This window comes from Rosa chinensis, chromosome 1 (genome assembly GCF_002994745.2).
Source record: "Rosa chinensis cultivar Old Blush chromosome 1, RchiOBHm-V2, whole genome shotgun sequence".
Lineage (NCBI taxonomy): Eukaryota > Viridiplantae > Streptophyta > Magnoliopsida > Rosales > Rosaceae > Rosa > Rosa chinensis.
In genome coordinates, this window is record NC_037088.1 from 65,318,886 (window position 1) to 65,390,053 (window position 71,168).

A 71,168-nucleotide genomic window follows, 5' to 3' on the forward strand; every position below is an offset into this window, starting at 1 on the left:
CCAAAACACACGCTCTGTGTGTGAGTTTAGTTTTCTAAAGAAAAAAAATAAAATAAAATAATCATTGGGTAAAATGTGGGTAGTTATGGAAGTTTTTTTTTTTGTCTTTTTAAATGTACCCGGCAAATATCTAAATACACCCGACAAAGTTTTTACACCTAGCAAAATGAGAAAATCTCTAAATACACCTAACAACTTGTCCAATAATACCCTTATTAAACCCAGCAAAACCTTATGAGAATACATAATAACACACCCAGCAAATCCCATGTAATTTCTTCATCTTACGTTTGTTTTCTTCCAATTTATGTATTTATGTTCAATTTCCACATCAATTTTTCCTTTTAGGAATTCATCCTTCTTATCTGTGTCGATTTTTTTTTGGAAATGTGATCTGCGTCAATTTGACCGTTTCGTTGACTTGATACATACATATAAATAATGCATTCATGATTGTAGTGATTGTATTGTTTTTCTGATTCCTCTCTCTTTCTCTCTCTCTCTCTCCTTTGTGTATATGTTTGTGTGTATATGTTTGTGTGGTAGAACCAAATTGTTGTATTGGATCATATCATTATGTGATTTTAAGATGCTTTGGTGGTTCGAAGCTTTCATGCTATAGAAAGGAAAGGTTTGTGCATGTACTATGCTGTTGTGAATTTGATTTCGATCAGGGGAAATGCGAGAGAAAGAATTGAAGAATTCAAATGTACTTTGGCCATTATAGTATTAGACATATGGATCATTGAAAAGTTTAGCTATTTGGTGGTTTCTGTTGATTGGGTTTTAGTTTCTCACTTCCCCTTATTTCTTCAGCAATTAAGAAGGACGACCATTGGTCTGCTAATAATTTGTTGATCTTATAGAATCAGGGGCAAGGTTATTTGGAATCTACATCGGCATTGCATTAATAGAATATGAAACATGCTCTTATGTATAGACGAAGCTTTCAAAGTAACAAAGTAATCATGTGAAATGTTGGGTACAAATAGAAAAAAGAGTTTCAAATTTTATGATTTCTTTTGTTATTATCTTAATTTATCGTGACTTTTAATGTCATTTTATATGAGGATACAACTGTCTTTTCATGCAAGATTGATTTGCTGAGTGTAAATAGATTTTTGCTGAGTACATTTAGAAATACCTTTTTTTTTTTTCCTCTTTTGCTGTTAGAGCACCCCCTACCTAATGACGAAGTCATGGGTTCGAGTCACCATAGGGGTAGGAGTGAAATCATTTTATCCTCTTTAAAAAAAAAAAAATGTGGAAGTGGGAAGTTATAGAGAGAGAGATTTTAGGGGGAAATAAATTAAAATTTTATTATGTTATTTTGTTTATTATGATTATGACCTTCATCTATTAAAAGATACTTTTAGATAAGGATCTATGTTCTAAGGATTTAGTCGTCTTTTCACTTCTATTTTTGCTAACAGAATCTGTTCTCTTAATAATAGTAAGTATAGATAATAATAAAATTATTGGTAATGATTTTATTTCTTTCTTGATAAAGATTTAAAAAAAAAGCTAAAAAAAAAAAGTAATTTTTTTTTTTTAGTTAATTAGATCTAAGTCCAAAATTCACACCCCTTATTAGATATAGTCCGGTTGATTTTTTTTGTTAATCGCGGTCCTACGACTCAACTGCCACATTGGATTTATTGCCATTTATATTTTGCTGACTCAACACTACCAATTTTCATTTTCATGCATTCCGAATATACCCTTATTAAATATCTTAAAAGCTGAAAATACTAATTTTAAAGGCATTTATTGTATTCTTGATTAATTGCAATGTAATCATTATTTTGAAATTTATGGAAAAACGTAACATTAGCAATATTTTATTGTCCAATTGATTTCTTGTTTGAAATTGATAACTAAAGTATATTACCTTCAGTCCAAAATCGTAAACTTTATAATTGTTCCATAATTAGTGATCTGCAATTATGATATTATCTAATCATAACTATTGACAAAAACACATTCATGATTCATGATGACTATATCCACTATTCAGATGTTAGAAGATTGCTGGATTGCATAATGGATTACTGTGAAGAAGAAAGGGAAGACATGGAGTTGCCGCTATTTGACTTCACCACTATTGCTGATGCCACTGATAACTTTTCAAGCAACAACAAACTGGGACAAGGTGGCTTTGGACCTGTGTACAAGGTAATGCAATTGTATGCAAATTGAAATGAGCTACCCTTATGATATATAAATTTCATGACTTTTATGAACAACGATCAATAGGGTACATTGATAGGAGGGAAAGAAATAGCTGTAAAGAGACGATCCAAGGAACCTGGTCAAGAATGAGGGAGTTCAAAAATGAAGTTATACTGATAGCGAAACTTTAGCACCGTAATTTTGTGAAGCTTCTAGGCTGTTGCATTCAAAATGATGAAAAAATGTTAATATATGAATACACGTCCAACATGAGCTTGGACTTCTTTATATTTGGTATGATCCTTTCCAAGCTCAACTACATGGATTTACAGTCATATCATCCTCCATTGGTTTTACTTAATTAAATTTATATGCCTTATTTATAGGTAAGATTTCACAAGTTTAAAAAAAAATCAAGTTTCTCTATATCTCTATATCTAAGGTTCTCTCATTATCTCACATTTTCTCTTTCATACATTTTATCTTGTAATTAGGTATAAGTTATATATATACATATTTGTACCTTTTGATTAGATTGAGAATATATTCTATGTTTTGTTTTCCTGCTTCGTATGTCTAGGTAGATTAAATCTCTACGATACAACTTCAAATACCTACTATATAGATACAAATGAGGCAATAATGTTTGAATTTTTGTTCTAATGTTTTTCATCCTATAATGTAGGTATATAAGTATTAGACCTACATCTTAGGTATATTAAGTTATGAATGCATTCAGTCTTCTTTGTCTGAAAATTATTATTGATGAATTGTAAATTTTGGAATTTGAATTTAAAATTTAAAACTGAGCTAAAATTGTGATCTAATTAGTGAATTTGAAATTATTTACCTTATTTGGTTCCAAGGGCAAAATGGGCTATTAAAAAAAGCAAATGAACCGCAATTAACAGGAAAATATGCGTGGACTAGATCTAATTTTTATATAACAAAAAGGACTTGAATCAAATTAACTCTATTTTTTTTTTTGAGTGGAAGACGTCAATAGAACCAACACACACACCCATGCAGTGTATCCGAGCATAGCCAGACTAATCACTGCACCACAGACGCACGAACCATTAGGTGTTTTAACTAACCCATGTCCCTCAAATTTGCTGGCCACGGGATGGAGCTGAGATTCAAACTCTAGACCTGGGGGTTCCAGACTAGGTAGCTCGACCAACACACCACACCACGTGGTTAAAAAGAAGTAAAAAATTAGAAAAAGAATAACGAGAGCATGCCCGCGTCCATCTAAAGAAGCCGCTAGAATTTAAAAAATTCCTGAAATTTTTTTAATATTTGGATGTGGCTGGCGGCAAAATATATCTAGCTATATATAGTAGCTACTTTCTCATTGCCTCCATTTTAGTTTGATTGAATTAAAGAAAAAAAGAAAAAGGAAAAAGAGATCAAAATACGCGATCCCTAGCTTACCTCTTTTGCCCAATTATCTTTCTTCACACCCAGCTTGCTAGAATCTCGAAGCAAATCCGAGGCACCAATATTCCCATTGTTAGGCGAAGGAAGCTCGCTGGCCTCCTCTTCCTTCCTCTATATGCTTCTTTTGTGTGTCTGGGTACGTAGGCTTATGGGTTTTGAGAAATCTAGATTTTGGAAATAGAAATACATAGAGGTTTCTGAGATATCTACATTTTGAATATAGCAGAGATACATGGAATTGGGGGTTTGATTATGGAAAATTCTACAATATGTTAACGTATGACATGCATACAATTGTCTTAAAAGTGGTAAAATGAGTCCTCAAAATAGTAATATTAGTCCTCAAAGTAGTAACATGAGTCCTTAAAGTGGTAAATTTTCTTAGTTATCACATGAGTCCTCAAAATAGTAATATTAGTCCTCAAAGTGGTAACATGAGTCCTTAAAGTGGTAAATTTTCTTAGTTTACCATATGAGTCCTGAAAATAGTAATATCAGTCCTCAAAGTGATAACATGAGTTCTTAGAGGAGTAAAAATAGTTGATATATGAGAAATGTTAACATACCATAGTTTTACCCGTTTGGTTATATTAATTTTTCTTTATATATCTTTATCATGTGATTTCATACTCCTGCGAATTTCGGTGCAGGTATAAAGACATGTGATAAGCCTTTGGAAAGAAACACAACCTTGCTAGTCCCTAGCTTGAAGTGGAAAGACCACTTGTATGAGATTATGCAGGAGACAATTATGTTCACTGCCTAATTCGATCTTAAACTGATAGAACATTAGTTGAACTGATAGAACATTAGTTCAACATTAATGAGACCCCCTTCGAATTACTTGCTCATAGTTTTCTCTCAGCTTATTTATTTTATAGTGCATCATTGCTACTTTTAATCCATGATAATTAGTTGGAGGTTGGTCATTTCTTTCTTCTTGTGAATTTGTGTATGGTTCAAATCTAGATTTTGTCTGTAGAATAATGCAGGGGAGAGCATACACAAAGAATATATTTGGTCTTCAGACAGTGTAAGCCTTAGAAGGATCAGTTTCGTAACTGAGAACTTTGAGAGGATGAGTCCTTGAGTCTGAGCATGATCTATGTTGTTCTATTTGTTGGTCATTTGAAATTCTTATACATTAATATTAGGTATACATATGTGCCTGCGTGCAGTTGACTATGTTTCCATAATTCTGCCATGACCTAAGCTCTCCAGTCTGGTTTATTTCCGACCTCTTCTTGCCATTTTTACTCTAGCTTAAATGTCAACCCTGCAAAGCTTTATGTGTGTATGCATGTATTTTTTTTTTTTTTTCCTGTTGTTTTTCCATGTGCTTGAGTGTTATCTATTGTGATTGTAGATGAACATGTGCCAAGTGAGCTGAAGAAAGTTTATGTGCAACCTTTAATGGTTGAGAAGCTTACCCAAGCTGAGTTTGCTCAAGAAACATTCTGCATAGATAGACAAAGCAGAAAGAGAAACCGAGTTGTCAGTTCGCTCGGACAAGGTGAGGAAGTTTTTGGCCTTTCACTCGTATTCTAATTAATCAATTGATTTAAGTTGTGAGCTGATTCAGATGCACCTTGTGAGTAGTTAAAAATAATGGAAAGAGATGAAAAAGAAAGCTCTGGAATGGAAGAGGTTGGCAATGGAATCAGGTGCTTCTTTCTCCCACAAATAACTAGTGAGAATTTGAAATAACAAAATTCTTTGTTTTGTTAATTGCTTTAGCTGCATTTGGATATGAATTGCTTTAGCTAGTTCCATCTTTGTAATAATCTATCAATTTCAATGTATTATTTGAAAGTTTGATTTGAAGTGGTGTATGACTTGGTGAGAATTGTTGCTCTTTACCAGATTGTACTCTGACTTGTTCCATCCACATTGCACAGACGGGTCCCCTCTTGTGTTTATCAACAACTAGCTTGTTGTGTTAATTTAATGATTACATCTTAAGAGCCAAGTGCTAAAGCATACATATTATGATTGACTATTTCAATTATTATAACTTTTAAGTGCGTAAGAAGGTACCCTTTTTAGCATTAGAAGTCTGATTCATGAAAATTGAGCTTCATATTATCTACTGTCAGAGTGAACAGACATTTCTAACTTTAAAGGAATCTAAGGATGTCCTGGTAGTGTGTGGCATGGTTTACTCTTTTTCTTTAGTTTGAATTTTATTTCTATCATAAACGTCTGATTTGCTGAAAATGAAGCCCAAATGGCATGTGTATTTGTTCATGGTTCATCAAATGTGTGTATTTTCTATTATTTTTCCTGTTGCCGTGCATTTTTTTCCGACTGCTTATTTTACTCTAATGAGACTAGGAAGTCAGCCCATGATTATGATGCATCATCTGGAAGAGGCCCAATATTTGAGTTTTTCTCTGGGAATGATAACGGTGATCGACATGCCGTTTTGGATGCAAATAGTTCTGGATTTCCAGATTTCTTTCAACATTTCAGGCCTTTCCCCGATGCGTGACCCCCTGTGTCACACCGCGGTGACAACTTGGCGAACCTTCTTATATATCTGGCTGCCCCTTCTGTTTCTTTACATTCAGATGTACCGATTTCAGTCTTTGCAGGTAACAACAATTGTTTGGCATATAAGTAAGATATCTAATAAATTGTGATTCCATTTTGGCGATCCTACAAAAACAACCTTGATTAAAGTCGACACCTCTGTTTCACTGGAATTTGATTATCAATTGAAGCAGCAACCTGAACTGCCAATGTGAAATTTCATTTTAAAACAAGTCAAGTTCTTGCATTGTCTGCAGGTAATCATGTAAAAAATCATGATTGAATTCATTGTTAGTAATGGGCCCGAATCATGATTTGTTCCAACTGTTTGCCGATAAAATCTGGAATGTCATCTGTGGGCGTTTCTATGTCAACTAAAACAGGAGAACTTGGACTGCATAACAATTTATAATGCCATTCCGTGCCTTTACCTGTTGTGGAAATAGAGGTGAACAATGCTTAGATTTAGGGCGTTGAAACCTTAACGTTACATTGTTTCATATCTTGAATCTTGGATTAATTTACTGTCTTTATATATTGCAAATCAAATTTAACGTCTATATATTTCCAGGTCAATTAGCATAGCTCAGCAAATGAGGGAACTGGATTGAGAAGTAGTTGGGGAATCCTCTGAAGATTCTGTACCTTGTGGACACACTACTGTTCAAGTAACAATACAATATGGATGTGTAGTTCTGGGATAATTTATGTTTAAGAAACTGGTTTTCCTGGATGTGTTAATAGCCATTCTACTTCAGATATTTTGTTTCAGCCAAAGAACTTGCCGAAACTTGTGAAGGAGAAATAATCTGAGCGGCATTTTGGAGTTGTTTGTGTTCATTTTGGCTTTTCTACTTCGTGAAAGACTTCCCGATGTTAATCTTACCTTGGCATTTTCATACATCTCCCAGAGTCACAATTGGTTTGCTTTTACTCAAACAAAATGGTTGATTAACAAACTTCTTGTCTGTAAATTGCTTCCAACTGTAGCTCTATCAGAGCAGTAAACCAAGATATACAGATCTCAGTCCAATATTTATTCACTTGATGCTGTCGAGTAAAGAAGATATGAGATAACTGGACTGTATTCAAACAGCCAAACATTGCAGCAAAAATAGTTTCAGAGTCAGGCGCTTTACCTCCAATTACCAAACATGCAACCCCACTAATTGAAAGAAAATTTCTGAAATCAATGAGCCCATGTTTTGGACAAATTCTACACCTGCTCTACCGGCCTTGCATAAACTCAACATAAAATCACTGACTAAGTTATCACTATGACATGAGTGTTACACGTTACAACATCATAATGTTTGACAGTTAAGTGTGGCAAAAATAGAATTCATCAATTCCCAAAATACTTGTCTTTGACGGGCATAGCAAAGCTAGCAGGTCATTTTCCCCCGGCCAGCAGAATGACAATTTCTCTTGGACTGACTTCCTAACACCGGGTTTGGAATCTTCTGAGACCTCTATGAACATATCTAGGTATCTGTGTTTTTCTTTCACACTGCCTCTCCAAAGAGTCATTGCTTGGTCCACAGCTACACGCAAATCTGGGACCTCGTTTCAACACTAACACCCAACTTGCATGCTCACCATCAGAATCATACTGCACAATACCATATGGTTATTTGGCAGAACACATATATTGTGGTTTATATAAACTAGCAGATCCCATCGAGAACAAAAGAACAAAGACAAGGATAGTACCCCAAACGACCCTCAAAAGTTGCAATGGTACCCCGGCGGAACATCAAAACCAGACCCTTTATATCTTTTTCTTCTTTTTTGAACCTTTGGAAAGGAGAGGAGTCTCAGGTGAAGTAGTGGAGATGAACACTTTTTTTTCGTCTTCTTTCTTGGCTCTAAATGCCTCTAATCCCAGTTTAGGACCAGTTGGGAAGGAAAAGAAGTCTTCTTTGACATCCGAAGTCCACGCACTTTCCCTTTCAACCAATGCACTAGACACACAGTACTGTTCTTCCACTGGTTCAATGTCATTGCAATCTCTGAAATTGTAAAATAAAATAATAATAATAATAATGAGTATTCTATTGGTCAATGCAAATAATTAATCAGCAAGAGAATCCCAATGTATTAAGATCACACAGAAATGTAATAAAAACAAGTGTTGAGAAACTTACGGTGTGAAGCTGAACTGAACTTCAAATTCATCATTCCCTTCGATCGCGACTCGAAAAACGGATGAGCGAACAGTCTTGATATGCATTTCTTGCCCATCACCGGCAATTCTGAAGGTCGTCGCACACATATACTGATACTCAGAAGAATCAATGTTCTGACCAGTTTGCACAACACAAAAGTATCGCCCCCCTAAATGAACCAAATTCTGAGTTCTATCCCCTAGTAACCTGCGCGGCGGATGACACTTGGCTGTTATTAACAGAGACAATGGGGTGCCCAGAAAATGTCGCCGCTTAACAATGTCACCATCCTTGTCTGAATCCCACCAGAAAGAGAAGACCAGAACCAAATCAAGATTATGCGCCAAGGCATAGATAGTACTACCTAAAACCACTGCCCTCCCATAGAAGGGATAATAATAAGGATTCTCTGGGCTAGTCTTCACCTTGTGCCATGTTCTGCTATGAATATGAAAAGCCACCGCTTCATATTTCTTCTCAGTTTGCATGGACAATAGTATATATCCATAACAAACGGCATAACCGGTTATCTCGGTCTGTGCCTGATCTAGAGAATAATCTGGGAAAGGAGGCAATGACTCCCATGAATCACTGGCCGGATCATACCGCTCAAATGACGGTTCTTGGATCTGAGGAAAGCACAATGGCTGTGCAAGATAATACAACATCCCATATGCCGATATAACAAGACAATACTGCTTGGTTGTCTTTGGTGGAGAAATCAGTTCTGAAACTAAGCTTTTGTCGAAGGCAAATGCATACTCGGGAGTGACAGGCTTCAGATAAGGGCATGGGATTTGATTTACCAAAACATATAACTTGGAGAGGCTGCCAATTCTAGCACAATCAAATAAAAAGAGCTCCTCCGTCTTCCAGCCCTTACCAAATAACTCTGCTACAGGTTTGAGCATTGGTAGAGTTGAAGGGTCAGTGTTAAATCCGCCCACAGATTTACCATGCTCAAGTGGCTGAAGTTGGTCAAGTTTGATTTCGTATATTGCGCCAGAAAATGAATCATCCATGTCAAACTTCACCATAATAAGTATAGATTCTGCCTGGTCCACCTTCTCCATGGGAAAGCTGCACAATGGGATCAATACAAGCCAAATAAGCTTTTTTCTTTCTTTAATAAATACCTATATAGAATGAAGACAGGTCAAGCAGGACATCTCTATTGTCAAACAATTAAATTTGAGAGTTGAAACTTTAATACAGGTACAATCAAATTACTGGCAGCACAAATTGATAGCGAACATTTTGCCTTGCTGGTTTGTCTTGATAATTTGACTAGCTAATGAGCAAGTGATTTTTGATTGCTGACCATTCTAGGCATAATGGCTAGAAATAATAGGAATCAAAATATAGAATAAAGCCAAAGATCATCAAGTATATCTACAACTAATTTGTATTTTTTTTACCAAACATATCTTGATGAAGAACGTACAAGTTGTAAGGCGGACAATTTTACCAAAAGACAACTTGATGTTTCAGTATCTTAATATCTAAAACTTTGATCCAAATTAAGGGTACTTTGAATTTGTGCAGTATGTATTCTTACAAAGTTACCCTTACTCAAGGCGTTGATATAGAGAAAGAAGGATCAAAATACTCAAGTGAAATTACTGTTCCCCCAAACCCAACCCCACCCCCCCTCCTCCTCCTTTTTAATAGACATCTATAGATAATGATGCTTAATCAACCAACACAGTCTACTTTACCATCATCTCCATGTTAAAAATAGACACCTATAGAGAATGAAGATATATCAAGCCACACAATTTACTTTACTATCATTTGCAATGTTAAATATAATAAATTAGACAGCCTAAACTTCAATTCAGGCTTTCAAGGATGTTACACTTTACAGTGATATTACTAGCATATAAAATGAATAGCTAGCATTTTGCCTTGCTAATCTATGTTCGTACTTGTCTTAATTAATTTAATAGACAGCTAATGAGTAAACAGCTTTTTGTTTGCAGATCATTGCAGGCAAAATGTGTAATTACTAAAAATAAGAGTTCATAAATATATAAAAGAAATCAGAGATCATCAGATAGAACTTGAACTACAATTGATTTTATTTTTATTTTGTTCTAGCAAAAGACATCTTGATGAAAGAACATAAAAAGTTGGAAGGTGGACAATTTAACCAAAAGAAATCTTAATGTTTCAGTATCCTGTTATCTAAAAGGGTACTTTGAAATTGTGCAAATTCTTGAAATATGTATTCCAAAAAGTGAAACTTGGCAAAGTTACACTGATGAATATAGAAAAAAGGTAAAGGATCAACAACAAATTCAAATATAAGAGAGAAAAAGTGGTACCTCTCGCCAGAAATCGAGGGTGAGGGTGCCTTGTTCATCATCTTCTCAATGGGGAAGCTGGATAATGGGATCAGTACAAGTCAAATCACTGTTTTCCTTTCTTTTAATAGACATGTATGGATGATGAAGCCAGATTAAGCAACAGAACTTTACTATCATCTCCAATGTTAAAAATAATGAATTGGAGAACTTCAGAATCATATTACCGGCAGATCAAATAATACCTAGCACTTTTTCCTTGCCGATTTATGGTCCTATTTGTCTCAATAATCTAATAGAGAGCTAATGAGTAAGCAGCCCTTTTGTTTACTGATCATTGCAGGCCAAATGTGTAATTACTAAAAATAAGAGTTGATAAATATATAATAGAATCAGAGATCACCAAATAGAACTAGAACTAGAAGTGATTTGTTTTTGTTTTACCAGAAGACATCTTGATGAAAGAACATAAAAAGTTGGAAGGTGGACAATTTAACCAGAAGAAATCTTAATGTTTCAGTATCCTGTTATCTAAAATCATCAAAAAGGGTACTTTGAAATTGTGCAAATTCTTGAAATATGTATTAAAAAAAGTGAAACTGAGCAAAGTTACACTGATGAATATAGAAAAAAAAGGAAAAGGATCAACAACAAAATTTCAATTGCAATAAGAGACAAAAAGTGGTACCTCTCGCCAGAAATTGAGGATGAGGGTGAGGGCGCCTTGTTCATCGTCTTCTCTATGGGGAAGCTGGAGAATGGGATCAGTACAAGTCAGATCACTGTTTTCTTTTCTTTTAATAGACATGTATAGATGATGAAGCCAGAAAAAGCAACAGAACTTTACTATCATCTCCAATGTTAAAAATAATGAATTTGAGAATCAAGACTTCAATTTAGGTTATTAAAAAGCTTCACAATCATATTACTGGCAGATCAAATAATACCCAGCATTTTTTCCCTTGCTGATTCATGTTTCTATTTATCTCAATATTTTGATAAATAGCTAATGAGTAAGCATCTTTTTGTTTGCTGATCATTCCAAGCATAATGTGTGATTATTAACAATGGAGTTGATAAAAATCAGAGATCATCTAATAGCACTACAAGTGATTTGTCTTTGTTCATTATTCTGCTATATATCTAAAGACTTTTCCAAAGGTTTAAAAGGTACTTTGAACTTGTGCAAGTTCTACAATATTTTTTCAAAAAAAAAAAAAAGAAGAAGAAGAAATTTCACAGCAAATATGCCCATAAACAAATACATTAAATCTGCTTATTTTTTTTGCCAGAGTTGTGAAGCTGAGTGTTCCCAAGGCATTAGCTGTTGGTCATTAATTGTAGACTAGGGTTCCTAGAAGTCATTAATGGGATATTTAATGCTTGGCATAAACAGTAACGAAAGGAAAGAATCATCAATTTCTTAGTCTTTTTAGAAGAATAAAACAATCAACGAGATCAATTGCAGTAAGAAAGGCAACCAGTCCGGGTACCTGCTGGCATGCTCCCCCTCCGCCTTCGCCTTCTCCTCCTCCTCCTCCTCCTCATTCTTCTTCTTCTTCTTCTGCCTCTTCTTCTTCTTCTTCTTCTTCATCATCTTTTTCTTCTTTAAATCCGGATGTTTGGATTTCCTATGACTCTGGAGTTGAGCATCAGAGCGAAACGATACTCCACATATCTCACACGTATGAAGCGTATGCACACACTGCTTATGTGTTTGGAGGAGAGTATCAGAGTAAAACGATAATCCACATATCTCACAAATATGAAGCACATGGACATTCTCCCTATGTATTTGGAGGGTGATGTTGTCGGGAAATCGCCGGTGACAGACTTCACAAGGCGGTGACATATCATGACAATCGGGACGGGGACGGCTCATGTCGCCCGTTGTTCCCTTCTTCTTCTTCTGCTTCTTCTTCTTCTTCTTCTTCTCCCCTCCCTTCATGTGGATTTGAGGCGGCAAAACGTCATCTCCGGCCATGTCGCCTCTTGTACCAGGAATTGGCAGGTCTAAAAGAACGAGGAGAGAGAATTCAGAGCGAGAGAGTCGGCTCTGAGCTAGGTTTCCGACACCTCAATACAAACTAGATCCCTCCCCGAAACTTTTCTCTGACCCGCTTGCATAAGCGAAGCCCGTAATGCTAAGCGGCCCTGATATATCTTTTTGGGCCTCTTTGAGATTTACTTCCGAAATATCAAAATATGTTTTTCAAATTTAGCAAAAGATTTATAAGATTTTTTTGTACGTAATTAATTTACTTCTGAAATAACTTAAAAGGCTAGGTTTTTCAAAAATATTTTTGTACCTATCTGTCCAAACCACTTTTAAATGCCTGCTTTATAACAAACCTAAAACTGGCTCAAATTTTTTTTTTTTTTTAATCTTTGAAAATGGACCCCCAAAGCAGACATAAATTATAAATAGTTAAAACATATTCATATTCTCATCCCCAAAAAAAAAAAAAATTTAAGATCATAATTGTCTGTTCTCAATCTTATCTCCGATTGACTCTCCTCAAATGTGTCCCATTTGGAGTGGTCTCACTGAGAGGCTGACTACAATTTCATAATGACTGATACATAGTATAAGCATTTTGGGATTAAAATTCTGCATCCTCTGTTCTCATCTTCGATTGACTATCCTTAAATGTGTCTCATTTGGAGTGGTTTCACCGGAAAGACCAACTACAATGACATGGTCATAGTAGAAAGCTCAAAGAGTAAGCATTAATGGCGAAAAATAGAAACCCTAACCTGAAGAAGAAGATGAAACCTAGAGAGAACGAAGAAGAGCAACTGTTATTGAAGCTTGGTAATTTTTACAGAAAATGGACGTAACGAATACAAGCAGAGAGAAATAGCTATTTATACTAGAACATAACAGAAAATCATTACAGCTAAGCAAACATATGCAGATCTCGCCACGTGTCCTTCATGATGCGGTCAGGATTAATTGTCCATGCAACTGAGTCAAACTGAACAGCTTGAGTTGTCCTGATTAGACCACACGTTGGTGTTCCTAGCTTACCGAGTACACTAGGCATGTTAGGCACCTTACTGCCATTAGCACTAGGCACATCACAAGCACTAGGCACATCACCATTACTAGCAGTAGGCATACTCATTGTGCTAACAAGACCAACGTACTACAATGACATGATGACTAATACATAGTACGAGACACGACATTTGAAGTATTTGTAGATTTTGTCAAGAATTCATGAAGAATACTATATAATCTTGAACTTCAATGATACAAAGTGTACCATAAAAAAATAGTCCTAAATCGATCACCACCTGTATTATATTCAGGACTAATTATTACTCGTGTAACATAATAGAAATCAGTTTGTGCCAGTATACCCGAAGCATGGTGACGTAGAACGTACCTGTCATGCACGTTTCAATTCAACCAAAACGGTGTTTCCTTGCTTACCAAAAAAAAAAAAAAAAAATCGGTGTTTCCTTGCCTTAATCTAATCTCCCCAAGATAAAGTGACCCACACACACAACTTTCCATTTTTGTTTATGCTCTTTATTTGAGCGAGGATGCTCGGATATTTGGACCAGTGTCAATTCAACCGAAAAAGAAAATCGCGATCGAAGCAATAATTATGACCCAACAAAAGCTTTTCATCTAAGATCCATTCATTTTTTGTTCAAAAACATTGAAAATAAGTACCAAAAAATCAGTAACAAACACGTTTAAACTCTCTTGTAAAAATTAATCAAACATGCATATACACATCCTGTATCTCAAGAAACAAAGAGCAGATCTCAGTCATTTCTCTTCTCCTTCTGAAGACGAGAACGAGGAAGACATTTTTTAATCTAGTCGTTAGTATGTGGTCGTCGTAAATTTCATGAGCCACCCCAAGTCCTCCTAAGAATCCTATTAGGATGGGAAGAAAATTCAATGCAAATTCAAGAATCTTTATCATTGCTTGGATATGTGGAGATTACGGAATGAAGCTTGTCTTTCCCTCAAACTTGCGAATATTTCAAACTTGTGCTTCTCAATGTCATTCTACTATTTTGTTTGCCCCACTATACATCATGCCTTCTACGTGAAACATTACATGTGACATCAAATTTTGAACACATGATTCATGAATACAATTTCTGTAGATTCCCCCATTCAAGCCACAACTAGTTCATCACTTATATAATAAATTAATGATACATTAACACACTTTGGCATTTGACTTAGTTAGCATTTAGGGAAATTAATAGGAATAAGGTTAGGTAGATACTATGTTTTCATGATATTAATTAAGTAATAATTAACTCCCTCACAACTCTCTAACTTCTAAGTATTTATTTAGAGACGGAGTCAGAAATTATATCATATGAGAGTAAAACATCTTTAAACTGTACAAAACAATTTCAAAATAAATCATCAAACTTGATATGAACCAAATTACTTAACAACCTTGGAAGGAAAGAAATTGCTATTTTGGACCCTAATCTGTCTCCCCCAAATCAGCTCATTTCTTGAGTCAACTCATCCGATTCTTCACAGCTCTACTTATTCAGTGCTCAGTTTCAAAACAAAGAAGCTTCCATTTAAGTAATACAGAGTCTAAAGCTTATTCCCAATCCTAACGGCTAAAACATCTTAAAAACACGTTAAGGCAACTCAGCTGGAAATGTATAAACAACTACCTAGCTAGCACAATAATACTTAGGGCCACCACCCCAAAATTATATCAAAACCAAAAACCATATTTGGCTACATATATAAATTATACTTCCGTTTCCTGTAGTATCGCAACATCCCACATTCTCAAACTAAAGCACTAGATTAAAGCCTCACATCTCCCTCAAATCCTCCACTTTCCCAAGAACCAAAACCACGAGGGACGAAGTATCCACATACTAATTACCACGAGCCGATGACACCGCCCCATGCATATATTGCCTCCGTCTCTGCCACTACTCCCTCCATCATTCCCAACTATCTCTCTCCCTCTCTCCTAGTGATGATGTGCCTGAGTGTTTGACATGGCTGGACTCGCAGCCAAGTGGAAGTGTGGTGTTCCTCTGTTTTGGAAGCTTAGGATTGTTTACAAAGGAGCAGTTGGGAGAAATAGCTGTGGGGTTAGAGAGGAGCGGCCAAAGGTTCCTGTGGGTGTTCCGTAACCCACCTTCTCACAATCAAAGTGTGGCTATTGCGGTCCATCCCGACCAGGATCTGGATTTTTGCTTCCGAATGGTTTCTTGGGTAGGACCAAGGATACGGATCTTCAGTCGAGTATATCCAACCAGGTCTTTGAGGTTAAACTGTAATTGACATGGGTGATATAAAATTTATGAAAACTGAGATGGTGTTTTTTGGAAGAGAAAAATTCAGTTACCGTCACCAAACTATTCTGTCAAAGCCAATTTGATACTCGAACTCTCAAAAGTATCAATGTGATACCCAAAGACCTAAATTGGCATCAATGTGATACTTCCGTCCAAAATTTCTGACGGCGCCATTTGTTTGGTGACGTGGCAAGCACGTGGGTCCCAAAAAAAAGTGAAATGACCCATTTACCCTTTTTTTTTATAGAAAAATTCAGTTACCGTCCGCAAACTATTCTGTTAAGGCCAATTTGATACCCGGACTCTCAAAAGTATCAATGTGATACCCAAAGACCTAAATTGGCATCAACGTGATACTTCCGTTCAAAATTTCTGACGGCGCCGTTTGTTTGCTGATGTGGCAAGCACGTGGGTCCAAAAAAAATGTGAAATGACCCATTTACCTAAATCGAGCAATTGACAGTGTGTGGGAGAAGCCAAAGGTACCAAGTACCAGCTGGCAAGTCTTTTTCTTGATCTAATTGTGCTCAATTGCTATCTGGGTTGGTTTTGCTTTTTTGGTTTATGCTGGGTTTGTTTTTAGTTCTTATATACATGAATTCATGTTATATGTTGCTTTGGCCTTATGATTGTGATTTTGATCGAAGTATTTGGTATATGTTGTTACTGACATGACGGCGGCAGTGGAGGAGGAGGATGCTGAGGTTGTGGCGGTGGAGGAGGGGGTTTGATGAATGGAGGTTCTATTAGCGAATGGGTGACGGTCTCTGCGAAGAAAGAAGATGGTTGGTGGAGCTAAGGTTCACCAAAATTTGGTGTGCAGCGAACCAGTTTTCCAGTTGGTTGTCCCGGAAGAGGAAAGCTACTGAGCGGAGAAAAAGGAAATCGGTTTTGGCGGATAAGAAGATATGGGTGTCTCTGGGTGCCCAGAGCAGTTTTCTGGGTGCAGAAAGACTTGATTTTTTTTTTTTTGTTAATCGTGTCACCCAACTTTCGTTTTGGGTCTGTCTGCTGGGAGTTGAATGCGAAGAACATGGATTTGTAGCAGGAATTGGAGAGGATGATGGCAGCGTTGGTGATGGTTTGGGCGGAGGGGAAGGAGATGAGAGAGAGGAGGAGGAGGACTGAGTTTGAAGAAGAAGCATAAGCCATTTTTCTTTGATTCTTGGGTGGAAGAGAAGGAGCGGAGCTTGCGGTGGCTTGGCTAGAACAAAATCCCAGAAGAAGAAGAAAAAGAAGAAAAATGAAAAGAAAAAAAATGAATTAACAAAAAAAAGGGTAAATTGGTCATTTCACTTTTTTTTTCCCCACTTGTTTGCCATGTCAGCAAATGATATGAGCATTTTAATGCGATATATTAGTAGTTAATTCCTTAACCGAATCGATTTTTAACTGAATTTATATTTTTAGGTACATTGGAGTAGATGAAGAAGAAGTGAGTGTTACGTCCATAATTACCTAGAAATAATGGAGAAAAATGGAAATGTACTAAAAAAGTCAATTTTACACATTTTCCTACTCCGGCTAGGAGAAACCAAGCCAAGCAAGGAAGAAGGAGCGGCCGCCTGACTACATGAACTCGAAATGAGCTGAAACTCTGTGGATCCATTCTAGACATCCTAAGAAACATTTCTTATGAAGAGTGTAAGATCCAGATAGAAGTGGAAGGCCTTCAAAAGATCAGTCCAATTTTCTGCAGAAGCAAAACTGGAAAATGATACACTCAAAGCAAGCATATAATTTAACCCTATAAATATCATTAGTAGTATAAGCAAGTATGGATCGTTCTATTCCGGAGATTGAGGGTACACCTGTCAATGTAAGACAAATTAAACAATTAAAATAAAAACAAAGTATAATATTTACACATATGAACACTATTCACGAAATTAGGAGGGTTTTTGGTTTTGGTTTTCGAAAAATAAAAGAAAGAATAAAAACTAAGTATAAACAAAAACACAACTACAAGAATGAAATGTAAGAAACAAAGATCAAAACCAAGTTTATAATTGAATTCGAATTAACCTTATAGTTGTTCTTCCAAGTCATGTGAAAGGAGTTGATCATGTGAAACGTTAGAAAGCAAACGATTTCCCATATTTTACTTTCAATGCTAATTAACCTAAGTGAAAGCACAAAGATTAATCCTATCAAACATGCATTCAAGCTCTAGAAAGCTAGACAATCATAACATGTTCAATGCATGAAACACATAGAAAGGCTATCAACTCAAGTGTGCAACTTAGTATGAAGAAGTCCACCTAATTGCAATCTTTTTTCAATTGAATTCGATTTTAGTCCAAAACTTTTACTACTTTCGATTCAAGTTCACAAAACAATAAGTTGAATCATGTTCTTAAATCTAACACCACTCATACATAAACCCTAAAAGTTTCGAACCAATTAGAATAAACATACAAAAGATAAATGAGAAATAGAAACTACAAAAATATAAACTTTCTACAATAAGGAACTTTCCCAATCAAAGAATGGAAACTTTCCCAAACAGGGATTTTTCAAGGAAATAACACAAGAAATGTAGGGAAATGGCAGTTAAAACGTCGCATTAAAATGCTCCTATCAGAAAACTGGACCTGTAAGGAGTCCAACAGCATTTTCGGCCCAACCACTATACTAAAAGCTCTGAAATTTGACCAGGATGATCTACACTCATAGTGGAATATTTGTTATGAAGAAGTCACGGTCAAAATATGAAGTCTTGGTGGAGAATTAATTGAATGAAAAATGAGTAGAAAGTGGCTTAAACCTAACAAAATCCATTAGTGTTTAAGTGCTTAAACCTAACAATTCCATTAGTGTTTAAGTGCTCAAACCTAACCCATCATGATTTGTTTAAGGCCAAACATTATGGCTTGATAGCCTATAAATAGAGGCTACAAAGAAGTAACAACACATTCCTTCATCCATCTCATCTTCTTTGTCTCTCCATCTCCTCTCCATTTTCCTTAGTTCTTAGTTTCATTTCTTTTCCATTCTCTTAATTCTTAGTTCTGCATCTTCAAGCAAAGAGAAGAAGAAGAAAAAGCTGTGAGCAATCCTAGCTGCCATCGTTCCACCTTGTGCCGTGATAGTGAAGCATTGCTTTCAAGATTCAAGATCAACGTCTCAAGCTCTTCATCATCCACTCCATTCACGGTGTAATTCAATCTTTTTCCTTGTAACCTCTTTTGGTTTTCTTTGTTTGGATTTGTAGAACTATGAATTATAGTTAACAAATAAAGTTTTTGAATTCCATAATTGTGATTCTAAGTTGCTTATGTGAGTTTGTTCGATTGAATTTGCTTGATAGAAAACTTTTATATGTTTATCTTATTTGGGTTGACACTTATAGGATTTGCATGTAATCGGTGCTAGATTTAGGTAAACGATTCACCTAATAGTTTTGTGAACCTAAATCACAAGTAGTAAAGGCTTTGGACAAAGGTCGAATTCAATTTAAGAGGATTGCAAATAGGTGAACTTATTCATACTAGGTTGTGCACTTAAGTTGATAACCTTTCTCTATGCTTCTTGTGTTGAACATGTTTTGATTAGCTAGCTTTCTAGACTTTGATTGCATGTTTAATGACACGCTCAAAATGAGCGCGTAATTTAACCATGTAAAATGTCATCGTTAGTATTTGGTAAATAGGGATCGTTCTATCCGGGGATTGAGGATACACTTGTAATTGTGAAACAAATAAAGAAAAGTATTATTTACAAAAATAAACTAAAGAATAAAAATATATACAATTGTATAAACAAATAAAGAATTAAAATAATAAAGTATTATTTACAAAAATAAAATAAAGAATAAAAATATATACAAGTTAACATAAATAAGGGGGTTTTATAATTATAGAATCGGAATTAAAATTAAATGAAATAAAGAAAATTAAAAACATATATACAAGGATGAAATGTAAGAAACAAAGATCAAAACCAATATGATTCAACTCAATTCAAATCCTATAATTGATCATCTAAGTCATGAGAAAGAAGTCGATCATGTGAAACATTTGAAGCAAATGATTTCCCATATTTTACTTTCCTTTACTAATTAACCTAAGTGAAAGCACCTAGATCAATCCTATTAAACATGCAATCAAAGTCTAAAAAGCTAGCTAATCAAAACATGTTCAATGCAAGAAGCATAGAGAAATGTTATCAACTTAAGTGCACAACCTAGTATGAATAAGTTCACCTATTTGCAATCCTCTTCAATTGAATTCGACCTTTGTCCAAAGTCTTTACTACTTGTGATTTAGGTTCACAAAACTATTAGGTGAATCGTTTACCTAAATCTAGCATCAATTACATGCAAATCATATAAGTGTCGACCCAAATAAGATAAACATATAAAAGTTTTCTATCAAGCAAATTCAATCGAATAAACTCACATAAGCAACTTAGAATCACAATTATGGAATTCGAAAACTTTGTTTATTAACTATAATTCATAGTCTTACAAAATCAAACAAAGAAAACAAAAGAAATGATATAATACACCTTGAAAGATGAATGATAAAACCTTAAGATGAAGAACTTGAAGATCCTTGAAAGCAAGCAATCTTCTACTAAGAACTAGAAAATGGAGAGGAAATGGAGAGACAAAGAAGATGAGATGGATGAAGGAATGTATCTAAGAACTAAGGAAAATGGAGAGGAAATGGAGAGACAAAAAAGATGAGATGGATGAAGGAATGTAACTAAGAACTAAAGAAAATGAAGAGGAAAATGGAGAGACAAAGAAGATGAGATGGATGAAGGAATGTGTTGTTACTTCTTTGTAGCCTCTATTTATAGGCTATCAAGCCATAATGTTTGGCCTTAAACAAATCATGATGGTTATGTTTGAGCACTTAAACACTAATGGAATTGTTAGGTTTAAGCACTTAAACACTAATGGAATTGTTAGGTTTAAGCACTTAAACACTAATGGAATTTGTTAGATTTAAGCCATTTTCTGCTCATTTTTCATTCAATTAATTCTCTACCAAGATTTCATATTTTGACCATGATTTCTTCATAACAAATGTTCCACTATGAGTGTAGATCATCCTGGTCAAATTTCAGAGCTTTTGGTATAGTGGTTGGGCCGGAAATTCTGTTGGACTCCTTACAGGTCCAGTTTTCCAGTTTTGCTTATGCAGAAAATTGGACTGATCTTTTGAAGGTCTTCCACTTCTATATGAACCTTGCACTCTTCATAAGAAATGTTTCTTAATTAGGATGTCTAGAATGGATCTGCAGAGTTTCAGCTCAATTCGAGTTCATTTGGTCTGGCGGCCGCTCTTTCTTCCTTGCTTGGCTCGGATTCTCCTAGCCGGAGTAGGAAAATGTGTAAAATTGACTTTTTAGTACATTTTCATTTTTCTCCATCATTTCTAGGTAATTATGGACATAACACTCATTTCTTCTTCATCTACTCCAATGTACCTAAAAATAGAAATTCAGTTAAAAATCGATTCGGTTAAGGAATTAACTAAGCAAAATATGAGGAATTAACTACTAAAATATAACACTAAAATGCTCCTATCATTTAATAGGATTGATGTAGGTGCTTTCACTTAGGTTAATTAGTAAAGGAAAGTAAAATATGAGAAATCATTTGCTTCAAATGTTTCACATGATCGACTTCTTTCTCATGACTTAGATGATCAATTATAGGATTTGAATTGAGTTTTTTTTTTTTTTTTTTTGATCAAGAAGAGACTTCATTAATAATGAACTGATTACAATGAGTTTGGGCAACATCTCTAACACAGAGATGACCACTGGAATTCACACTAGAAATCCACACTGACTGACTGACTCAACTACAAACTAAAACTTACACAACAACTAAAAGGCAGAGACATATGGAATTGGTTTTGATCTTTGTTTCTTACATTTCATCATTGTATATATGTTTTTATATTTTCTTTATTTCATTTAATTTTAATTTTCAATTTTATAAATCTTAAAACCCCCTTATTTGTGTTTACTTGTATATATTTATATTCTTTATTTTATTTTTGTAAATAATACTTTATTATTTTAATTCTTTATTTGTTTACACAATTGTATATATTTATATTCTTTATTTTATTTTTGTAAATAATACTTTTCTTTATTTGTTTACACAATTACAGATGTACCCTCAATCCTCGGTTAGAACGATCCCTAATTATTCTATACTAACGATGACATTTTACAGGGTTAAATTACGCGCTCATTTTGTGCGTGTCAATTTTTGGCGCCTTTGCCAGGGATTGACACTCATTTTGAGCGTGTCAATTTTTGGCGCCGTTGCCGGGGATTGACACTCATTTCGAGCGTGTCAGCAAACAGACGACGCCGTTAGAGATTTTTGACTGAAGTATCACTTCAATGTCAAAATACGTCTTTAGATATCACATTGATACTTTTGAGAGTTCAGGTATCAAATTGGCCTTGGCAGCATAGTTTGGGGATGGTAGCTGAAATTTTCTTTTTTGAGGAATTAACAAAAAAAAAAGGGTAAAAAGTCGATTTTGCCCTTTTTTTTGGACCCATGTGCTTGCCACGTCAGCAAACAAACGGCGCCGTCAGAAATTTTGAATGGAAGTATCACGTTGATGCCAATTTAGGTCTTTAGGTATCACATTGATACTTTTGAGAGTTCGGGTATCAAATTGGCCTTGGCAGAATAGTTTAGGGACGGTAACTGAATTTTTCTTTTTTTGGAAATCTACTGCTAAATGAAACATTAAAAGTTTGAGGCGACCATAGTGTTTCAATATCTAGAAGTCTATTTTTGTGTCGGTCTTTGATTAGTTTTTAGGCACCTCAATACTTGGTGACGGCCAACTCTGATTTCATATTAATTACCAGAACAAACTATTTGCTCAACACTAACCAAACCATTAGAACATTTTGTGCCCCTTTTTCTTTCTTTCATTTTGTGCCCTTTTTTCTTTGAGAAAAATTCAATCACCGTCCCTAAACTATGCTGCCAAGGCCAATTTGATACCCGAACTCTCAAAAGTATCAATGTGATACCCAAACACGTATTTTGACATCAATGTGATACTTCCGTCAAAAATTCCTAACGGGGCCGTTTGTTTGCTGACGTGACAAGCACATGGGCAAAAAAAAAAAGGGCAAAATGGACTTTTTACCCTCTTTTTTTAATTAGTTTTTTTCTTTTCATTTCTTTTTCTTTTTCTTCTTCTTCTTCAACCTGACTCTTCTTCTTCTCTCTCCACCTCCTCTCTCTCTCCTCTCCTTCTCCACCACCCAAACCATCACTAACCCCGCGGATATCCTCTCCAATTCGGCTCCGCCATCGTCTGCAAGCTCCAGTCCTTAAGTTTCAGCAACCTCGTCCTCCGCACCCACACCAACCTCGACCTCACGCGCTAAAACGACGTCGAGTCCTTCTTCGCCGCCGAAAAGCCCCAATTCGTAACCCTCGCTGCTGCTAAAGTCGGCGGCATCCGCTCCACCAACACCACCCGGCTGACTTCATCGCCCTCAACCTCCAAATCCAGACCAACGTTATCGACGCCTCGCACCGATTCGGAGTCAACAAGCTCCTCTTCCGGGGATTGGTGTAAATGCAAGAGGAGCTAATAACTTTGTCGGCACTGCAATAAACCGGGGGGGGGGGAGGGGGGGCTGGGATCAGTTCTGTTTTTGGCATTTTTTGCAGGAACTGAAACCGAAACCGATATATTTTTTCCGGTTCGGTGTCGTCCCTTTTTTTCCCAATCTCCAAAAAGTTGACCCATTCCTTCCCTTTAAAGTTCAAACAACTCCTTCAGCTGGTTATTGCGAATGATCTCCCTCATGTTCGGCGTCTGCTTCGGGCTTGGCCTTGGCCTTGGCCTATCACCCTCCACCGCCAACAACCCAACCCATCCTCTTCAACTTCTCAGCATCCAACCACCGAGCTTGAAGAAGAAGCAGACCCAGAAGAAGATTTAAAAAAAAAGAAAAAAAAGAGGTTGGTGGCTGGTGGCTGATGACGTTGTCATGTAAGGAAATGTGGTGGCGGAGCTTGCAGCGGAAGTGGTGGTGGTTTGGCTAGAGGAAAATCCCAGAAGAAGAAGAGAAAGAAGAAAAAGAAATGAGAAGAAGACGAAGAGAAAAAAGAAAAAGAAATGAAAAGAAAAAAAATGAATTAAAAAAGGGTAAATTGGTCATTTTACTTTTTTTGGGACCCCACGTGCTTGCCACGTCAGCAAACAAACGGCACCGGTAGGAATTTTTGACGGAAGTATCACATTGATGTCAAAATACGTGTTTGGGTATCACATTGATACTTTTGAGAGTTCGGGTATCAAATTGGCCTTGGCAGCATAGTTTGGGGACGGTGACTGAATTTTTCTCTTTTTCTTTCATTCATTTTCTGCCCTTTTTTAATACCATTAAAAAAAAAGTTATATACTTTTACTATCGAATAGTCCTTTTAGATAGAAATACCTAGCTTAACTCTCTAGTGTCATTATCTTATCAGAAATATTATTTCTGATCATCGTTTTGGGCCTCTGGACCAAAAAAAAAAAAAATTGTTTTCGGACTACTTGAAGTATGCTTCCAAAACTATAAATGGTTGGGTTAAGATCACTTTCGTACGAGGAGGCATTTTTTCAAAACTGCTTTTAAATGCTTTCATATAGAGCACATTTCATTTTTTTTATTATTTCAAAAGCATTTTTTGATCGAGAAATTTTAAATACACCATCTCAATTACTTAATGTACACCCCTTATAGTTTTTTTGTCTAATTTTTTCATCAAAATTTCATCATGCGAAAAATCTTCACAAAAAAAAAAAATTTTCATTGTATCTTAAATTTTTATTTAATACATTCAAATACTATAATTTTTTTAATTTATTGTGTAATTAATTGCTAACTAGTTCAGCCACATATCAATAAGGTAATTACTGAATACATTTCTTCTTTCTCACATCAATGAGGTTGGTTAACTTTCTTACCTTTGTTGTTCTTCAAGTTGATGTCTCTAAAATTTTAAAAAATTGGGAAAATGATCATTTACCCGATTTTAGGCTAAAAATTGCCCACTTGCTCCACCAACTTTTTTTTAACCTCATTTACCCAAAACACTCTAAGGGATTATTTCCCCTTTACCCAATTAATTCTTTTTTCTTTTTCTTTTTAGACTTTTTTGCCCTCTCCTTCTTTCTCACTTAGAGAGAGAAGTCACCTTCCACCTTGCTGTGCTCCGGTGACCAGTGGCCGGCGCGGATTCCGGCGACCGGTGACCGGACTCCGGCGACCGATGACTGGAATCCTGAATCTGGCTATTATTGCCCCCCAGTAATCATATTACTGCCCCCCAGTAATCATATTATTGCCTCCCAAAAATCATATTATTGCCGTCCAGTGAATTGTATGAACTCCCAAAACCAAAATGAATACACTACAGGAACAATTGATCAATTTATAATCATATTATTGGCTCCCAATAATCATATTATCGCCCCCCAATACAAAGTCCAATGTCTCTACTGCCTCCCAATAGACCACCAAAAATGCACCATTTTGTATGATTCACAGATAATTTGGCTTTAATACACATAAAACAACATGTAACTTATCAATACACCACACTATAGTGATCTCTGTCCCTCATTTCAAAGTCTACTGGGGGCCAATAATGTGTCTACTGGCCCCAGTAGCCAGGAAATGTATTGGGTAGCAAAAAAAAACCAGAAACTGATTTGGGCACCCACTCACCATCTTCGGCGGCACCGTGGCTTCGTCTCCGGCTTCTGAAGGCTATACGTCGGTCGACGTTCGGGTCTGGACGACGAGTCTGGTTGAGTCAGTTGCACTGGGGTGTGTACCTGTGATAATAGCCGACGGAATCGAAACCCAAGAACCCGGACGATGAGTACAGCAGATCTCGTCGATGCATCAGACCAGATCGTGAATCATCTTTAGACGCCGACGTCAATGACCCAAATTCTTCAGACGCTGCCGACGTTCGAACCAAACTCCATTTCGGCAAGAGATCAGACTTGAACCAAATCCAAGTCGAACCAAACCCGGCCACTTCCAATCGTCGGCCACCTCAACTTCTTCCATATTGACGCGCCGGAATAGAACCTGACAACGCCGCCGTGGCTCCTAATCGATCCGCTCCCAAATCGGATTCCGAGGCTCCGGCGATGTCGTCTCTGCCGTCGATGAAAGAGAGGAAGCGCGTGTGTGTGTGTGTGAGAGAGAGAGAGAGAAAGAGAGAGAGAGAGAGAGAGAGTCTGAGAGGAAAGAGTTTAATAGGGTCAAAACTGTCACTATAGGTTAGATTGGGTAAACGGGGTTAAATAACTCTTGGTGGAGTAAGTGGGCAATTTTTGGCCAAAAATTGGGTAAGTGGTCACGGCCCCTAAAAAATTCCATATATGTCAATATCTGCATGATCTATATAGTCATGGTCAATATTAAAATCGGTAAGAATGAGTCATGGTGATTTTTTTTTTTATCGGGTAGTTAGCTGTTAGTAACTCACACACTCCTGCAGTGGTATCCTAGCGCCAGGACACCTGCACTGAAATTGCGGCGAAAGCCAGACTAATCCACTGCACCGTAGACACACGTACCCAAAGGGTCCCTCAAATCAGCTAGCCACGGAATGGAGCTGGAATTCGAACGCTAGACCTGGGGGTTCCAGATTAGGCCGTTCGACCAACACACCACACCACATGGTTGAGCCATGGTGGTTGTTTGGCAAACAAAGTGATGTATTCATGTATGCAAGATATATCTAATGGTTTTATAACCTCTTTTAATATGTTTCAACCAATTTGGTTGCTTGTTAGTTCTTCACATGGACTACAATTATTTCATTTGTCAATGACGTTCATGTATGATCTTGGAGAGAGAGCGATTGTATCATCAAGACAAGGAGAAAATTTAACCTATAAGAAAATATTTTATTAATATTTTGATATATAAAGCATTGTTGTAAATATAATAAATATGTGGCTATCCAAGTAAATTCTCATATTTCATGTCCTTAGGATGTAAACTTAACTCCTATATAAAGGAGTTTATGAGAATGAATAAGATACACACATCTACATTTCCTCCTTATTATCGCTCTATATTCTCTGATCCCTACAAACGTAAGTTTCTAGTTTATAACAAGCATTTAATTCTTTTTTTTTTTGTAGATTTTTCTTCGTTTTTAGTTATTATGTATTTATTGATGAGGAGGGCTAGAAGGAAGTTTGATGACAAAAAATATAGGTGGTGTGCATTAAGTAATTGAGAGGTGTATATATAAAAACTTCTCTTTTTGATCTCTAATTTTTTTTTTTGACTTTGTCAAGGGGAACCCAAAGGCTTCGTAGGCCTAACATAAACCCCTTCGACGCATGTGAAATGCTCCAACTATGCATTACAGTACAGTGCCTGACCACTTTGACAACTTCGGGATTCGAACCTAGGTTGGAGAGCACACCCAACTATGCAAGAACCAGTAAGCCACTTGCAGTGGTTTCTAAAAATCATTCTTAAACAAGCCCAATCCTAATGATCGAGTCCACATGATAGAAATTCTTAGTTGATTGTCATCACATGCTAGGTAATGAGTAATGATCGACAATTCGACATGATGCTAATCATCATTGTAATTTTTTTTTATTCTTCCTTGTAATAAAAATGTGAAAGCGTAACTACAAATATTCTAGTACGTACATGCACCATGTTAGAGTTAATGAGGCATAGAAATATACATCTAATACAAAAAATATACACTAAGAGGAAAATAGGACCAAGGAAGAGAAAAGTAGCACATCCCAAAATTCTCCATTCTCATGCCCATCTCTGAATTACTTTCTTCAAATGTGTCCCATTTCGAGCGGTTCCCACGAGAGGCCAAATATAATGATTTGATGACTAATTCACCTACAAGAAGTACATGACAATTGAAGTCATTGTAAATTTTGTCACAGATCTATTAAAGGATCAATTTTGGACTTCATTGATACAGTGTGATGATAACATAAATTAGGTTACGTCGATGTAATGTAATGATTCAACCAAAAGGGTATGCCCTAACCCTAATCGATCTAGGCTATGTTTGGTATGGCTGGGTTTTTCAGAAAAGCTGATTTCTGCTTATTTCTGAGAATAAGTGGCTGAAAAGCAAAACAGCTAAGTGTTTGGTAAACTGGCTTTTTATAAGAGCTGTCAGTGACAAAAGCAGTGGCAAGGTGTTTGGTAAACTCAAACTGACTTGTGCTTTTTGTTTGTGGAATGACCAAATTGGACATGAGAGATTATTTTGCCTTGATCGTTTGGTAATATAATGTTGTTCAAATACTCTTGTTATTATTTTTAATCATCATTATGTCCTTATTAATTTTTGTTAACTTTCAATTTTTATAAATCATGGTGATCATATGATTAATATTGGACAATTTTAAAAATAATTTATACAAAGCATGCAAGGAGTTTTATGAACATAGTTCATGTAATAATGTTGAATGAGCAGAGCATTAAGTTGTACACTTCGTAACAACTTTCAATATTGATGGCTCAAACTGCATAACAACATCCTTTCAAGAATACAATCATTTCCTACTAGTGGAGGCAGGTCAAATGTTCCAAAGTGTATTTGGTAGAATTGTAATCAGATGATTCAGGTCCAGCACAAGACAAAATGAGCATTTGGAGCCTAATCGGTTCTACCGCATATATCCCCCCAGCATATGGCCATTAGGAATTGTGATCATATTTTTTATTCAATGACTTCCCTAAATTCCTCACTGCTCATATCATTATCTTGCTCACTCCACTGCATTATGTCGTCATGGTCATCTGCACTAGTTTCATCAATATGAACAGGTTCTTCGTCTTCCTCTGTCACGGGACTAAGCAAGGAAGGAGACCCTGGATACCTTGAGGACTGCAGCATAAAAGAGTAAATATCTGAGCAACCAATACTACAAACATAAATTTGCTAGCAGAATTCCAATTGTCAAATCTGCTAAACAATTGTCCAATGATGCAACATAAAATCAGTTGAAGCATCAAGCAACATATAAATGGTTAAATGGAATCCGTAGTGATTTGCAGAGACTTAATCCTATGTTAAGTGAGGATCATTTGAGCAGATAAAAACAGACCATCAGAATGTTATGATGCATCCCAACACATCTGCCAACATAAGAACTCAAGATACTAGATGAATGCATTATTGTAATTGGTACCATGGCAATAGAAGATCCCATATATTAGAGACTAGTATCAGTGTTTCATGCTCCAATCCCTTCCTGAATGAAAAAAATACAACGCAACAAAGGTGGTGTGAGATGTGATAAAAATGTTCAGAATCATTTAGATCCTGAAGAACACTAACCCAAGCAATTAGTTAGTATTGCCACAGGTGACCACCTCTTGTCATAAGTTAGACCATTCAGATGTTTTTTGCCTTTGGACTCAACAGCACAAGGTGTCAGGACTTGAGGTAATAGGAATCACTAGTATAGTTGGATGGTGGGCCACTTAACTACATCATGGAAGAGCTATGAACTTAAACTGCATAATGATGCAACTAAGGGAACACTACTGTTTGTAGCACACTAATGACATGGCAAGTTGTAAGTGTCTCTAATAATGTGAAGCCAAAGTAAATAGATTGTTGGATCTAGTAGTTACTGTTTTACCAATACTTTTTGTTCATGCTATTCTCATCTAAGCAAAAGAGAACTAAAGAGACCGCGTTTGCATTCTAATTCCTAGATGAATGAGGAAAACTGTTTTTACCGAAACTAAGAGGAAACTGAAGACTAACAAGAAGCCTAAAACCATTACTTGTTTCAAACTTCATTTTGTTTTTATTTCATCCATCCTCCAGGGAACAAAGCTAATATACACTGAAATCATTCCCCATTCCTTGTCTCGAAATAAAATGGAGTCTTATGAACTCTGCATTGTTCTAGGCTCTACACTCATTCGTAAGTTTTCATATATAATATGATAACCATAACCTGTAGTCTACAATATGGAAACAGAATGTAGTGCACTCTATCTATGCTACAGAAACTAAACCCCTGTATCCCTATGAATTCTTTCACAACTGGGTTATCAAATTCAAGTGAAATTCAATTCCATAAAACAAAAACCATATCACTGCATTACACTAAATAAACCTAAGAAACAATTGAAACTAAAACAGAGCAGAGGAATAAAGCAACTACCTGAGGAGAATTAAACTTTATGAAACAATGACCCAGGGTTTCTTAGCCGCTGGGGTTCACAGGCATCGAAAACTCATCTTCTTTAACAACACCAACTTTACTAAACACACACTCGAATTTCGCAACTCAACACCATTAATGAACACAAGTTAAAAGGGTCCAGAAAATTTACCAAAACAAAATCAAACTCAACCCATTACAGATATCCAATGATACAAGGATGCTGGCAGTACTCAAATCATAGGCAAATTGAATTGACTAAATCCCCGAAATTGGTTCTAAATATATGTACATCACAACACCCAGTATATATGTGTGCTACAAATCACAATCTACTACTCATATCGAAAACCCAGAATAAAATTGATACTTCCTTTTCATCAAAATCACCGAAATTTATCATGAAATAGATAAAAAAAACTAACCTGAATCAAATTGCCAAGCAGCCTTGATTGAGGCTTCGATTTCCAACTCGAAATCTTGATGAGAGGCTGAGGCAGCGTCAGAGGGAGGGTGTGTGTGATGCGGCGTCTGTGATGACAGGAAGAGAGATTGTGCAACGTCTAGACTCTAGATAGAAGAAAGGTTTCATGGCAATCCGTAATTGCCTCAACCAAGGGAGGATAGAGACCGATATTTTGAAAGATTCATTAATCTACAGTCACTCCCGCTACAGTAGGATCCTGGCTTCTAGCTTCTGAAAGCAGGGGTCAGGCAGCTTCTACTTTTCGAGAGAAGCCGCAACGGCTTTTGGAATAAGCTAAACATAAGTCGGGTTTGGAATAAGCTAAACATAAGTCGGGTTACCAAACGCATAGTCATCTTGTGCTTATAAGCGGGGGAGCTAAAAAGCCCCTCCAAACATAGCCCTAATCTCCCCAAGATGAAGCGCCCCCACACAGAGCTTCTATTTTTTTTTCTCTTTATCTGAGTAAAGGTACTTGGACATTTGAACTCTTCCCAGTAATACAGACACTATATGATGAAATATTTCTGGCATGGTTTTTGTTTGCTTGATTAATTAAGCAAGACTGACAAGGTCAATCAATCAGTAGCGTAACTAGCACTAATCATATTTAGTCAAAAAACGCCAAAGCACATGGGTATGTCCAGCCAAGAAAGGCATCAAAATATGAGGCAAAACAGACTCTTGCTTGGTCAATCGACTCGAAAAAGAAAATCGAAGCAGGAGTTAGGACTCGGAAAGCTGCTGTTATCTATGAAAATTCATTCATTTTTTGTTCAAAAATATCGAGTAATAAAAAAATCAGTAATAAACACGTTTTATCTCTCCTGTAAAAATTAATCAAACATGCATATACACGTCTTGGATCTCAAGAAACAAAGAGCCGATCGATGATCGTAGTTTATGCACCTAATTCAATTATATAAGATTGTAGTCCCTCTGATACTTGATTCAAATCATGAAGTCTCGAATATTACATTCATGGTAGGGACTCTTATATTAGCCGCCGTAGAAGACCAGTCACCCAAATTTTATAATTAATGAAAGAGACATAAGATATAATATTGATGACTGAAAAGAACAACTAAATTTTGCACATATGATTATGCTGATAACAGTTGTTTAACGATCTCATTAGCTAAGACGGCCAGGTATTTCTCAACTATATACATTAGTTTTATCCATTAAGAATTAGCTTGCTGTACCATCTGATGTATCAAAAAAAAAAAATGCTGATGATTTTGAATTTGGCACAAAAGACAACCTAATGGAATTAATTTTATCCTAGTAAGACTTTCGTAATTGTAACTTGTAAGATGGTCTATACCAAAGACAAATTAATACAGATAAAATTGTTAAGTATATATATGACTGTGGTTACCTGGATTTAACCATTTAGTTGGTTCCTCTAAAATTCTATATTACTTTCAATGGCAATGTGGCATTGAATTTTGAGATTAATTAAATCAATAAAATTTAGCTCCTTGACCTTAGCTCTTTTTCCTTGAAAGTAGCTTCAATTTTGTGCATCTTAAGTGAATTATCTCTCTATTATGGGAGGAAATCTTTTGTCCCCAATTGCGCTATCCCCACCCTGTCCATTCGTTTTGATTCGTTGACAAAGATTAAAAAATGAAATAAAATGAAACAAAGTTTAAGATAAGCATTTTTTAATCTTTGTCAACCAATCAAAATGAAGGGACAGGGTGGGGATAGGGCAATTGGGACAGAGGATTTGATTCCCTCTATAATGAGTCTATGATCTCGAAGCTTAGTGAATAAGAAAGATTTTTTTTTTCTCCCACTGAAGACGAGTTTACGACCAAAAAAAAAAGAAAGAAATGAAGAAGACTTTAATCTAGTCGTTAGTATGTACGTGGTTGTCGTAAATTTCATGAGCCACCCAATCTCCTCCTAAGAATCCTATTTGGATAGCAAGAAAATCCGATGCAAATTTGAGGATCTTTATCTTTGCTTGGATGTATAATCCCCAATATCGATCACGGGAAGAAGACACCCTCAAACTTGCGAATAATTCAAACTTGTGCTTCTCAATATCGTTCTAGTATCTTGTTAATTTGCCCAACTACACATCATGCCTTCTACGTGAAATATTCCATTTCCATGTGTGACATGAAATTTTGAACTCATGATTCATGAATACAATTTCCCAGTAAATTCCCCCATTCAAGCCAAAACTAGTTCATCACTTATATAATAAATTAACGATACCTTAACAGACTTTGGCATTTGACTTAGTTAGTAGTTAGCAAACAATAATTCTTAGGTTAACTCTTGAGTAAATGAGCATATTCACCCTCTATTGAGATTAATGCATTTTAACTTTATAATTTTCTAGTCCAACCATTCATGTTGCATAACATCATACAGAGATTAGCTCTGTAAAAAATCAAACAAATTGAAGATTTTTTTTTTTTTTTGAGGAAAGCAGAATCAGGTTCCATCATATTAACGACGTCTCACTATCAAGCTAGAAGGGTTCGAAAATCCTTCATAATACATCTCAAAGAACATTTCAATCTTCATAAAGCAGAGCCATAAAAACGAAAACTAACAAAATGCAAAAAATAAAAAACTCTACACCCATCCAACCCTAAATCAGAGCAACCGACTTGACAAGTAAAGACTCTTAAGACCCTCCTGGTATACATCATCCCTCATCAACCAGTATACTGTTAGAGTTTGAATAGAAATAGGTTTCTATTGAGGAGGATTAGATTTGTCTCAAAGGGATTTGTCAAGGATTTTCTTCCTCACTCGGATCCATCTCAAGGGGATTTTCACCTCACTTGGATCTTCCTCAATGAGATTTCCAAACGGTGGTGGAATAGAATTCAATTTTTGACGGTTGAATTCAAAAGCACAAGTCTGATCAACTTACCTTTTGAATTTGAATTAACTAAAGAGGTTATTGAAAGGCAACTTACCTCTTCAATTTAAACTGAAGTGGTGTCTCAAACATTATATAAACCCAACAGGTCTTCCTCTCCAAGATACACAGATTTATTTTTCCTTCCTTTCCTTCAGAGAGAAAAACACTCAGTACGTTCACTAGAATCCAAGGTCTGGTGCTAGGCTCTTGGATTATCGATAGTTGTATCCTGGTGGACAAAAGCCTAACGAACTACAAGCACTGAGTAGGGGTGAAATTCTGTCTAAAGGACATTGCCAATCTGCAAGCCTCTATCAAATCACAAGTCAGTTTCTCTTGCAATTACAATTCCTTTATCTCATATACATGTTGTGTATTGTAATCCATATATTATTGTATAAATTATTGCTGTAATTACTTATATATTGTAGAAGCATATTTTCAATTCATTGATACAAATCCAACATATACAGCCACGACCAATGGTAGAACAAGGTAAGAGCACTTATTAAAAGCAAAAAAAACCAAACTAGGCACACTCCCCAATTGGCCCAAACCGAATCAAACCCAAAGGGTCGAGAAGGAGGCAATGACCAACCCAAGGCCCAGTCCACTAGGCAACAACCTAGGGAAACTGAAGCCCAAGCCCGATCTTGCACTCCTCACCTCAACCCCATAGATCCAGCCGAAAGGACCAGCCAATAAGCAACCCATCCTCATCGTTCCGGATGCATCCCTCTGGCCTCCGCCATAATTGAAGTTTGTAGAAGAAAACCCCTGAACTTCGACTAAAAAATCAACAAATGACGCTCAGAAAAATCTCCTCAGAGGCTCCGTTGCTCCTCCGAGAATCTAAATGTCGCACCAACATTATCGTGGCCGGAGCACCAAAGCCGCACCACCCAGGCGAACCTGAGATAAAGCAGCTACCTCGCTACCAGCCCGTCACGGATATGCTTGCCTTCCTCTCCCTGAAGCACGCCGCCACCTGGTCTAGGGAATGAGGTTCACCACCGAGGTCTCTCCAAAACTCACAGAGGCCTCCGTATCAAATTGAAAACCTTTTCATTATTTATTTTAATGGAATGCATATGGACGGTTCATAATAATTGTAGTAAATGTTGTTAGAACCATCCATTTGTTTAATTCAATTAGATAATTAAACGATTTCTGATTCAATTGATTTTTTACAAGGATGATCTTTAAAGACTAATTTAAGATATGGACCGTTGGATAATAAATTTATTAAGTAGAAGTGTGTTAATCGACAATAGAGGTAGATATGTTTGTTCACCCTCGGGATTAACCTAAGAATTGTCCTTTAGGAAATAGGAATAAAGTTATACTTCCATGATATTAATTAAGTAATAATTAACTCGCTCACAACTCTCTAACTTTTTTTTTGTTTTGATTGGGGAATTCTCTAACTTTTAAACATTATTCTGAGATGGAGACAGAAATTAGATCATATGAGAGCAAAACCTCTTTAAACTGTACTATAATTCCAAAACAAATTATCAAACTTGCTGCGAACCAAATTACTAAACAACCTTGGAAGGAAAGAAATTGCTATTTTAGACCCTAACCTGTCTCTCCCAAATCAGCTCATTTCTTGAGTCAACTCATCCGAATCTTCACAGCTATATATACTTATTCAGTGCTCAGTTTCAAAACAAAGAAGCTTCCATTTAAGTAACACAAAGTCTATAGCTTATTCCCAATCCTAACGGCTAAAACATCTTAAAAAACACGTTAAGGCAACTCAGCTGGAAAGATATAAACAACTAGCTAGCTAGCACAATCATACTTAGGGCCACCACCCCAAAATTATATCAAAACCAAAAACCCTATATGGCTATATATAAATTACACTTCCCTTTCCTGTAGTACCACAACATCCCACATTCTCAAACTAAAGCACTAGAGTACTGGACTAAAGCCTCTCCTCTCCCTCAAATCCTCCACTTTCCCAAGAACCAAAACCACGAGGGACGAGGTATCCACATACTTATAACCACCCCACCTTACAGAGCCGATGACACCACCCCATATATTGTCTCTGTCTCTGCCACTACTCCCTTCATCATCTCCCTCCCTCCCTCCTAGTGATGATGTGCCCGGGTGTTTGACATGGCTGGACTCATAGCCAAGTGGAAGAGTGTTGTTTCTCTGTTTTGGAAGCTTGATTAGGATTGTTTACAAAGGAGCAGTTGGGAGAAATAGCTGTGGAGTTAGAGAGGAGTGGCCTAAGGTTCTTGTGGGTGGTCCGTAACCCACCTTCTCATAATCAAAGTGTGGCTATTGCGGTCCATCCTGACCAGGATTTGGATTTTTTGCTTCCGGATGGTTTCTTGGGTAGGACCAAGGATAGGGGTCTTCAGTCGAGTAATTGACATGAGTGATAAATAAAATCTATGAAAACTGAGATAGTGTTTATTGGAAATCTACTGCTTAATGAAACATTAGAAGTTTGAGGCGACGCCAGTGTTTCGATGTCTAGAGGACTGCAAGTCTATTTTTGTGTGGGTCTTTAATTAGTTTTTAGGCACCTCAATACTTGATGATGCCCAACTCGGATTCATATTACCAGAACAAACTATTTGCTTAACACTAACCAAACCATTAGAACATTGTGTGCATCATGTTAAGGGACGTAGGCAGAGAGTTTTCGGAAGGATGAAGTGTTGAGGGGGGAGGAGTTAAGGAGGAGGGCGCCGCTAGTGGGGGAGGTTCAGGCAGCGAGGATGTCGAGGAGGGTGGACTTTCCGGCACTGCTAGGGCAAACAACGGTGAGGATTTGGGAGGGGTATGCGGTGAGGGTGACGTCGCGGAGGATTTAGGTGGGGGAAGAAGGGAGGTGCATGGCTTGAAGAGGAAGTTAAGTGGAGCTGCGGTGGTGGTTGCGGTGGTGGACTTGATGTATGATATTGAGGAGGCTGTTAGTTCATAGGTTAATTTTGGATGGAGGTAGGGATGGTGTGTCTTCCATGGAGTTGAGGCTGTTTAGGAGGTGGGGTTGGATGAAGGGTGGAGCTTTGGACTTGAAGGAGTGAAAAGCGCTGAAAGATATGCATGAAGTAGTAGTTGCAGTACTGGAATGGATATGTGGTGATGATTGTGGTCTCTCCATTAGTAGTACACTAGTAATTGGAATTTGGAAATGTGAGAATTTAAATTTTTTGGGGAAAATTAATGCATGTAATCAGTGCTAATGATCACTGCACACAAAGGAATTAGCTTTATGCAAGGAGAATCAGTATAGTATTTAAAGGAATGTGACCAAAAATTAAAAGGCCTAGCTATTTGACTTTCCATTTTCTTTGAATCAACCGAATGGATATGTGTTTATTGTAATAAACTCATCCAACGGTCGGTTTTTCCATTTTCTTTGAATTGATAGGGGTTGCTCTTTGGAGTGTATGATATATAAATATAGGTTTATAAGAGTAACTACGTTTGACCTAGTTGATCAAATTCGAAACAAGAACTAAATTGACTAGATTTTCTACAACCACCATAAAACATTACAATCTCTCCATCGAGCAGTTGGTTTCTCCGAATTCATTTTCCACTTCATGGTTGCTTTAGAATGAACCTAAACAATTTAAATGCAATGTATAAGTCATACAACTTTAGGAATAAAATTGGTATAGACCAATGTATTTGTAATAAAAATTAATTTTGCTTATCTTATATCCACTCACATCCATCGATGAAATATATACAAACGTGATGTGAAAAAATAAGCATGTTTCGCGGTTGTCATGGCATCGGTCAACTAATAAAACATATAAGTGTCTACGGCTGACCAATCCGATCGGATTCGAAAATATGGTGAAATTGGCTAAATTTTTTACCACACTCATAATTTATTGTAATAAACTCATTCAACGGTCGGTTTTTCCATTTTCTTTGAATTGATAGGGGTTGCTCTTTGGAGTGTATGATATATAAATATAGGTTTATAAGAGTAACTACGTTTGACCTAGTTGATTAAATTCGAAACGAGAACCAAATTGGCTGGATTTTCTACAACCACCATAAAACATTACAATCTCTCCATCGAGCGGTTGGTTTCTCCGAATTCATTTTCCACTTCATGGTTGCTTTAGAATGAACCTAAACAATTTAAATGCAATGTATAAGTCATACAATTTTAGGAATAAAATTGGTATAGACCAATGTGTTTGTAATTAAAATTAATTTTTTTTATCTTATGTCCACGCACATCCATTGATGGAATATATACAAACGTGATGTGAAAAAATAAGCACGTTTCGCGGTTGTCACGGCATCGGTCAACCAATAAAACATATGAGTGTCTACGGTTGACCAATCCGATCGGATTCGAAAATATGGTGAAATTGGCTAATTTTTTTACCACACTCATAATTCATTGTAATAAACTCATCCAACGGTTGGTTTTTCCATTTTCTTTGAATTGATAGGGGTTGCTCTTTGAAGTGTATGATATATAAATATAGGTTTATAAGAGTAACTACGTTTGACCTAGTTGATCGAATTCGAAACGAGAACCAAATTGGCTGGATCTTCTACAACCACCATAAAACATTACAATCTCTCCATCAAGCGGTTGGTTTCTCCTAATTCATTTTCCACTTCATGGTTGCTTTAGAATGAACCTAAACAATTTAAATGCAATGTATAAGTCATATAACTTTAGGAATAAAATTGGTATAGTCCAATGTGTTTGTAATTAAAATTAATTTTTTTTTATCTTATGTCCACGCACATCCATCGATGGAATATATACAAATGTGATGTGAAAAAATAAGCACGTTTCGCGGTTGCCACGCCATTGGTCAACCAATAAAACATATAAGTGACTACGGTTGACCAATCCGATCGGATTCGAAAATATGGTAAAATTGGCTAAATTTTTTACCACACTCATAATTTATTGTAATAAACTCATCAAACGGTCGGTTTCTCATTTTCTTTGAATTGCCTATATGTAGCTCTTTGGAGTGTATGATGTATAAATATAGATTTATAAAAAATTAGTGTCTTTAAAAATTTATTTATCAATAAATTAGTATCTATATATAAATATAGATTCTTTTGGGTACAATATAGTTATATAGATATTTTATCTTTGGTTGTATTTGATCATTATCCATTGAATTTCCAAAGCTTGATTAAAAAAAAAAAAACTTGTGTCTTTAAATATTTATTTATAAATAAAGCCCGCAAGGCCAAGCCCGGCCGTGCCCGAAAAAGCTCGCAAGGCCCGCTTTATATGGACGGGCTTGGATCCTTTGATTTTTAATAAAGCCCGGCCTGGCCCGGCCCGCAATTATTTAAAAATATAGCAAGGCCCGGCCCGGCCCGTTGACAACCCCTAGTTAACCCTGCAACCAAAAATTTCTCATTCATTATAACTTTTCATGTGATTTTCTTGATTTTTTTGAAACTTATAATTAAAAGAGACTTCATAAGAATTACCTTGTCTGTTTTGTTGATATGACGCTTGACCAAATAGTCGCGAACGTTGATCTATCAATAAAAAAATAATAATAAAAAAAAAATTTAAATCTTTAAATCAAACTCAAAACAATAAATCTTTAAATCTACCGAATAGATGACAAAGTAACAATAGACTAACAATCTAAAATCAAAATTGTATGCACTTGAATGAACGCTATTTCAAATTCTGGTTTTGAGAGTGAACCATTAATAAAAAACCATTACATCTGAATCATCTACCATTCGTAAAACTTTTTTAACCAACCAAACATGCTATTAAAATCCAGTGTGTTCTGAATCAATGTGTGACTAATTATGTTTTGATGACGTTTTCAAACAGAGTCAACTCGATGAAGAAGAATTTTTGACAGAAGAATTTTATTTTGAAAGTTGATTTAGACATTCATCCCTACGAATTCAAATGTTGATTTTTATAAACTCCACTATTTGATGTTGGAACTACTAAATGCTTGCCAAAGTTTTATGCCAAAAACATACAACAAACATAATCTTTACTTGACATGTTTAACCATTCAGCATAGTCCCAAAATGTAAAATCATTGACAACATTAAATCATTTTTTAACCACCAAAAGAAGAAATGATATAAAAAGACGTCACCATGAGAAGCATTGTTAAGTATTTCAATTAACTATTTTCCATGATGATCATATAAAAAATTTACCATTTTCAATCATAAATAGATCTTCATGTATACCTTGAACGCTATTTTCAGCATTACCTCTGAATTCGGTCTCACTCTGACATTGATTATCTTTTTCATTAATCTCCCGGCAAAACACTGTCATAAAAAAATCATATAATATGAATTAATTTATATAAACATGCATAAATACCAATGTTTAACAAAGCATAAAAGCTATACTTACTTCTTTTCAATCTCTTTGATTTAACATGACTACATTCAGTTTTTCCTTCACTAATTCTCTTAGCAATAGGTCGTTTTAACAACCTTTTCTTTCCTTTGTTGGCATCCTTAGTTGTTATTCCTGTAACTCCACATATAATTGAATTTGAATATCATAATCAAAAGTTAATTTGAATAATAAATAAATTAAATATTCAGTTATAAACAGTATTTCATTTATACCTTGAGCAGCATTTTCATCATCATTTTCTATTTGCATTTCATTCTGACATTCATTAGATGCTTGAGCAATTTCTGGATGAAACACTGTAACCAACAATTAAATAACATGACTTAATTTACACTTCCAAATAGAGCCACTATAATTTCAGCTTCTTCATTACCATCTATCTATTTACTTACAAAAACTAATATGTAAAATGAAAGCAAACCATTAAAAATAAATAAATAAGTAAATAAATAATAATAATAATAATAATAATAAATAATAAAAAGAAAAATGAAAACATAAACACTGAATAAATAATAAATATGTAAAGTTGATTCATATGACTATCCCTACAAATTTCGAATGTTCACTGCCCACTATTTGATATTGGAGCCACTGAATACTTGCTAAATTTTTGTGCTAAAAACATAGAACGCACAGAATCCTTATCTAACATCTTTAAACATTCAACTTAGTTTGAAAAATGTATAATCATTCCTTATCTAACATCTTTAAACATTCAACTTAGTTTGAAAAATGTATAATCATACACAGCATCAAATTATTTTTTAACAATCAAAAGAACAACCAATATAAGAAAAACCTACAATGAAAAATATTTTTAAATGTTTGAATGAACTATTTTCGATCATGATCATATAAAAACTACACCTTTTTCAATCATAAAACTATTTTCAATCATGATCATTTAAAAATTACACCTTTTTCAATTATAAATGAATCTTCATTTATACTTTGACTATTTTCAGTATCACCTCTAAGTTCGGTCTCACTTTGACAATGATTATTTTCTTCATTAATTTCTGGGCAAAACAAATGATTGTTTTGAATTAAAACGTCAACATTTAAATATGATTGCTCAATTAAATACAAATCAAAAAATTGTGTATAATGAAGTTATAAAAGGAATTGAAGAAGGAACATGTAACACTTTTTTTGTTCATGGTTACGGAGGAACCGGTAAAACTTTTTTATGGCACACAATCATAAACAAACTAAGATCAAAAGGAAAAATTGTTTTAGCTGTTGCTTCATCTGGAATTGCATCATTATTACTACCAAACGGTCGAACTGCTCATTCTCGATTTAAGATGCCTTTAGTAATTAATAATTTATCAATATGTCAAATAAAAAAGAAGAAGCCAACTTGCAAAATTAATTGAAAAAACCGAATTAATTATTTGGGATGAAGCTCCAATGTGTAATAAACACTGTTTTGAAGCATTAGACAAATCTTTACGTGATATTTTATCAAATCCAAATAATATCGAACATGAGAAACCATTTGGTGGTAAACCAATTTTATTAGGTGGAGATTTCAGGCAAATTTTACCTGTTATTACAGGAGGAACTAAAGAACAAATAATTGAAGTTACATTAAATAGTTCATATCTTTGGCCATTATTTAAAACATTTCATTTAACAAAAAATATGAGATTATCAAAAAAAGATTTAACTGAAGAAGATAAAAAAAATATTTCTAATTTTGCGAATTGGTTATTAGAAATTGGAGAAGGTCGTGTACATTCTATTAATTATGAAAATGATGAAGACACATCATGGGTAGAAATACCAAATGATTTACTGATTTATAACGTTAAAAATCCAATAGAGGCAATCTTTCTCACAACTTATCCGAATTTTCAGATTAAATATTGTGATTTCAATTATCTAAAAGAACGTGCAATTATTACTCCACGAAATACTACAGTTCAAGAGATAAATAATTATGCTATAAATTTATTACCAAGTAACAAAACTACTTACTTAAGCTTTGACAGTATTTTATTAAATTCTGGAAATGGTGAAAATACTAATGTTTTATATCCTATAGAATATTTGAATAAATTAGAATTTAATGGATTACCATCACATGAATTAGTTCTAAAAGTTGGAATGCCAGTTATACTATTAAGAAATTTAAATCAAATGTCCGGTTTATGTAATGGTACCAGATTAATAATAACCAAACTATTTGACCGACTACTTGAAACACAAATATTAACAGGAAATAATGTAGGCAAAAAATTTCTTATACCTAGAATTGTTCTTACTGCATCAGAAAGTAAATGACCATTTATTTTTAAAAGACGACAATTTCCAATAAAACCCTGTTACGCTATGACTATTAATAAAAGTCAAGGTCAATCATTAAATAATGTTGGTATATATTTACCAGAACATGTTTTTACTCATGGACAATTATACGTAGCGCTTTCAAGAGTTACAGCAAGAAATGGCTTAAAAATATTGATAAACAATGACAACAATATTCCGAATAAATATACTAAAAACATAGTTTACAAAGATATATTACGAAATTTATAAATAATGAATTCATTATTTTTAATTTATAAAAATAAAAATAAAAAACATCTGGGTTCAAGAACATTTTCGTATCAAGCATAACGGCCGAATTCAAAAAAATCTTCACCGAAAAACATACTGCTTCCAGATGGCTCTAATTACTTCTAGAAATTGGTAGATAGAAATTTTCACAAATATTAATTCAGACAAAAAAGAAGGATGCAGAACCTTCCCGAATGAGACCAAACAGTATTGAAAAGATATAACCTTCAAGATTACTTTTTTACCCTGAATACACACCTATAAAACCAATAGTTCCACTGCCTCCTCAATCCAGAAGCCTCCACTAATATCACCCCTCACCATTTCGAGCATCGGAGGACCATCCATCACGATCCATCTTAATCAAAACAAGGGTAAACTTTCGTTTTTAGTCAATCAATGCTTCTATTCATAATCTTTACAGTTTGTTTCCCATGATCGAAAAAATTGATATTTGATGCATAAAATGTAAAATTGACAGCAAAAAAATTCAGAAGGAATCGAGAACTAAACCGGAAGCAATCACAGTGTGATTTTAATTCCACAGAAGAATTGGTATCTTTCTTCTTTCCTCTCTTTTTGTTTTGTTTTGTTTTTTTTTTTTTTCGGTTCTCTTATTCGTCCCCTGAGTACACATGACCTTTAAAAACAAACAAAAATTGATTCTTTATAATTATAACAAAGGATAAGCTTTTTCTTTGCTTTCGTCATTATTATACAAGACATAATCTCAAAGAGATTAACTCAAACTTCAACTTTCGATTAATGACGGTTACTATCTATTGAAAATTTAAAGTGTTCTGTTGTACCAAAAAAAAAAAATTTAAAGTGTTCTGTAATTTCACTTTTCAAACATTAATCAGATTAACAAATACACTTATCTGTTAGCATTCCCAATATTCAATTAATTCCTGTAACCATAGTTAATAGTCATTATAATAAAATGTATCTGTAATTTTTATGTTCCATATAAGTCAGATATCAGTTTCTCAAAAAAAAAAAAAAAAAAATCAGATATCATAACTGTTACTAGGTAAAAATAGATTTTAATCTTTGCTTCATAAAGACATAATGATAAATACTGTATGAAAAAAACAATTTATGCTTACTTTGTTGTTTCAGATCAAGAAAACAGTGACGCCCACCTTTATCCGTGATACAGATTTTTTTTTAATTAAATAGAGGATTAGGCGATATTAGTTCCTCTGCGACAGCCAATTTGGGGTGACTGGCACCCACCCACAATCTCGAAAGAAAGGGGGCCATCGCAACGGGGAACAGTTATGAAAAAAAGTTATCACAACCTTTATCCGTGATACAGAACCTTTTCAATTCATTGAAGAAATGAGAGCTCGGGTAGCAAGGATATGGAGGCCCAAAAAGTTCGATACTGATATCTATGATGGGCTTCATTATGTTCTCATCGATAAAAGGGTAATGTTTTCGAAACTCCTAGAATACAAATTTATACATTACAATCACTGACACATTTAACTTTATATAGTTTAAAACATATAAGCTATACCACGTTTCACTATGAATGTCGACAAAGTATATTATTGGCCAAATTGGAAAGAGGCAATTCCAATGAAATTGAATATTTGAAACGTGATGAAATACTTGGACTTTTAACCCTACATGGTACAAAAGGGTATTTATCAAAAGTGAAGATGAATCACTATGACACAATGTCTATTTATCGAGACATGAGATTATGAATATCTTCCCTTATACGAATGACAATTTTCTATAAGTACAGTGTTACATATAGCTGTTATATTGACGAGAGATTTATGGCATGTTGTCACTGTATATTATGAAGATCTTAAAGACACATTGCTAAAAGCATAATCTCAAAAGAAAAGTGTCATAATAAGCGTATTGCTTATCAAATCCTTAAGGGATTCAAATACATGAATGATTCAAGTTCATGAAAGGTTGAAAGAGCCTAAAGCTCACTTATGGAATCAAAGAGTCTAAAGCTAGCTCATATGTACTCATTTCGTTCTAGTCAACGAGATCTAAATTGCCTTAATGAGTACTATGAAGAGACTACTATTGAATTCGAATTATGAATATAATGTTGCAACATATTCTAACTTTCACAAAGTTATGAATAACTTAAAGCTCTTGAAGAAGCTTATATGAGACATATCAATACACAATGATATTGATGTGTATGGCTAGGTATGCCATGATGATTTTTTTCAATGTTTTAAACTATATAAAGTTAAATGTGTCAATTTCTTTATATTGTTTAGCTATAACTTTGTGTATGAATTTGAGCATATGAGATTGTTTCTAACCTTATCATATGAGGTAAGGCTTATTGAAAATCGTCTAGCTTTGTTGGTATTGCTTAACCTTTTCAGGTATGAAAATTTGTGATGAGCCCCTATATGCAAAGTACACGTGGTCTCACTTCAGTGATAGACACATCAAACCACTATACATGGTACATGTAGCTTATCGCACACATAATTAAGGCTTGCAACAATCAGAGGGAGATTCTCATCAGGGGGAGCATCCAGAAGCATGCTACCTAGGACATATGCGCGTTGTGCTCTTTTTGTCCTTCGACCATGGTTATTTTTGTCCCACTGGGTTTTTGTTACCTGGCAAGGTTTTTAACGAGGCAACAATAAGCGCGTCCAATATCATCATTCATTGGTGGACATCCAAGGGGGAGTGTTGTAAATATTATTATCTATATGGCTGTCCACGTAAATACTCATTAGTTGTGTACTTTGATGTAAACCCTACCTCTATATAAAAGAGGCTAATGAGACTGAATGATACACTTCTACTTCCTCCAAACTATTTTCTCTCCATCTTCTCTCTACTTTATAACATGACCATATAAATTTGATTTCTTGATTTCACATTTATTTACTCAATGTAGGGTGATGCTATCCATGCTATAATTGATGAATCACATTATCCAGTTGTTACGAACAAAATGGAGGAAGGCAGGGTCAATGACATATTTCGCTGCCATTCAAGAGAGAATGACTTTCCATTCAAAGTTATTGATCATGAGGCACACCTCTCTTTTAACCGGATGACGGAGTTCAAACGAGTTCAAGACTCTTCCTCACCGATTCCACGATATGCATTCAACCTCCTTGAGTTCAGTGAGTTAGATGACAAAAAAGAAGATCAGATAGTTCTGATAGCTAGGTAAGTATCTCAACTTTATTTAAATCATCTTCCAATTTATGGACAACTGAAATTAATAATCTTTTTTTTTTTCCCTTCAATAAAAGATGTTTATGGTTGTGTGAAGTCAATCATGCCAGAGTCCCAGGTCTTTGTGAGGAACAAAGAAAAAATGGAATCAAAGTGTGAAATAACCTTGGAAAATCTCAGGTACATAATCTTGAAACATTCTTATAACTTGAAAACAATGTTTTCTTTCACAAACAATAACAATTCAATTGTTTCACCAAAATACAGGAGAGAGGATGTTAGAATCACTCTGTGGGGCGATAATGCCAGACAATTTGATGTACAAGCTGTACAAAATCGTTCTCCACCGATCTTAGCAGTATTTACAAGCTTGCGGATTACTGAATTCCAACGTATGTACTCTTCTATATATATATATATATATATATATATATATATATATGAAACTCATCAATATTAATCACTCTTTTCTTACAAATTTTTTTAATAACTTGCAGAACGAATCACATTGTCTGGAACGAATAATACCTGCATGATTGTAGACCCGCAAATTCCTTAAAGACAAGAATACAGAAATGAGTAAGTTGTCTTAATAACAAAATCAAAATTGATTTTATCATTTATTGCTTCTGATAATGACATAAAATATCAACAATACAACCTAAATATTGCAGATTCTCCAAGCCAGGTGACAAAGTAAAGATTCTTGCTATCCCATTTAAACAGGCAACTCAAGAAGAGCTCAAAGATCGACAAAAAAAAACAGTATCAGAATTGAACATGCTTAATCCACGCCTGTACAACGTATGAACAATTCTATTTTCATCTTTATACAATAATTACTTTCTTTTAGAAATATTTTTCATTTTAATTACAGTCTAATAACACACACATACATAGCAGAGCAAGCCAGTTTGCTGCAGTGCTAAAATCGCTAGATTCTCGACACACAATAGCTGGTGGTATAACGGTTGTCCAATCTGCTGCAAGCAGCTTCGACAGAAACAAAATTCTAATGAAATGAGTTGTATTAAACATGAAACACAACAGCCTTTGCCATGGTAAGTTCCCTTCAAAATATTGTTCCTTTTCATCTATATATAATAGGATTGTGGAAGTATAATGATCCTACTATTAAATTCACCCTTCAACTCAGATTGTTAACTATTACATATATTAAATTTAATTCTAACTATTACATAATCATAACTTAATACAAAAATATACATTGCTATTTCTTTGCTAATAATAAATAACCATTTTATGCGAAGTTACAGAGTATACGTAACAATCGAAGACCGGGAAAATGAAGCCATACTGATTGTAATGGGAGAAGCAGCTGAACAACTCTTTGGCAATACCTGTCCAGAATTACTAAACAAACAACAAGAACCTACAAGACAAGCATTGCCAAAGGAGATTGAAAATACAATAGGCCAACAATACCTCTTCGAGATTCAACCAAAATCTCATGGTGAACTGATTGTGAAATCTGTTTCTCCAGATCCACAAAGTTTTGTAGCAGTATCAGAACAACATCCAACAACCGCAACACCAGATCGTCCTAGCACAGAAAGAAAAAGAACAGTGGAAACAAGTAAGAAAGCACTCTTCACCACTGAACAAGAGAAAAAAAGCAAAAGGTAAATTTTATTTATCCGTTCTATGTTTTCATTAAATCTGAAATGCAATCAATCCATTTATATTACTAACAATAATTTTATTATTATTACCTTATAGGCAATCCCGGCATCAAGGAACTACATCATCATCCCTTCAAAGCGAGCAACATGAAACACAAACAAGTCGCTGAACAAGAATCCGATCTCTCTGTGTTTGTAACATATATTATATTAACTTATTTCTTTTAGTTACAGCTGTGCTGACTACTTTTGCTTTTGTATAATTGTAGTCAGCGAATCAACTGAAAAGCAGCTAGAACAATTATTTTTTTGGGTAAATTCTGCTGCATTTTTTATCACTGAATTTCAGTTGATTCTACAGCCAAGCAGTGGGAGCAATTAATTTTTTGAAGTACTACTCAAGTAAGTTTTGCTCCACTGAATGTACTGTAACAAAAATGTAAAAAGGCAAAACATTGTACTCTCTCAGTTATGTGTAATATCTAATGATATCAAAGTAGTTCTTAATCATATCTACTCTGTATTGTTCAGAGATGCATGCAGCAAATGTCCTGTGTAATCAACTAATCAGTGCAATATTATTATTTTCATATTAATACCAACTTTATCATATATAGTATTTTCGTAAAAATACTAACTTTATCATTTCTCTGGAAATTTTCATACAGGAACTGCAGAAACTAAAAAATCACATCTTTCAGCAGAAAACAAAGAAATCACCTCTTTCAGTAAAACGATTATAGTTACAATTCATATCCCGCAGCAAAGCGCTGGCATTTTTACTAGTGAGTACTAAAAACAAAAATAGAATTTATACAAAAATAGGATGGTACCCCAAACCACCCTCAAAAGCTCCAATGGTACCCCGGAAAACCATGTTTTTTCTTCTCTTTTGAACTTTTGGAGAGAGGAGGAGAGGAGATCAGTAATTATTTTTTGTCTTCTTTTTTGGTTCTGAATGCCTCCAATACCAGTGTAGGACCAGTTGGGAAGGAAAAGTAGTCTTCTCCCACCTTTGAAGTCCATGCAGCACTTTCACTTTCAGGCAGTGTATTAGTTGCGCTATACTCTTCTTCTTCCGGTTCAATGTCCTTATAATCAGGCGTAAAGCTGAACTTAACTTCAAATTCATCATTCCCTTCGATCGCGACTCGAAAAACAGATGAGCGGACAGTCTTGATATGTATTTCTTGCCCATCACCGGCAATTCTGAAGGTTGTCGCACACACATACTGATACTCAGAAGAATCAATGTTCTGACCAGTTTGCACAACACAAAAGTATCGCCCCCCTAAATGAACCAAATTCTGAGTTCTATCCCCTAGTAACCTGCGCGGCGGATGACACTTGGCTGTTATTAACAGAGACAATGGGGTGCCCAGAAAATGTCGCCGCTTAACAATGTCACCATCCTTGTCTGAATCCCACCAGAAAGAGAAGACCAGAACCAAATCAAGATTATGCGCCAAGGCATAGATAGTACTACCTAAAACCACTGCCCTCCCATAAAAAGGATAATAATAAGGATTCTCTGGACTAATCTTCACCTTGTGCCATGTTCTGCTATGAATATGAAAAGCCACCGCTTCATATTTCTTCTCAGTTTGCATGGATAATAGTATATATCCATAACAAACGGCATAACCGGTCATCTCGGTCTGTGCCTGATCCAGAGAATAATCTGGGAAAGGAGGCAATGACTCCCATGAATCACTGGCCGGATCATACCGCTCAAATGACGGTTCTTGGATCTGAGGAAAGCACAATGGCTGTGCAAGATAGTACAACATTCCATATGCCGATATGACAAGACAATACTGCTTAGTTGTTTTGGGTGGAGAAACCTTCTGCAGTTCTAAGTCTAAGCTTGATGTGTCGAAGAAAAATGCATGCTTGGGTATGACGGGCTTGAGATAAGGCCATGGGATTTGATTCACCATGAGATATAACTTGGAAAGGCCGCCAAATCTGGCACCATTAAATGAACAGAACCCCTCCATCTTCCAACTCTTATCAAAGAACTTCAATATAGGTTCGAGCATTGGGAGAGTTGAAGGGTCAACCCCAAATCCGCCCACAGATTTATCATGCTCAACTTGCTGAAGTTGGTCAAGTTTGATTTCGTATACACCACCAGTGTAGGAATCATCTTGATCGAACTCCACCTAACAAATATGGATTCAGATTTCCCCTGGTTCTCTATCACCTCCATGTCTAATAAGGTTTTAGGGTTTTCTTGTTAATTGTGCACGATCGGTTAGAAAATATAGAAAGGAGAGAGAGAGAGATTTGGGTCTGGGATAATAGGGGCTTGAGATGGCTATATATAGACTTTTTACAACTATGTAATTAGAGATTGGGGGATCTCCCGTTACATATGGGATTCTCTTCCTAATTAATCTAGGGATCCTCTTCCTAATTGATCTAGGAATTCTTTCCTAGAAAATCTTGGGAATCTAATTATGATCTGAATTTCTGAAAGAACAAACACTAAAACACTAAAGAATCTTTACGATCAATTCACAGATACCCTTTAGTCTGCAAAGAGCTCAGCTTAATTCTCAGAGGCGCTTACAGAAAAGTGCCCAAGAATCTCCAGTCTCTTATCTTCCAAGATACCCTCACCGCCTTTCGTCTCCTTCCTGAGTATGTTATTCACCTTTTGCTTGTTATTGGTTTCATTATTGACCCCATTTTATATTTTCATGATTGTATATCTGGGTTGTTTCTAATTTTCAATGTTTTGTATTCAAAGTTGAATCTTCACATCTCAAATTTGGATGAAAATGAAAGGCTTTGTTTGTTTGAACTAAATGAAGTTCATCGTCGGCAAATCCAAATTATTAGAATTAAAATGCTTACAATTTGTCAATGTTAGATTTTGTTGAATAAAATGGTTCAAATAGCTTGAATTACATTGGTCAATGCTAGAATTTCTTGATAGACTGCTTATTGTTTCACTGACATGATTTTTGTGATTGCTATTAGCCTATTACAATGACAGAATGAAGACGCGCAGTGCTGTCTCAGCAGCTCACCTCCTCCTCCAGAGCGTTGAGGCCACTTTGCCGAAGCAAAAGAAGAACTTGGCTGTTACAGAATATAAGAATGCAATGATTGCTCACAAGAGGCGCGCTAAAGCTCGCCAAGAAGAGAATGGTACCATTATTTTACTCTGTACCCGACTATTATTCCATGTTCAAAGATGTAGTCAGAGATGATGTGAAGTTTGCTAGATAACTTGATCTCGTTCTTTCCTCTCCTGTAGTTGCCCATCTGCCACAAGATGTTCTTGTACATGTATTCAGTTTCCTGGATTTTCAATCTTTAGTCTCTGTTGGGCAAGTCTGCTGGTAATTCCTTTTACTCATAGTTTCTTGGTATAATGAAGATCCAAGTAAAAACTGCATTCAACTCTAATGCTTCTTGATTGTTTTAATGAAGGCCATGGAATTTTGCAGCAAGTGATAACCGGCTGTGGCAGAGGCAATACGCTACGTTCTTTAGGGACTCTTACAATGACTTGAATATCAAGGAACAGCATACCAGTAGACAGGTTGAAGATGATAGTTATACGATGTATTCCTTGCTGGATCTGTTAAAAGTGCATTTTGTCACCGGAGAATCTAAGTTGCAATTTTACCACTTATAAAATCAGCTTAGGAGGACCGTTCCCCTATACCTCTCATAATCCGTTAAATCTTTGTGGTCAAGTAGCTATAGCCTTTTGATAATTTGTTCTCTTGCCTTCAGCTTTCAAATACAAACTCATCAATTCTTACCATTGTATATCTGCTTGGATTTCAGGGAATAATTCATCAAAGAAATTAAAATCCAGTAGGGGATACTGTAGATACTGCAAGACAATTGTTTGGCTCGATAACATGAAATGTTTCGATGACCATATTGGACTAAATCCTGAAATTCAGAAAATTGACCCTGTATCACCTAGTCAGGTATTTTCTATCTTACTCTGTTCATTGTGGTTTTCAAATTACAGTTATTAAATGGGGTTGTCTGAATGTCAGCTGTCTTACTCTTCTATGCACTTAATGGTTCCATGAAATTAAATTATCATCCCATATGACATGATGTAATTGATCCATTCTCTGGCATTACATAAAGGGTAACCGGCCGGCCTTGTTCCTCTGTGTTGCGGTAGCTTATATACCGCCAAAATTAGACCAGTATTTGAAGGATCAAATTGCCCATATTTCTAGTTCTTTCGTTGTGAAATCTTGAACCAGTCATCTTATATCTACTACGGCACATTCATCATTTTCAGGTGGTTGACTATCTGTTGGAAGATTCTATATCAGTCAAATCTTCTTCAGAGAGTGATAGCGACAGTGATTCAGAAGCAGTGTCCTTTTCTAGAGACAAGCTAGTGTACTGGTGGGTATGAGATACCCTCATTTACAACTATTTGAACAAAAATTTACAAGTATTTGAACCAAAATTACAACATTGAGAACAAAAGTTACCATATTCATTTACACTATTTACATATAGTTAAACAAAAATTACAACATTGACAATGAATTTGTTCAAAAACTTGTAAAAATGTCGTAAGAAGTGTAATTACTATTATTAGAACTAAGATTACAACATTGACAACAAATTTGTTCAAAAACTTGTAAAATGTCGTAAGATATGTAATTACCATTATTAGAACTAAGATTACACAAAGTAGGACTCAAATTACAACTTTGACAACGAAATTTGTTCTCACTTTTGTAAATGTGGGTATGAGATACCCACCACTACACTAGAATTTCCCCCCTTTCTAGGTTATGGTCCTATCGAAGACCCTTGACCAGCACTGAAGATATGCCTTTCCCTTGAAACCAATTGCTGCATGTATTATGTATAGATCTGCTCTGCGGCCATTAGATCGTTAACAAAGATTGCCTGTTGTCGATTAGTTTGCTTTCTGGGCATTGGCCCTCCGTGTAACTAAAAAGAGCTTAAAGAATGTACAGATAGTGTTAACATTCAGCATGTTTCATTATCCTTGTGTTCTAATTGAAGTGACACTAATTCTTAAGAGACCACTGGAGCATGTTTATATTTCTAGGAGCAAACAATTTTTATGTATTAATGAATTTTTCTATATACTCCAATAAAGAAATCTTCGCAAAATTGAAAAGACTTCTCAAATGAAAACTATCCCTGGCTGAAAAAGGAAAGGAAAAGATAAGTGCAACTTTCTAAATAAAAAGCAATAGATCCCAATTTAATATGCAACCAGAGATTTATAGATCTAAAACACTTATATTCATTAAACTGTGCGCTCATTAGACCAGTTCTGAAATAAAACGCAGAAAGAGGTAATCTAACGAAGCCCAAGCCCCAAGGCCCAGTCCACTAGGCAACAGCCTAGGGAAACTGAAGCCCAAGCCCGATCCTGCACTCCTCACCTCAACCCTAGAGATCCAGCCAAAAGGACCAGCCAGTGAGCAACCCATCCTCATCGTTCCAGCGACCTCCCTCTGGCCTCCGCCATCGTTGAAGATTGTAGAAGAAAACCCCTGAACTCCGACTAAAAAATCAACAAATGACACTAAAAAAATCTCCTCAAAGCCTCCGTTGCTCCTCCGAGAATCTAAATGTCGCACCACCATGATCGTGGCTAGAGCACCAGAGCCGCACCACCCAGGCGAACTTGAGACAAAGCAGCTACCTTGCTGCCAGCCTGTCACCGATCTGCTCGCCTTCCTCTCCCCGAAGCACGCTGCCGCCTGGTATAGGGAATGAGGTTCACCACCGCTAGCGAATGCGAAACTAGGGTTTCGCCTTCGAGGTCTCTCCAAAACTCACAGAGGCCTCCTTATCAAATTGAAAACCTTTTAATTATTTATTTCTATGGAATACATGGACGGTTCATCATAATTGTAGTAAGTGTTGTTAGAACCATCCATTTGTTTGATTCAATTAGATAATTAAACGATTTCTGATTCAATTGATTTTTTACAAGGATACTTTTTAAAGGCTAATTTAACTCGCTCGCAACTCTCTAATTTTTTATTTTTTTTGATTGGGAAATTCTCTAACTTTTAAACATTTATTTAGAGATGGAGACATAAATTATATCATATGAGAGCAAAACCTCTTTAAACTGTACAAATAATTGCAAAATAAATCATCAAACTTGCTGCCAACCAAATTACTTAACAACCTTGGAAGGAAAGAAATTGCTATTTTAGACCCTAACCTGTCTCTCCTAAATCAGCTCATTTCTTGAGTCAACATCTTAAAAAACACGTTAATGTAACTCAGCTGGAAAGATATAAACAACGAGAAATTTTTCTGTCCTCCAGTAGAACCATGTCAGCCTGACACATGGTCTACCAACCCAATAGAATAACGCCACGTGGATTTATTTAACACCTCATATCATAGCAAATTACCCTACCTCCTACTGCAGTAAAACCAACGTGAAACAAAAAAAAACAAGAATCCACGTTAACAGCTATCGTTAACTGATGCAAACACTATTCGAAGGAACCCTAGAGAAATTTGTTTATCTCATCAACCCGAGAATTCGCTGCTACAATCTTGTTATCTTTCTATAAAGATTCAACTTCCTCTCTCCAACAATGAGTAGAGATGCAGACGATGATCATAATCAAGGTAAACAAAGCTGTTCAATCATGTTATTTTGAGTCTGATATGTATGTGTTTGGTACAAGTTTATGAACTTATTTATGTGTTTTTCGAATTGGGTTCCAACTGCGTTTGCTGCGTTTATAGTAAAAGTTCATGTACTTGCTTCCGTTTTCTCTTCCATGTTCTACTTGCTTCTGTTTTTTTTTTTTCCCGAATTGGGTTTTATTTGTTGCTTCTGTTGTTGCCATAGCTTCTTGCTTTGCTCATCTTTTTTCTTTTCTTTGGGTTTAGTTTGTTGCTTCTGTTGTTGCAAGTTGCTGCCATGAGTCTGATATGTATGTATTTGGTACAAGTTTATGAACTTATTTCTGTGTTTTTCTAATTGGTTCCAACTGCGTTTGCTGCGTTTATAGTAAAAGTTCATGTACTTGCTTCCATTTTCTCTTCCATGTTCTACTTGCTTCTGTTTTTTTTTCTTCCCGAATTGGGTATTATTTGCTGCTTCTGTTGTTGCCATAGCTTCTTGCTTTGCTCATCTTTTTTCTTTTCTTTGGGTTTAGTTTGTTGCTTCTGTTGTTGCAAGTTGCTGCCATAGCTTCTTGCTCTGCTCCTCTTTTTTTTTTTTCTCTTGAATTGGGTTTAATTTTTTGCTTTTGTTGTTGCAAGTTGCACCAACAATTTCTTGCTTTACTCGTTTTTTTTTTCCTTTTTATTTTTCTTCTCTTTTCCCCCAAGCTACATAGCTAGCTTCTTGCTTTGCTCATCCCCCCCGGCTACTTCGCTTAGGCTCTTCAATCTATTAGTTTGGTGCGTCCTTCTTCCTATTGTTTTGTTGGTTTCTTTAGGAGTTGTGTTCTAGAGTAAATCAACACCCCTCTATTATATTGATGATTGATTGGAGTGAATTACTAAATAATTTATTAGTCAATTTTTACATACTTGCTTCAGTGTTTTTGCTCCGATTATTATGAACTACTTTCACATTGTTTGCACCACAAGTTTGAAATACTATTCTTTAATATGATGGTGGAGTCCTTATATTTATTGGCATGTTATGATACTCATCTTGATTCATGCTTCTGTGTAATTGTTTTGAGCAATTTCTTTGTTCTTTTACTGTAGCTACATATTACACAACATATATACACCAATTTATTAATTGACATGCCTACATTAATTGACATAGAAGACGATGGAGAACATAGCATGGGAACTGCTTTGGGAAAAGATTCAATGTTTGTGAATTGTCAAACTAGTAATGATGATGACTTGTATGGAGTGATTGTGAATAGTGAGGAAGAAGCATATAACCTCTACTGTGAGTATGGTGCTAGAATGGGGTTTAGTGTTCGGATAATGCAGAGGAGGAAAACCAACAATGTTGTGAAGCAAGTTAATTATTGTTGTTCAAAAGAAGGTTTTAAACTAGATAGTGATCCTTCGGAAGTGAAAAAGGCAGATAGGCTAGACATTAGAACTGGTTGCACAGCAAAAATTCGATTTGGATTGCAAGATAACAATTTATGGAAAGCGACTCTCTTTGTCCCTGAACACAACCATAAGCTTGCAGAGCTAGAAGAAAGACAATTTTTGCGCTCCAATCGAAAAGTTTCAAATGCTCATCAGGGGGTGATTAGATCAATGAAAACCGCAGGTATGAGTACGATAAATACATATTCATATTTAGCAGAAGAAGTTGGGGGATCTCAAAATGTTGGATTTACAAAGACTGACTGCTACAATTTTGTAAGCAGAGACAGAATGATTATGCTTGAAGCAGGGGATGCTCAAAGCTTGATCAATTTATTCAAGAGAAAGCAAATTGAAGATCCTATGTTTTTCTACACCGTGCAAGTGGATCAAGAAAATCGAATGACAAACTTTTTCTGGAGAGATGGGAAGTCAAAAATTGACTTTGAATGCTTTGGGGATGTAGTAGTATTTGATACTACTTACCGAACCAATAAGTATAACATGATTTGTGCTCCTTTCGTTGGGGTTAACCACCATTGGAAAAATGTGTTGTTTGGTTGTGCATTTTTGCTAGATGAGACGACTGCTTCATTTATTTGGTTATTTGAGACATTCTTAGAAGCGATGGAGGGTAAGAAACCCAAGACTATCTTTACTGATAGATGTCAGGCAATGGCAAATGCCATTGAGAAGGTCTTTCCTGAGACCCGTCATCGTTTATGCTTGTGGCACATATCAAAGAATGCGGTACAAAACTTGAATTGGCTGTACAGAAACTCTGATTTTGGTGAACTCTTCAAGAAGTTGCTTTTTAGACGTGTGACAGAAGATGAATTTGAGTCTACTTGGGATGAAATAATACAGAAGTTTGACCTTGCAGGGAACACATGGCTCCAGACACTCTATAATCTTCGTGAAAAATGGTGTGCATTATTTAGCAAGGATACATTTTCTGCTGGAATATTATCTACACAAAGAAGTGAGAGCACAAACAATGTGTTTACCCTCATGTCTACTAAAACACTGAGTCTCACTGAATTTGTGCATCATTATGATAAACAGGCAGAACAAATGCGTTCAAGTGAATTGGAAGAGACTTTTCGATGCAATAACGGAATACCTACTAGGGCTGCAAAAAGTAGTGGAATTAAGAAGCAAGCTGGTATGGTCTACACTCGAAAAATTTATAATTTATTTGAGTTTGAGTTTATCGCTAGCTTGGCAGTGAAGATGGAGGAAGTTGGAAGTGATGGGACATTGCAGACATTTGAGCTTAATGAGGAGGGCCATAAAAGAGTGTACATTGTCCAATTCAATTCTTCGAATCTGACCATCTCCTGTAGTTGTCAGATGTACGAATCTATGGGCTGGTTATGTCGTCATGCTTTGAGGGTTTTGAATGTGAAAAATATTACTCAAATACCGACACAGTATATACTAAAGAGATGGACAAAGGATGCAAAGAAAGGAGTTGAGGCAAATAGTGTACCAGTACAAGTCAACGGTGACATTGCGAAGGAATACTTTAATGCGAAAGGCTTATAGTATAATCAGTAAGGGAGCAGAGACAACTAGTGGTAGTGACATTGCTATGCAGAAACTAATAGAAGCAGAAGAATTAATTGAAAAGAATATGAAGAAGTTATCTATTGCGGGAGTTCTTAAGGATAGCTGTACTGATGCTTCTGCTAGTGGTGCTAACAAAAATGATACTTCATTTGAGGAAACACCAGTACTAAATCCAGCAGGTGTGTGGCCAAAAGGCATAAGTAATAAAAGAAGAAAAGATGAAATGGAGAAGAAACAAAATAAAAAAGCACCCAAGAGCCAAGGTTCTAGTAAGTAATTTAACATTCTAAGCATTTCATAAAATGCTTATCAGTTATAGTATGATCAATTTATTGTTTTTATTATTTACCTGTGTAGGAAAAGTCAAGCCACCGATCAGTGGAGGGCCTTCACACACATCACTTCATGTAGTGCATAATTCAAGCTTGTCTCACCCATTTGTTGCATCGAATGGTACAAATACCATTAATGAGGTAAATTTCAAAGATTTTTGTATTATTATCATTTTCAAGGACTTAGATTCTTAATCTAGTTAATATGCAGCAATTTCCAACTATGAGCTTGCCAACAACTAATGTTTATGCTCCTTATGGTCTATATAATCAGGCTAGTTCAATTTTATTTCTATTATAATCTAACCTTAAACATGCTGTTATATCTATAGAATCCTACTTCTATGTTGCCATTTTCTCAAGTCAATTTAACATATGCAAATATGCATCAAGGGGGTAACTATATCACACAATTGAATCAGGTATAGATCATACCTTCACTGTCAAACTATTACTCCTAAACTTTATTATCCACTTCATTTTTTTTTTTCGTTACAGAATTCATCCACAAGGATTGCTGCAAACAATCTAACTAGTCAGATTCCTCGATCGAGCCAGGTTTGAATAATATATTTTTATGTATGAACAAACTGTTTTTATTTTTGTTAATTATAAATTGTTTCTATTGTAGGATTCTTACTCAAGTAGTTACGTGCAACAGTCCGATAGAGGAAAAGAAGTCTAATAATATATATATCATTGTAAGGTAATGCATACAAAAGTAAAACATGTTTCTTTTTTTCTTCTTCTTTTCTTTGTAGTGTACTTTACAGTGCAATAATTTTAACTCATTTCAAATATGAAATTTTTGCAGCTGTTCTATGAATTTGGTGATATGGATATGCTATGACTTTATGGGAGAAGACTTCATGATATGATACCAGTGGAGAAAAAACAACCAATTTCTCCAATAGTAGTAGTTGATTGGCTTAGATTTTGCTAAATACGGTTTTCAATAATGATCAGGATTTGGATTGTTATGTTATACTAATGAAGAGTATAAAATGTGTTTGTTTAGGATTCTGGCATTTGTTTTATATACTAAATGCTTAGTTAAAATGAGCTTAGTTATATATGCTCAGTAGAATCCTACTTCCATCCTTTTGTTTGACGTTTGATCCATGATCTCCCTTTTTTTTTTTTGGAGATAAGTCTCTCTGTCTCTGATGATTGTATATTGCTAATCTGTTCCATTAATATCCTTGAAAAATAATATGTGCACAGTACACTACAAAATATGTGGTACTCTTGCTCAATACAAACAAAATACGTGAACAGAACACATTGATCAATCCCTAAGCTTCTGTATATTTTAGGCAATCAACCATAAATTGAGTCGCAAAGAGCAAGCTCGATATCATTATCTATCCGATTACAAATTGCATCATAAATTTGTTTTGACCCCGTACTGTGCACGGCGTTGAGCCAATTGAGCATCATTTTCCCTTGTTGCTTCTGCAATTTTAGGTTTGCAAGGCTGAAACCTGCAAAACAGGTTTGGATAAGATTAAGCATCTAAGCCAACATTGATACAAGAGCATTAGGATTAGTCCCTCTCCTATGTAGGCAATCAATATTTTCATAACAAGTGAACAAATAATGAACTCATACCTTTATAGATACCGGTAAGAACTAAAATGAACATGGATGTCATACTTTTTTTTTTGGGCAACACATGCTATACAAAATTCAAAAACAACATCAAATATTTTGCATTGTGGTATAACTAGTGTTCGATGCATAACACCAACTAATCTATTACATTGTTAGGGAGAATATCACATTGCACTTACATCAGCAATTTTCAAAGTAGGCAATTGGCCATTTAATAAAAATAGTATGCATCAGACGTTAGTTGGAACTTGTACTTTAGATCAGTCCTAGAAAGAAAGTTAGATAATCAACCAGTAGCCTTCAGATGGCAACACAAAATCAAAGAGAGAGGTTTACAAAATTCAAAAGGAACACCATAGTTTTGTTTTGCTCACTCAAATTGATAAAAAAAAACCTAGACTAACGTAGGCCTAATATTTAATTACAGAAAATAAATATAGCTAAGCTTCTTTCTCCAGTTTCTTTGCTTTGGTAGAGCAGTAGAATTCAATGATATTTAGCTGCACACGTTTTGATTTTGGTACACTGGCTTTTCTTTAAACAACAAACTATACTACTCCTGACTCGAAACAGTGAACATATTTAATCAGTGACCAAATGCTTGAATGGATATGAACTTAACTCAGTAAAACAATGTTGAGGTAAACTCACCACTACATTAGTTGCAAACTAAAAGTTCCGAGGCTGCATATATATGAATGGTGATCATTATAAAAATTCTTATAAACATATATTTCTCAAGAGTCGACTCCTAGCTTTGACGGCTCCATTGCTGAAGACTTTTGAGTAATCTTACCTATCTCACCCTTCCATATATAACTAAGCTTTAGTTGTTTAATCTATCTTTTCACTTACTTCCTATAAATCCAGAGCATGAACAAACAGCAAATTTCAATACCCAAACCGAAATGTGATGCAATTTACTATTAATTTCAATTTCATGAACTGAAAAATCAAATCACAGATTTATATGAAAAGCTAAAAATCGCATTTGCTAAAGAGAATATGGTACCTGAGGGCTGAGGCAATTGGGTGTTGCTATTGGTGTGCTTCCGTTTGACTATTACTCTATAGCATACCCAACACTTGGGTGTCAAAATCAAATCTCAGAAATGAAATACTCAAGAAGAGAGATCTATACAAGTTTAATCAGTCTCAGATTCTATTACGGAACTAATCGAAATCGTTCAATCGAATGATACTCACCTTGTCATGGTCGGCTCAATTGCTCGATTCCTGCGAATTTAGTTTCTCTTTCTATTTCTGTTAATTTGGTTCTCCCATTCTCTCTGTGATTATAAGGATCGGGGTTGGAAGTATGGATGTAAAACTAACGCTCAAGAAAAATCACCCATCTAAGCACATGATCTACCCAAAAGATAATTGATAAAACTGAAGGGGAAAATCGCAGGGTTAACAAATCACCCAAATTCGAGTTTAGAACTATGACAGCAACAGCAGAGGATGAATATACTTTCAGTTTTTTGTGTTTTGATAGTGTTTGCATCAGTTAACGATAGCTGTTAACGTCCCGTTTAAGATTCTTGTTTTTTTTTTGTTTCACGTTGGTTTTACTGCAGTAGGAGGTAGGGTAATTTGCTATGATATGAGGTGTTAAATAAATCCACGTGGCGTTATTCTATTGGGTTGGTAGACCATGTGTCAGGCTGACATGGTTCTACTGGAGGACAGAAAAATTTCTAGTAGCACAATAATACTTAGGGCCACCACCCCAAAATTATATCAAAACCAAAAACCCTATATGGCTATATATATTACACTTCCCTTTCCTGTAGTACCACAACATCCCACATTCTCAAACTAGAGCACTAGACAAAAGCCTCTCCTCTCCCTCAAATCCTCCACTTTCCCAAGAACCAAAACCACGAGGGACGAAGTATCCACATACTTATCACCGTACCACCCCACCTTACAGAGCCAATGACACCGCCCCATATATTGTCTCTGTCACTACTCCCTCCATCATCCCCCAGCTATCTCTCTCCCTCCATCCTAGTGATGATGTGCCCGAGTGTTTGACATGGCTGAACTCATAGCCAAGTGGAAGTGTGTTGTTCCTCTGTTTTGGAAGCTTAATTAGGATTGTTTACAAAGGAGCAGTTGGGAGAAATAGCTGTGGGGTTAGAGAGGAGTGGCCTAAGGTTCTTGTGGGTGGTCCGTAACCCATCTTAAGCCTCTCATAATCAAAGTGTGGCTATTGCGGTCCATCCTGACCAGGATTTGGATATTTTGCTTCCGGATGGTTTCTTGGGTAGGACCAAGGATAGGGGTCTTCAGTCGAGTATATCCAACCAGGTCTTTGAGGTTAAACTGTAATTGACATGAGTGATAAATAAAATTTATGAAAACTGAGATAGTGTTTATTGGAAATCTACTGCTTAATGAAACATTTGAAGTTTGAGGCGACACCAGTGTTTCGATCGATGTCTAGAGAGGACTGCAAGTCTATTTTTGTGTGGGTCTTTAATTAGTTTTTAGGCACCTCAATACTTGATGATGCCCAACTCTGATTCATATTACCAGAACAACCAAACGAACATTGTGTGCATCATGTTAAGGGACGTAGGCAGAGAGTTTTCGGAAGGATTAATTGTTGAGAGGGGAGGAGTTAAGGAGGAGGGCGCCGCTAGTGGGGGAGGTTCAGGCGGCGAGGATGTCGAGGAGGGTGGACTTTCCGGCACTGCTAGGGCAAACAACGGTGAGGATTTGGGAGGGGTACGTATGCGGTGAGGGTGACGTCGAGGAGGATTTTGGTGGGGGAAGAAGGGAGGTGCATGGCTTGAAGAGGAAGTTAAGTGGAGCAAAGGTGGTGGTTGCGGTGGTGGACTTGGTGTATGATATTGAGGAGGCTGTTAGTTCATAGGTTAATTTTGGATGGAGGTAGGGATGGTGTGTCTTCCATGGAGTTGAGATTGTTTAGGAGGTGGGGTTGGATGAAGGGTGGAGCTTTGGACTTGAAGGAGTGAAAAGCGCTGAAAGATATGCATGAAATAGTAGTCGCAGTACTGGAATGGATATGTGATTATGTGTTGATGATTGTGGTCTCTCCATTAGTAGTACACTAGTAATTGGAATTTGGAAATGTGAGAATTTAAATTTTTTGGGGAAAATTAGTGCATGTAATCAGTGCTAATGATCAATGCAAACAAAGGAATTAGCTTTATGCAAGAAGAATCAGCTAGTATTTAAAGGAATGTGACCAAAAATTAAAAGGCCTAGCTATTTGACTTTGCTCTAAGCAATATTCTTCTTAATTAATATGCTCCTTAACATGTAAATTTCTTAATTGATCGAGACAACTGTTTGTTGCCTCTAATTTTGGTCTCTGGTTATTTAAAAATATTTGCAAAGTACGTCACTTCTTAATAAATCGCAAGTGTTAATTAAACACAGATTAAAAATGAAATTTGAAATTGGATCAAAACTCATAATCAAACTAGTAATATTATACTGTAGTATAAATGGAACTTTATTTCTGTCAAGTAGTGCTATATATTGATCTGCAGCTCCAAAAATCATCGGAATATCTTTTACTTATCAACGATTCATGATCTGTTTTAAGATCTATTACCCACTTGGCCAATAGAATAAGATCACAAGTTAATGAACTTGAACTCATCAAACGGTATTTTCCAGCTCAATATATAAAGTAAATGACAAAGAAGAAGTTCACAAGTAGTTGTGGAAATAGACGGAGTTGGCAAGTTTGCAAATAGGCCAATCTGTTGAGTGCGTGAAGAAGCATGTGAACTAAACATCATATATATTTCATGCTGCATAAGATGAGTAAAAACAAAAATGCGATTGAAAATAGAGGGAATGTGATGCTTAAGATAATAGAAGAGGGTCAATAATATATTATCATTTGCTTATGTCTATATTACGAGCTGTGTTATGGTTAATATTACGAGCTGTGCGTTTTTGGTTTCCTTTGCTAACTCTTATTGACTATTGTGTTGTATTATTTAGGCTATTCGAATGTGACCCCCAACTTTTGTAAGACTGATACCTTTTAGCTTTGCAAAAAACTTATTTGGTGTTGTCACATGTTTCATGATCAATCATGATCTATAATGACGTATGATACATTATACTAGTATGATATGTAGGTTTTGATTTTTCTTATCACTTACAATAAATATATGATAGTAGTTGGAATAAAGATACTAATGATTAGACGCCAGAATTAACTTTGATTTTAGTCAATCTCGTTACGGATTCATTTTAAATCGGAATCAAAATGAGAGGGTTTTTATTTATTCTGAAACGAAAGAGACATTAGAAAAATTCAAAGTTTTGTCAAAAAGAAAAAACTCGTATTTTGTTTGTTGCAAATGAGACATGTCTGATTTTGATTTTTCACATAAAAAAAAACTGATGGACCCACTATGGCGTTAGGGTAAGGACCTTAAATTCCATATTCAGTCTTGGACTGTCTGAGCAAAGTTTAAGCCACCACCGTAGTGCGCCGGCCTCGAAGCAATTTTGCCAACTCGCAGTCTCGACTGTTCTTCTTCGGCAGCTTATCAGGTATGTTTTGATTGAGCTAAATCTCACTTCTGATCGATTGTTGTGAAACAAAATATGGGCCTTCCATTTCTCTGTTCGCAAGGTCTTTGATTCAGTGCCTCTTTGAGATTGCTCGGATTGTGGTTTAGGGTTCGAATCCCATTTGTCTGATTCGTTCCCAAGTTTTTGACTTTGAATCAAATACATCTTCTAACATGTATGCGTTATGTAATTCAATTTCATCGTGTATATATGATGTACCACTGCATATATAGCTAGCGACAATTCTTTCATAACTTTCGCCGTGAATTCACATACGGTAGAGAAAAGAAGACATTAAAATGAACAAGAACAATACAAACTGCAATATTAATCAACACTAGGATCCAAGATAAAGGGGTTCCGTTAGCAGAAAGCAGAGACTAAGAAGATATTCACCAAAAGACCAAGTACATGCACTGGGGATATGCATTAAATTTTATCCGATCAATATGTAAGCACCCTCCAGAGTAGAGAAACTACAATATCAATTGGGGTAGCGGTTTCGTGTGCCTCTATATGCATTGAAATTGTTATGCTGTTTGGTAATCTATAGTTTGTGATGATTTGAATTTTATTTTAAATGATTTGAAGTCTCAATGGTTTCGGCCTTGTCAATGTGACTGAACCTTGTTATTTTTTTCTGTTTTTGTTTTTAGGTATCTAGAGTTAAAATGAGTCTGGTTGACGAAAGAACCATATTGAGGAGCATCGTAACAAAACAGGATCGTCTGTACCTCCTCAATAAGGTATGTTTTCTCTATTTATATGTCTGCATAAGTATATGTGAATATTGATTAATGTAATCTGAAAGAATTTAAATTTGATGTGTGTGTGTGTGTGTGTGTGTGTATTTATAGGTGATAGGCGCTCGTTTAATCTCGTATGAGATAAAGAACTTCTTCGTGCCAGAATCATACTACACTGGAACTATCCGATTTGACAACGAGACACAAAAAGAAGCCTGTTTTTTCAAATTTGCACAGAATGAAGGAGAAGTAGCTAAGCATATTTTTAAAGCAGCTTCCAAATTGAATCAAGATGGAATCCTACAGCCCTGGTTTCTCACCAATAACAAATTAGAGAAGACGTGGATTTTATGTTACGAGCACTTCAACTCTCTTCTCAGTGAGCTACCAGATAACAAAATTTTTGAGCTGCCTGAAAATTGGCGTCTCTCTGTTAGGTATAGACATTCTCTTAGCATTTGTCCTTTTTAAATATAGTATGTTATTTACTAAGCTGACTGTATATTGCAGGAACTCTATGAAGACCATCAAGTACATACATGAACGCTATCTTCTTCATCTGGGTTTAAAAAAAAGAAGTAGCTACGCCCTAATTAATGACAGGAAGAATGGTTTCAAAATCAAAATCCTCTTTGATCGTAATTCATCGACTGAGAATTCGGTGTACGACATAAAAAAGGCAAAGTTGGATGATTGGAAAGATTATAAGGACGTGCTGGAGTTTCTGTTGAAGTCATTGCCACAAACGGATGACCTAAAGTTGTTTCTAAATTATTTTGGTCTGGACCAAAAAGGGTAAGTAATATGATTAGTTTCCTCGACTATTTTATATATGGATGTGTGTTATGTCATTGGTTTGGTTTTTAATTTTCATTTCTTCGTGCTATTTGTTTTTAGGAAATATGATGTATTCGTTGATCGACTCATTGCACATCCTTTTCTCTTGTGTGCTGAAGAAAACATGAATTTTATTGCAAACGTACAGCATGCCATTATTACCCAAAGGATCAGTTTTTTAAGTGGTGAAAAATTCAAAGAGTATGAGAATTGGGATAAGAAACTTGATGATTGGCTGAAAGGTATATACTCACAGCAAATAGTAGATGGATTCAGTTATAACGTCATGAGTGTAACAGGTCTCATTTGGTTTTTGAGAGATGTTTATGTCCACAATTGTGATAAATTTGAAGAGGTTGATTGTCACTTGATGCAATCGTTTCCTGGGTTATACGGTCAGCTTTACGAATCTTTATGAAGGTATTACTACATATTTATTGTGATTGATATGGAAGTTAGCTTAAGGGGAAGAGACTGTCAGTGCAAAGACTGAATCAAAGGCTGAAACAGTGGAGAAATCTGACACCTGAAATGAAGCCGAAAAATCTGATTCCGCAGCGAACAAGGAAAGTGAGAATCCACCTCCACCAAAAAATTGTGAGTTCTCCTTCAGTACTATAATAAAATCCACCTGGTTAACAATACATTTTTCCTCCATATATTCGTGTCTTATTGAAGTTACATGTTGTGGTGCAGGAAGTTCCTCTGGAATGAATTTGAGATGTGCACAAGGCCAGAGGTTATCCCTGCAAATGCAGGGGTGTGTCCTTTGCATACATAAGCTGAGAACTAGAGTTGGGGAGCATGTGGCGATGAGGAAGCTTTAAAATGATTTCAGCAATTATATAGCAGTAATCGTGGTTTCAGCGATATCTTATCATTTGATGCAAAACAAAGATCCAGTGTATCGTAATGGAAAGCTTGTTATATCATCAACAAGGTAACACACGCACTTTCTTTGTGCATGATTTCTCAATAATATAGTTTTCTTGGTTATATCTTGCTGCAAAGATCCAAAGATGTTGCTGTTGACTTTGGTGGACAAATAGTATGCTTCTTGCCTATCATTTTCTGAATATTGCATGCCTAAAATAATTTTTTCTTTCGGGTCTCTTTGTTCAATTTTATGCCTGCCTGATTTACTTGTTTTGGCTGTTTGCAGTTAAGTGTCAGCATTGATGTTCCTGGAGAAGAGACATATCATTTTCAGCCTCGCCTGTTTGGAAAGGTATTGCATCTATTTGTGGTGCTGAGGAATCTTCTTAATTTGTTAAGATATCATGTATATCTAGAGAATTCTTTGGAGTACCCTTTCCAGTTTACTCAATTTTATATATGAAATGAGTGGCACAAAGTATCCTTTGCCTTTACTCTAGCCTAAGGAACTGTTATACCCTTGAGCCATTTGCTAGGTTTATATATGCATTAGGGAAGGCATATCCTTTTTACGTCTTACACTTTTGGATGAGAAATTAATCCTTGGGGTTTTATTTATTGGAAACAAATGGTTCCTGAAAAGTGCAGATTTGATGTTTTGTCTACCAAAGTTGACATTCGCCTGGCCAAAGCTGAACCTATACATTCAAGAGATGTCCAGTTCAGCAAGGATAACCCTGTTCCACTAAAGGTTAATGCCCCAGGTACATTAATATTCCTATAACCAGTGGCCATGTTTTTTGGGGTCCACCCATTATCGGTTCCAATTTTACAAGTAAATTTGGTGCTAATTAGATGCAACTGCTTACAGTTATTGGCGTCCAAAGGCCATCTTACCCATCCTCCAAACCAAAATGGGTAGATTGGGACAAGCTTGAAGCCCAAGTGAATTAGGTTTGCTTTTTAACCTGGTTGATTTTCCATTAGTCTCTCAACCTAATTGATTGGGGTAAATATTCTGTGTTCTCTGCTTCCAGGAAAAAGATGAGAAGCTTGATGGTGATGCAGCTTTGAACAAATTTTTCCAAGACACATTCAAGGATGCTGATGAGGACACAAGAAGGGCCATGAGAAAATCTTTTGTAAGACACTCCTTCCTACTGTTTGATACCGAAATAGAAACTGTTAATTTTTGTAAAATTTTTAGTTGCGGTTTGAAGGTTGCCATGAAAAAAATCTTTTGTAAGACACTCCTTTCTAGTGTTTGATACCACAATAGAAACTATAATTTGGTGAAAGTATAGTAATGATTTGAAGGTTGGCTTGAAAATTTGAAACCAACAAAATTGCATCCTAATATGTGTTTTTAAACTGTACCAGTGTACCAGGTGGAGTTGAACGGAACGGTGCTTTCGACAATCTGGAAAAAAGTGGGCACCAAGAAGGTCGAGGAAAGTGCTCCTGATGGTATGGAGATGAGGAAATGGGAGTACCAAGAGCTCAAGTTGGACAGTGCTTGTAACCTATTTGGAGTGCCTTTCATTTTGGTGGACGCTGTTTAGTTTTCTCTTTCAGTTAGTGTCTATTCTTTTGCTGACGGTCACCTAGGTCGGTTTTTGCTTGCGGTCTTTCGTGTTTTGTTATGTACTCAGTACTATCAAAATCTGGAACAAGGTTACCTTTATGCTCCTGAATTTCTTGGTGATCTGATTCTATGTCTTCCTTAGTTCTGCTTGTGAGCCAACGCATACATGACTAAACTGCTTTGTGAAACCTTCTTCTGATGAGTGAAAAAAGAATTATAGAAACAGTACATGAAGGTTTTTATACTGTATTGAACTGCCGGTCCGTGGCTGGATTTATGGTGCATTCAACACGATGTGGTTCATTACAGTAGAAACACCTCTTCCAGAGGCATTGAGGTTGCTGAAGAAGAACTTGAATTCTCGGTTACTGAGGCCCCGTCCCAAATCCAAGTACATTTAACATGTCCAGTATACAAACAGTGCGTTTTGGTTTAAAAATAGCCCATCTTATCTTTGGTTCTAAATAGAAACAGCGCTAATTTCATACATTGTTCACTCTCCTGTAATTTCTCACAAAGAGTAGTGCTAGAGATTCCAAAATTTATTAACGAATTTCAACCCCAAATGAGGTGGCATTTGGCACTTCATCAATTTTTTTTTTTTGCTTAATAATATCCTAGGTTTATTTATAACCTTTATCAATTTAAGAAAAAAATCCTTATAAGTTTCTGACTTTCTGAGAAAAGAATTCAGCCCTAGGGTATTCAACAATGAATGATATGCTATTCAACCATCGCAGGCCATCATCCAATTATATTCAATATGAAGATTATAACATGAAAAACTATGATATGCTATTCAACCATCACAGGCCATCATCTAATTATATTCTATATGAAGATTATAACATGAAAAACTTCACTATTTTATCTGAAGCCCTAAGCACCTACATCTTTGAGAAACAACTTTTTCAAAAATTCGGGATCGTTTTCTCATCTACATCTCTAAGCGTCTCTCATAATCAAACTCAATTATAACCATAGCTGAAACCAATTTCTACCCTCAATTTTGATTCTCAACAAATTTCTATTGACAATTGGGCAGATTGCAATGCCTACGACAATAGATAACTGCTTTTGCTAACCTGGTAATCACCCATAAGTGAACAAAACCAACTAATAACTATTTGTATTGGAATTCACTCGATTGATTTTAGCTTTAGAGAATGGAAATCTCCATTGAATTAGTTTAAAAATTTATTTATAAAAATGTTAATAGGGTTGAAAATAAATAGAAATATTTTGAGTGATGACAGGGCAAATGCCACATCATTTAGGATCCAAATTTGGTATAAAATTTTGGAATTCCAAGCATTTTCATATTAAAAATATACATTTTAGTATATTTTTAAACCCTGGAACAAATGTCCACCACCAGCTTTCACAAGCTGGGCCATATACATAGCATTGTAAAGCGAGTCTGGCCGAAGAGACTCCACCAAATATCGCCTCATTAAATCCTCTTCGGTCCAGCTCAGAAATTCAACGTCACACTTCTCCAGAGGAGCTGTTGTACTAGATGTAGCCCAAAGGTGGAGGCCCAAAGCTGTTGAGGAACACCAAATGGTCCCAGGAGCCCAATCCTTGCTTGGACTCGTACCAATCCATCCACGGTGCCCAGCAGATGCAGCGAAGCCATCTCAACCTTCTTGACCCAAGTCCAAGGCTTTGTCTTTGCTTCTATGGAACACTGGGAAGTTGAAGTTGAGCGTGGGTTTGGGGTTGTGGATTTGTTCTAGCCTTCCAGGACTAAATTCTGGTTTTTGTGGAGCTCAATTTAATTGGTTGAGAGAGATTCCAGGGAGCGCTGGAAGTCTTGAATTGATGGCTGGGTGTGGTCTTTGGGGAGCTCTAGCTCAAACCCTATGGAAATAACCATTTTGGTGGTGCTCATTTGGGAATCGAGGCTCTGTGAGGAAGACGAAACGAGTGTCAATGTGTCTTTTTTTTTTGTTTAATATTTATTAAAAAAAAATTTATGACAGGAAAAAAGCAAACAACTACAAAACAAACCCACGATCTACGCCCGTTTCCAGCTGATCCAAATGGAACGCTGGGGACACCGAAATGGGCAAGCAAAAAAACCAAACGGCAAGATTGGATGAGTGATGAGCTAACGCAGCGAGACGAAACGAGTGACAATGTGTGACAGTGGAGCCTTGTGCTCTATTTAGCCAATAGGTAAATACAGATTAAAAAAAAAATGGAAACTAGAAAAACTATTTGGAAACTTCTACACAGGCCCGACTATCGTTTATAAGGGTAATCAATGGGTATTGGGTTTGTATTTTGTCAACATATTAAATGTGTTATTGTAAATAAATTCAAACTCATCATACTTTTTGTAAAATTACAAGCTCAAACACAATCTATTTACTAATAGTTAACGTGAGATAACACCTAATCCGTTTAATAAATAGATTATGTCATGTTAATGACTAGACGGTATAAGGAGTCCTCTGAATTTCTTGGAGCGACCTCGGTTCACGAAACCTAGGGTTTCGTTTTGCTAGTGGTGGTGCAGCTTCGCTCCCCGGACCAGGCAAGGCTGCAGCGCGCTCCCAGGTGGTGTGCGACGATGGTGCGGTGGTGGGTGTGGAGTTTTTCTGGATTGTGGCTTCTGGGAGCTTGTTCCAAACTTTGGCGGTGGCAGATTGGTTTCAGATTTGTTTCAATCTGGGTCTGAGAAGTCAATCGTGGTGGTGCTCCGGTGTAGGGCTTGGCGATTCAGTCTATTGAGGTTCCGATAGCGGTGGTGACAGCGGCAGGTGCGAGTTCGAGCGGTTTTGAGAACGGGTGGTGGTGGTTCCCGGGCTCAGTTGATCGATTTTTGAAGTGGGCATTCCGGCCGGACTCTAAGAGGACCCAGTGATGGTGGAGGAGAGATGGAGGTCGCCGGAAAGGTGAATGGCGGGGCTACCTTCCGGGAAGGCAGGTCTAGTTCGACCGGTGTGAGGAAGTTGGATTTTGGTAGTGGGCTTGGGCCTCTGCCTTACTGGGTTGTGGTTGCAGCCTAGTGATCTGGGCCTTGTTTTGGCTCAGGTCTCCTTTTTCCTTTTCACTTAGTTTGGGTTGGATTGGGCTTTTGGGGAGGTAGACAGTTTTTCTTCTAGCCCTATTTTTGTCTTCTGGATGTTACCGTGCTCTGTGTTGTTGTGTTGCGACGTACACCATCTGGGTCTTAGGCGTCAAGATGCTCAAGACAGTGGTTCCATCTTTGGATAGGGTAGGGTTAGGGAATTTTATTTATTTGCTTTTCTTTTCTGGAGTTCCTTTAGGTTTTCGATTTGTTGGCTAGTAATAATTTAACTGCTTTGGGCAGTTTGGTTAGGAGTTTCTGGCTGCTTTGTGCAGTCTATATTGTGCTTGTACTTGTACTATGAGAGTATGAGTGGTTTCTTGAAACCCTCTACCTTGACGCTATGACGTCGTAATATTTTGGAACCTGATTCCTTTTCCCTAACAAAAAAAAGAGAAAAGATTATGTCATATTGAATTCGATAACTCATTTAAACGGGTCACAGCTTGACGGTCTGGACCCATTTAGACGTTAAATTCCTAAAAAGACCAGGTATACGTTAATCACAAACAACCCGACCGGATCCTTTTAATAAACTTGCAATTGAAGTTATTTCATGTTGGCTGGTTACCATATGTAAATGAGCCATTTAATAAAAGATAA

General features: G+C 36.0%; 5 protein-coding genes, 3 long non-coding RNA genes and 1 other non-coding gene across 11 annotated transcripts; 6 read left to right on the top strand and 3 right to left on the bottom strand.

Annotated features, from left to right (window-relative positions):
• Positions 1 to 5,023: 5,023 nt before the first annotated feature.
• Positions 5,024 to 7,091, top strand: LOC121050928. Its single transcript, XR_005804411.1, has 5 exons — positions 5,024 to 5,128; positions 5,215 to 5,279; positions 5,950 to 6,209; positions 6,405 to 6,595; positions 6,719 to 7,091. It is a non-coding gene; the product is annotated as an uncharacterized LOC121050928 (long non-coding RNA).
• A 125-nt stretch (positions 7,092 to 7,216) lies between these two features.
• LOC112182554 lies at positions 7,217 to 12,763 on the bottom strand. 2 transcript variants are annotated; one of them, XM_024321064.2, is made up of 6 exons: positions 12,115 to 12,762; positions 11,310 to 11,372; positions 10,643 to 10,699; positions 8,295 to 9,395; positions 7,861 to 8,159; positions 7,217 to 7,759 (listed from the first exon to the last, which is right to left on the bottom strand). In XM_024321064.2, the coding sequence occupies exons 1-5, from the start codon at positions 12,603 to 12,605 to the stop codon at positions 7,919 to 7,921; spliced, it is 1,953 nt and encodes a 650-aa protein (XP_024176832.1). In that variant the 5' UTR covers positions 12,606 to 12,762; the 3' UTR covers positions 7,217 to 7,759; positions 7,861 to 7,918. The 2 variants fall into 2 exon arrangements, with proteins under 2 accessions (XP_024176832.1, XP_040368376.1); XM_040512442.1 differs by lacking the exon at positions 10,643 to 10,699 and having other exon boundaries at positions 12,115 to 12,763.
• Positions 12,764 to 28,381: 15,618 nt separating this feature from the next.
• On the bottom strand, positions 28,382 to 31,088 carry LOC121051097. Its single transcript, XR_005805103.1, has 2 exons — positions 30,555 to 31,088; positions 28,382 to 28,835 (listed from the first exon to the last, which is right to left on the bottom strand). It is a non-coding gene; the product is annotated as an uncharacterized LOC121051097 (long non-coding RNA).
• Positions 31,089 to 39,144: 8,056 nt separating this feature from the next.
• Positions 39,145 to 39,918, bottom strand: LOC121050732. The gene is made up of 2 exons (XR_005803712.1): positions 39,865 to 39,918; positions 39,145 to 39,776 (listed from the first exon to the last, which is right to left on the bottom strand). It is a non-coding gene; the product is annotated as an uncharacterized LOC121050732 (long non-coding RNA).
• Positions 39,919 to 45,695: 5,777 nt separating this feature from the next.
• On the top strand, positions 45,696 to 47,741 carry LOC112181821. The gene is made up of 7 exons (XR_002937122.2): positions 45,696 to 45,810; positions 45,898 to 46,022; positions 46,128 to 46,209; positions 46,305 to 46,434; positions 46,534 to 46,691; positions 46,902 to 47,273; positions 47,371 to 47,741. It is a non-coding gene; the product is annotated as an uncharacterized LOC112181821 (transcript).
• A 2,049-nt stretch (positions 47,742 to 49,790) lies between these two features.
• Positions 49,791 to 50,925, top strand: LOC112172356 (F-box protein At5g52880). The gene is made up of 4 exons (XM_024309660.2): positions 49,791 to 49,919; positions 50,278 to 50,432; positions 50,542 to 50,626; positions 50,718 to 50,925. The coding sequence occupies exons 2-4, from the start codon at positions 50,279 to 50,281 to the stop codon at positions 50,923 to 50,925; spliced, it is 447 nt and encodes a 148-aa protein (XP_024165428.1). The 5' UTR covers positions 49,791 to 49,919; position 50,278.
• Positions 50,926 to 55,046: 4,121 nt separating this feature from the next.
• Positions 55,047 to 56,900, top strand: LOC112172362 (protein FAR1-RELATED SEQUENCE 5-like). Its single transcript, XM_024309673.1, has one exon. It carries the CDS (start codon positions 55,047 to 55,049, stop codon positions 56,898 to 56,900), a length of 1,854 nt encoding a protein of 617 aa, XP_024165441.1.
• A 6,379-nt stretch (positions 56,901 to 63,279) lies between these two features.
• On the top strand, positions 63,280 to 67,681 carry LOC112186483. 2 transcript variants are annotated; one of them, XM_040509783.1, is made up of 11 exons: positions 63,280 to 63,421; positions 64,099 to 64,188; positions 64,300 to 64,625; positions 64,699 to 64,983; positions 65,086 to 65,622; positions 65,722 to 65,965; positions 66,188 to 66,253; positions 66,545 to 66,665; positions 66,773 to 66,855; positions 66,939 to 67,043; positions 67,282 to 67,681. In XM_040509783.1, the coding sequence occupies exons 2-5, from the start codon at positions 64,114 to 64,116 to the stop codon at positions 65,441 to 65,443; spliced, it is 1,044 nt and encodes a 347-aa protein (XP_040365717.1). In that variant the 5' UTR covers positions 63,280 to 63,421; positions 64,099 to 64,113; the 3' UTR covers positions 65,444 to 65,622; positions 65,722 to 65,965; positions 66,188 to 66,253; positions 66,545 to 66,665; positions 66,773 to 66,855; positions 66,939 to 67,043; positions 67,282 to 67,681. The 2 variants fall into 2 exon arrangements, with proteins under 2 accessions (XP_040365717.1, XP_040365701.1); XM_040509767.1 differs by having other exon boundaries at positions 66,550 to 66,665.
• On the top strand, positions 66,530 to 67,463 carry LOC121048918 (protein SGT1 homolog B-like). The gene is made up of 4 exons (XM_040508359.1): positions 66,530 to 66,665; positions 66,773 to 66,846; positions 66,939 to 67,043; positions 67,290 to 67,463. The coding sequence occupies exons 1-4, from the start codon at positions 66,530 to 66,532 to the stop codon at positions 67,461 to 67,463; spliced, it is 489 nt and encodes a 162-aa protein (XP_040364293.1).
• Positions 67,682 to 71,168: the final 3,487 nt, after the last annotated feature.

What these genes read in the sequence shown, in the direction of transcription:
- LOC112186483 (XM_040509783.1), top strand. Translation starts at nt 64,114, where the DNA reads ATGAGTCTGGTTGACGAAAGAACCATATTGAGGAGCATCGTAACAAAA. An exon ending in AATTGGCGTCTCTCTGTTAG is followed by an intron (nt 64,626 to 64,698) that starts GTATAGACATTC and finishes TGTATATTGCAG; the next exon opens with GAACTCTATGAAGACCATCA. An exon ending in TTTGGTCTGGACCAAAAAGG is followed by an intron (nt 64,984 to 65,085) that starts GTAAGTAATATG and finishes ATTTGTTTTTAG; the next exon opens with GAAATATGATGTATTCGTTG.
- LOC112172362 (XM_024309673.1), top strand. Translation starts at nt 55,047, where the DNA reads ATGCCTACATTAATTGACATAGAAGACGATGGAGAACATAGCATGGGA.
- LOC112182554 (XM_024321064.2), bottom strand. Translation starts at nt 12,605, where the DNA reads ATGGCCGGAGATGACGTTTTGCCGCCTCAAATCCACATGAAGGGAGGG. An exon ending in GAGGGGGAGCATGCCAGCAG is followed by an intron (nt 11,373 to 12,114) that starts GTACCCGGACTG and finishes CCCATTCTCCAG; the next exon opens with CTTCCCCATAGAGAAGACGA. An exon ending in TCCTCAATTTCTGGCGAGAG is followed by an intron (nt 10,700 to 11,309) that starts GTACCACTTTTT and finishes CCCATTATCCAG; the next exon opens with CTTCCCCATTGAGAAGATGA.
- LOC112172356 (XM_024309660.2), top strand. Translation starts at nt 50,279, where the DNA reads ATGAAGACGCGCAGTGCTGTCTCAGCAGCTCACCTCCTCCTCCAGAGC. An exon ending in AGCTCGCCAAGAAGAGAATG is followed by an intron (nt 50,433 to 50,541) that starts GTACCATTATTT and finishes CCTCTCCTGTAG; the next exon opens with TTGCCCATCTGCCACAAGAT. An exon ending in TCTGTTGGGCAAGTCTGCTG is followed by an intron (nt 50,627 to 50,717) that starts GTAATTCCTTTT and finishes GTTTTAATGAAG; the next exon opens with GCCATGGAATTTTGCAGCAA.
- LOC121048918 (XM_040508359.1), top strand. Translation starts at nt 66,530, where the DNA reads ATGGTTCCTGAAAAGTGCAGATTTGATGTTTTGTCTACCAAAGTTGAC. An exon ending in ACTAAAGGTTAATGCCCCAG is followed by an intron (nt 66,666 to 66,772) that starts GTACATTAATAT and finishes AACTGCTTACAG; the next exon opens with TTATTGGCGTCCAAAGGCCA. An exon ending in GGGCCATGAGAAAATCTTTT is followed by an intron (nt 67,044 to 67,289) that starts GTAAGACACTCC and finishes CCAGTGTACCAG; the next exon opens with GTGGAGTTGAACGGAACGGT.